The 72089-nt window shown below is 33.7% G+C and overlaps 2 long non-coding RNA genes and 1 other non-coding gene across 7 annotated transcripts; 2 read left to right on the forward strand and 1 right to left on the reverse strand.

Moving 5' to 3' along the window:
- The first annotated feature begins 15507 nt into the window (after positions 1–15507).
- On the forward strand, positions 15508–15614 carry LOC139865340 (small nucleolar RNA R71). Its single transcript, XR_011764866.1, has one exon. It is a non-coding gene; the product is annotated as a small nucleolar RNA R71 (small nucleolar RNA).
- A 23431-nt stretch (positions 15615–39045) lies between these two features.
- LOC139862902 (uncharacterized) lies at positions 39046–41606 on the forward strand. 2 transcript variants are annotated; one of them, XR_011764315.1, is made up of 4 exons: positions 39046–39387; positions 39792–39922; positions 40026–40151; positions 40478–41606. It is a non-coding gene; the product is annotated as an uncharacterized lncRNA (long non-coding RNA). The 2 variants fall into 2 exon arrangements; XR_011764314.1 differs by having other exon boundaries at positions 40026–41606.
- An 8255-nt stretch (positions 41607–49861) lies between these two features.
- On the reverse strand, positions 49862–55136 carry LOC139861615 (uncharacterized). Of its 4 annotated transcripts, XR_011763844.1 has the most exons (6): positions 54701–55136; positions 54047–54142; positions 53325–53481; positions 52046–52150; positions 50349–50426; positions 49862–50122 (listed from the first exon to the last, which is right to left on the reverse strand). It is a non-coding gene; the product is annotated as an uncharacterized lncRNA (long non-coding RNA). The 4 variants fall into 4 exon arrangements; XR_011763843.1 differs by having other exon boundaries at positions 49862–50426; XR_011763842.1 differs by lacking the exons at positions 49862–50122; positions 50349–50426 and adding an exon at positions 50433–51538.
- Between the last annotated feature and the right edge of the window lie 16953 nt (positions 55137–72089).

Raw genomic sequence — 72089 nt, forward strand, 5'->3', positions numbered from 1 at the left:
TTACAATATTATTTTAAGATTTATATATTAATTTTAAAAACATTAAAAATCTTTTTGGCTTTTATCCCACTTTAATCAATCAAATATTATCAAAAATATGCGCCCCTCTTTTTGGTAAAGTAATTTCGGTTCCATGACCTAATTTAACTCATGACGAATTTTTGAAATATTTTGGGTTGATTGATTAAAGATATTTATACCTTAAGAATAAACGTTAAATTTCGCAGTGATGTAATAAATTTTTGTATGATATCAATAATTTCGGTCGCCAAACCTAATTTTATTCAATACCAATTTAATATTTTATAGCGAACAAATTAGCGTTTATTATCAAAAGGTTAAAAATAAAAATAAAAAATAAAAAAATAAAAACTGTACAAACTTACCTGTGAGATAGTATTCTTAGTTATATGATCTATCCCATTCATAAGATAGTCGGTTTAATTGGTTTTCCATGGCTACATAGGCGTAACCTCGAGCATTTAGTGTTTTTTCTTCTAAACATATGAACGGTCCGTCTCTGCATAAAGTAACAAATTCGGTATTTGAATAGGTTTGATTATTTGAACATTTACCTCCATGTGACCATTTTCCGCATTTGTGACATCTTTCAAGGTGTTGTGCTCTTCTTTTCGCTGCGGATTTTGATTTTCCTTTACCAAATTGTAACTTATTATCTTCGCATCTGGATTCTTTTCTTATTCCGTCCAATCTTTCTCTGATTACTGATACTATTTCACTCGGAAGTGTGTCATTATTACGTTTAGTGATCAAAGCGTGTAGCATTAGACCATGGTTTAGTTCACAGGCAGTCTTCATTTCCTAAAAAAAATAAAAATTCAGAATGGGGGGAGAAGACTAGTTCTTTAGGGTCTGCTAGGGAAAGACCATTCAGGTTCCATTTTTGAGAACTACACGAAAACAGACAATCTAACTCTAACAGAAATACATAAAACCTTAAAAGACTTGATTCTCCTCACACTTAGTTAGCTGTGGTATCGAAATTGTGATTAACTTCGTTGTCAACTTCCATCGGACTATCTATGTAATATTTAACTCTGTGACCATTAACCTTAAATTCAATCCCATTTGAATTTATTAATTCTATCATTCCGTATGGGAAAACTCTTTTGACTATGAATGGTCCAGACCATTTTGATTTCAATTTTCCAGGAAATAGCTTGAATCGTGAATTGAAAAGAAGAACTCTGTCTCCTTCTTTAAATTCTTTTAAACTTCTGATTCTTTTATCATGCCATTTCTTCGTTCTTTCTTTATAGATTAATGAATTTTCGTATGCTTCATGTCTTAATTCTTCTAATTCGTTTAGTTGACTTAATCGTAGACGTCCAGCTTCATGTAAATCAAGATTACATGTCTTCAAAGCCCAAAATGCTTTGTGTTCAATTTCTACTGGAAGATGACATGCTTTTCTGTAGACGAGTTTAAAAGGTGTGGTTCCAATTGGAGTTTTGTAGGCTGTTCTAAAAGCCCAGAGTGCATCCTCCAATTTAATGGACCATTCCTTCGGATTTGATCCTACAGTTTTCTCTAGAATACGTTTTAAAGCTCGGTTGGTATTTTCAACTTGTCCACTTGTTTGTGGATGATATGCGGTGGAGATTTTATGAGTTACTCCATATCTTTTAAGAACTTTCTCAAGTTGATTGTTACAGAAATGAGTTCCCCGATCACTTATTAAAGCTTTCGGTGTTCCAAACCTTGCAAAAAGACGTTTTAAAAAGTTGACTACAACTCGTGCATCGTTAGTTGAGAGAGCTTGTGCTTCCGCCCATTTAGATACATAATCAATGGCTACGAGAATATAGAGATTATTATGAGATTTTGGAAATGGACCCATAAAGTCGATACCCCAAATGTCAAATACTTCGCATACTTGAATGACATTTTGTGGCATTTCATCACGTTGACTTATTTTTTCGGCCCTTTGACAAGCATCACAGGATTTGCAAAGAAGGTGTGTGTCTTTGTAAATTGTAGGCCAATAGAATCCAGCATCATAAACTTTTCTTGCTGTTAGTTGAGGCCCATAATGCTCTCCTGTTGGTCCTGTGTGACAATGGTTTAAAATTTTACTAGCTTCATCTCCGAATACACATCGGCGTATTATTCCATCTGGACAACTTTTAAACAGATGTGGATCTTCCCAAAAATAGTGTTTTATATCACTGAAGAATTTCTTTCGTTTTTGGTACGATAATCCTTTTTCAAGGAATCCACATACTAAGTAGTTTGCATAGTCTGCAAACCATGGAATTTCATTATAATCTATCTTCAATAGATATTCATCAGGAAAGTTGTCTTGTATGGCCGATTCATTTAGAACTTCTAATTCAGGATTTTCAAGACGAGAAAGATGATCAGCGGCGAGATTTTCTGCTCCTCTTTTATCTCGGATTTCAATATCGAATTCTTGTAAGAGTAAGATCCAACGGATTAATCTTGGTTTGGCATCTTGTTTTGAAAATAGGTATCTAAGAGCAGAATGGTCGGTATAGACCACCGTTTTTGCTAGAACGAGATATGAACGAAATTTGTCAAAAGCAAAGACAATAGCAAGGAGTTCTTTTTCAGTAGTTGTGTAATTCGTTTGTGCTCCTTGTAATGTCTTACTAGCATAATATATAGGTTGAAATCGTTTTTCAATCCTTTGTCCTAAAACGGCTCCCATTGCAAAATCACTTGCATCGCACATTAATTCAAACGGTAGATTCCAATTTGGTGTTATCATGATCGGCGCATTAGTAAGTTTCTCTTTAAGAATATTAAAAGATTTGATACATTCATCTAAAAAGATGAATGGAGCATCTTTTTCTAGGAGTTTATTCATAGGAGTGGCAATTTTAGAAAAATCTTTTATGAAACGTCGGTAAAAACCGGCATGCCCTAGAAAACTCCTAACTCCTCTAACATTGGTGGGATGTGGAAGTTTAGCAATTACATCTACTTTAGCTCTATCCACTTCAATTCCTTCTTTTGAAATTTTATGTCCAAGAACGATGCATTCTTTAACCATGAAATGGCATTTCTCCCAATTAAGTACTAGATTTGATTGTTCGCATCTAATCAGCATTCGTTCAAGATTAACTAGACATGATTCAAATGTATCACCGAAGACTGAAAAGTCATCCATGAAAACTTCCATGCATTCTTCTATCATGTCGTGAAAAATCGCCATCATGCACCTTTGAAAGGTTGCAGGGGCGTTGCTAAGTCCAAATGACATGCGTTTGTAAGCAAAAGTACCATAAGGGCACGTGAATGTGGTTTTCTCTTGATCTTCGGGTGCTATTGGAATTTGAAAATATCCGGAAAATCCATCAAGAAAACAATAGTAACTATTTCCGGCTAATCTTTCCAACATTTGATCAATAAAAGGTAAGGGAAAGTGATCTTTTCTGGTGGCGTCATTTAATTTTCTATAATCAATACATACACGCCATCCTGTTACAGTCCTAGTAGGAATAAGTTCATTTTTTCATTTGTAATGACAGTCATGCCACCCTTCTTAGGCACGCATTGAACTGGGCTTACCCATGGACTATCAGAAATTGGATAAATTAGACCTGCGTCTAGCAGTTTAATAATTTCTTTTTTAACTACATCTTGCATATTCAGATTTAGTCTTCGTTGGCGTTGCACATACGTTTTATGACCTTCTTCCATAAGGATTTTATGTGTGCAATACGAAGGACTTATTCCTTTAATATCATGAATCTTCCATGCAATGGCTGGCTTATGAGCTTTCAACACAGAAATGAGTTGTGATTTCTCATTTTCAGTAAGAGAAGACGATATTATTACAGGTAATTCATATTCACCATGTAAATAAGCGTATTCCAAATGGTTTGGAAGTGGCTTTAACTCTAATGTCGGAGGTTCTTCTATCGATGATTTATATCGATATCTGTCTTCTTCTTTTAGCATTTGAATTTCTTCTGTTGTTGGTTCATATCCATTAGCTATAAGTGTAGCTAACATTTCAACTTCATCAATTGGTTCAGTTCCTTCTCCTAAAGAACATTCTCCTGTTCCTTGTAATTCTGGAAATTCTTCTAACAATTCTGCATGTGAATCTATAGTTTGAATATAATAACATGTATCATCTGCAGATTGCGGTTGTTGCATTGCTCTATCAACTGAAAAGGTAACACTCTCATCCTCTATACTTAGGGTCAGTTTCTTACCGAACACGTCTATCATTGCTTTATCCGTGTTTAAGACTGGTCTTCCTAATATTAGAGGAACTTGAGAATCTTCTTCCATGTCCAGAACAACAAAATCTACTGGAAATACTAAAGTACCAACTTTAACTAGCATGTTCTCCATTATTCCTCTAGGATATTTTATTGATCGATCGGCTAGCTATATGCTTATTCTTGTTGGTTTCAATTCTCCAAGGTCTAGTTTAGCGTATAGTGAATACGGCATTAAATTTATACTAGCATCTAAGTCTTCCAATGCTTCTATTGAACTAAGACTACCCAGAAAACATGGAATTGTGAAACTTCCTGGATCAGATAATTTTTCTGGTATCTTATTCAACAGCACTGCTGAACAATTAGCGTTCATAGTAACAGCCGAGAGTTCTTCCATTTTCTTTCTATTCGTGATCAGATCTTTCAAGAATTTAGCATATCTAGGCATTCCTGAAATCACATCAATGAAAGAAAGATTTACATTTATCTGTTTAAACATATCCAAGAATTTGGATTGCTCAGCTTCAAGTTTCTCTTTCTTCATTTTACTCGGGTAAGGAAGTGGTGGTTGGTATGGTTTAGCATAAGGTTTAGCCTTAACTGTGTTATCTTCATTAACCTTTTCAACTACTGGTTCTTTTTCCTTATCTTGATCAGGTTGTGGTTCTTGTGGAGTAGGAATAGCTTCATCAGAAGTTACAGGTATTTCAGGTGGTTTAAGTGTTGTACCACTTCTTGTGGTAATGGCTTTCGCTGTTTCATTCCGGGGGTTTGCATTTGTATCACTAGGTAAACTTCCCGGTTTTCTTTCACCTATTAACCTTGCTAGGTTACTAACTTCTTGTTCCAAGTTTTGAATAGAAGCTTGTTTATTTCTAAATGCTTGAGCATTTTGTTCATTAGTTTGTTTCTGAGATGTGAAAAACTGCGTTTGAGTTTCAACTAGCTTCGTCATCATATCTTCTAAATTCGGTTTTTATCAACGGGTTGTGGTGGTTTGTTTTGAAAATTAGGTCTTTCTGGTTGTAAGTATTGTTAGATACTTGTTGATTGCTAGGACCTTGTTGGTTGTTGTATGGAATATTTCGATAATTATTCTGGTTTTGATTGTAGATCGGTCTTGGCGGTTGATAATTATTCTGATAATTATTTCCATGCCTTTGGTTTATGTATGAAATATTCTCTCTTTGTTCCATTGTTAATTCAATACTGAGACAATCTTTTGTCAAATGTGGTCCTCCACACTGCTCACAACTAATTCGTATTGAGTGAATATCCTTAGTCATCTTTTCCATTCGTCTCTTGACAGCATCTATCTTTGCGGAAATGGAATCTAAGTCATGGCTAGAATCGGCTCTAGCTTCTTTAGATGATCTAACGATATCTTTTTCTTGGTGCCACTCATGTGAATGGGAAGCAGTGTTATCAATAATTTTATAAGCATCAGTTTCGGTTTTCTTCATAATAGAACCACCAGCTGCTATATCGATGTCTTTCCTTGTAGTGATGTCGCATCCTTGGTAGAATATTTGTACTATTTGACAGGTGTCTAAACCATGTTGCGGACATCCTCTTAATAACTTTCCAAATCTTGTCCACGCCTCATATAGAGTTTCATTTGGCTTCTGTGTGAACGTAACAATTTCTCCTTGAAGTCTTACGGCTTTAGATGCCGGAAAGAATTGTTTAAGAAATTTTTTAACTAAAACGTCCCATGTATCGATCGCCCCTTCAGGTAACGATTCCAACCAATCTTTGGCTTCTCCCTTTAAAGTCCAGGGAAATAACATGAGATATATCTGTTCATCCTCCACTTCTCGGATTTTAAATAGAGTGCAGATCCTATTAAAGGTACGAAGATGTTCATTTGGATCTTCCTTCGGCGCACCACTAAATTGACATTGATTAGTCACTATGTGTAGAATTTGTCCTTTGATTTCATAATCTGGCGCATTAATGTCTGGATGAGTAATTGCGTGACCTTGGCCAGTGCGTTTAGCTCTCATTCGGTCTTCCATACTTAAAGGTTCCAGATTCTCCATAATTGAATTTGTTGAATCGGAATCACTAGAGGATTCTGATTTAATGGTTCGTTCCTCAACAATCTCTGTTTGAATGATTGGTGGTTCCAGAGGAAAATTTAATGGTTCAGGATCTATGAATCGTCCCTGAATATTCTCAGGATTTTCAATTGTGAGGTCGGGTTCAAAAAATGGATTATCGGAAATTTGAACTGGAGTACTTGGTCGACTGGATGACGATTCTAAAGGAAAATCAACGGCGGTAATATTTGCTAGATGTCTTGATCTAGTTACAGGTGGTGAACGTACAAAAGGTGGTGAATGTCTTGCTCGGTGCATTCACTGAATATCCTATTAGTTTTTAAAAAGGAAAGGAAAAATTATATAAGTTATCCAATTAATAGACTTTTCTGATTTTGCCCACGTTTCGAATAGCCAAAAGATGCAGCAGAGGGGCAGGATTCGTTTGGTCTTAATATAATTGAGGACTGTTTGGCTCCAATAACCCGGTCCACGTACAAATCCAACTATTACTACGAACCAGAAAATTTTGATGTCTATCAATTTAACCACTTAAAATAAATTTTCGTAATTTTAAGAAATTTAGATAAGAAGTAGAATAAAAATCTATGTCCTAAAAACTAGAATAGCGAGAAATAAGAAAGAAAAAGAGCGCGTCGAAAAAGAAAAAGAAAAGGGTTGAAAAATAAAAGGCGTCGAAAAATAAGAAAGAAAAAGAGTGACTTATAAAACTTTAAAACACTCGACTAGCCCAACCTTATTACTACCACTAACTTAAAATTATAATCGCAAATTGAGATTACTAATTGGAGTGATAATTGATACATAGGTAAAAGGCGTCGAAAAATAAAAATAAGAAAGTAGCGCGTTGAAACTTAAAAAGGCACTAAAAACTAAAAATTAAAAGTTGCTTCTAAAAATATTAAAGCTTACAAGTAAAACTATATTCCAAATGGCAATAACTTAAAAAGAAACTAAAACTTAAAAAGGCGTCGCAAAATTCTAAAGCACCTAAATCTTAGTCTAAAGAAAAAGCACTAAAGGGATTTTACGGCAAGGCCTAAAAATCTAGAAATAAAAATAACTATGGCAAAAACTATGAATTAAAACTAAATACGAGCGAAAAATACAAAAGTTACGCTAAAACTATTAAAAAGGGACAAAATATAAAAATATATAAAAAGTTGTAAAAATTACAATTTTTATTAAAATATTATTTTTATATTATTTATTTTATATAACTATTAATTTTATAAATTATTAAAACTAATTTAGACTTAAAATACAAATTATAAATAAACTAAACTAAATAATAAACTAATTATAACCTAATTAGGGTTATTAATTAATAATAATTATTATTATAAACCCTAATTTCGTACAGCTTATGTTTCAGACGAGTCAAATCACTCCATGCGATCGCATGGAGTGTATGCTATATATTCATGCGATTGTATGACGTAGAAAAACGGGCCAGATGGGTTGGGCTGCTACAGTGTAGCCCGTAAACTTTTATATTTTTTTTTTCTGTTTTGATGTTTTATAAAAAAAACACAATATTTAAATAAAATTTATATTTTTAAATACTAAAAATAAAAATAAAGAAACTTTATAAAACTTATATATTTAACAAACTCTTAAAAATATATAAATTTTTGTTTTTCTTTTTATATTTTTGAATTTTTAAAGCGTATTTTTACAAAAACGTATTTTTATAAAAGTAAACTAAAAATAAAAATCTTTTTTTTATATAGCGTTGCACTTCCGGCTTTTAAGCTAAATTTTTAAAGTCTCCGGTAGCTGCGCCAAAAATACTTGATAGTTAAAGCTAAGGGGTATAAAATACTATTAAATTTTAGCAGGAAATACTATTAAATACGGTACAATTTAACACAAGATATTTATTTATTTATTGAATGGATATACTTAAACCTTGCTACAACACTTATAGGCAGTGTACCTAATCGTACAGTAGTGTAGTTTTTAGTAAGTCCGGTTCGTTCCACAGGGAATCTTTTTTAATCAAAGCTTAACGCTATATTAGTTTAAATTTATAAAAATACAAATATATATATAAGTAATATTATTATTATAAAGGGGGATTTTTACCGTTTAATGACCGGTTTGTCGATTTTAAAACTTTAGTCGCAGTTAAAACCAAATGTAAAATATTAAATAAATAAAAGACTTAATTTAAAGCGTAAAGTAAATAACGATAATGAAATTGCGAATAATAAAAGTGCGATAAAATAAACTTGCGATAATTAAAAAGTACGATAATTCAAAGTACAATTAAATACAATAACAATAAATAAAAGTGCTATAATTAGAAGTGCAATTAAATATAAAATAAAGGAAATTAAATATGAAATAAAAGAATTATGCTTATTTAAACTTCCGTAATCATGATGTTTGACGTGTTGATTTTAGTTTTATGCCCATGGGTTAATTGTCCTTTGTCCTGGATTATTTAATATGTCCGTCTATTTTTTGTCCATAACAGTCCATCAGTCATAAATATAAAGTGCACGTGTCCTCGTCAAATTATCCTTATACCCGAAGTTAAATATTCCAACTAATTGGGGACTTAAACTGTAACAAGGTTTTATTACTTTGTTTAATAATTACACCAGGATGTCGACTGAGTGTAACCCAAGGTTTTAATACTTTGTTATCAATTATGCCAAGTGTCCTTGTACATAATTTCACCCCTGTTTTAATAATTCTAGTGGCTATTAATCCATTCCCGTGTCCGGTTAAATGAACGATTATTCGTACATATAAATATCCCGCCCATCGTGTCCGATTGAGTGTATATGGTTATTTATAGGGACGTCCAATTGTAAATCTTTATATTAACATTAACAAACTATCATTTAGTTAAACAAATATAAAGCCCATTAATAGCCCATAGTCTAATTTCCACAAGTGTCGTTCTTTTGTCCAAACCTCAATTATGGTACAAAGCCCAATTACCCAATTTTAATATTTTTAGCCCAACATCATGATTACTTCGGATTAAATAAGCATAATAATAACTTAGCTACGAGACATTAATGTAAAAAGGTTGAACATAACTTACAATAATTAAAAATAGCGTAGCGTTACACGGACAGAATTTCGACTTACACCCTTACAACATTCGCTAACACACCCTTATTATTAGAATTTAAAATTAAAATTAAAATTAAAATATAAATTATATATACATATACTACGTTGAGTGAAGAAGAAAAAGATGTGTTTTGTGTTACACCAAAGCTAAATTTTTATAGGCATGTGATCTGGAAAAGAGGCTCATGCGATCGCATGGATTTATGCCTTCCAGGCCATGCGATCGCATGGCCAGCTAGGGAGTGCCACTTTTGGTTGTTTTCTTCTGTCGACGTTTATTTATAATAATATAATATATATATTAATTTTAAGAATTAATTATATATTATATTATATTCATGTGCATAGTTGACTTGTAATTTTTAGTCCGTTGCGTCTAGCGTTGAGAGTTGACTCTGGTCCCGGTTCCGGATTTTCGAACGTCCTTGCGTACAATTTAATATCTTGTACTTTGCGTTTTGAATCTTGTACTCTTGTAATTTTGAGACGTTTCTTATCAATAATTGGAACCTCATTGATTATATTTTGTACTTTTGAGCTTTTTAGTCGTTTGCGTCTTCAATTCGTCGAATCTGTCTTTTGTCTTCACCTTTTATTATTTAAACTAATATCACTTGTAAATAGAACAGTTGCAACTAAAAGCTTGTCTTTCTTGAGGAATAATGCTATGAAATATATGTTCGTTTTTAGCATTATCAATCGTCAAATTAACCTTATACCCGAAGTCAAATATTCCAACTAATTGGGGATTCGAACTGTAACAAGGTCTTAATACTTTGTTAATAATTACACCAGGTTATCGACTGTGTGTAATCCAAGGTCTTAATACTTTGTTAACAATTACACCAATTACCCTTGTATGTAATCCACCCCTGTTTTAATTAGTCCATGATTATTAATTTACCCACTTGGCCAGAATGAATAATAAATTACCCAACCCAATTGATTAATTAAATGATTGTAAAAGATGTCGTACAAACGTCACTAAATAGGACATGCATAATCATTTAATAATTATTAGATTAACTAATTTGAAGATGGGTTCGACAGACTCCAAAGAGTTGTCATTCGATTAGACAATACCCCCCATCTATTAATGGTCCATGGTCCAATGTCCACAAGTGTCGGTCTTTTGTCCATACCCTAATTATGGTACAAAATCCAATAACCCAATCTTTAATATTTAGTCCAATATCATGATTACTTCGGCTCAAATAAGCATAATAATAACTTAGTTACGAGACATTAATTTAAAAAGGAAGAACATAGCTTACAGTGGTGAATAATCGCGTAGCGTTACACGGACAGAGTTCCGACTTTAAAACCCGTAAAACATTTCTTACAATAACTCAATTATTATTAAACTTAAATTAAAATTAAAATTATAAATATATATAAATATATAAATTACATATATAGAGAAAGAAGATTGGAAAAAGGTGTGTCTTTCTTCATTCTCCGTAGTCTCGTTTTATAGGCAAATGTTGATTTGAAATTTTCACTTATGACCCCTTAACTATGCTCAATTAACAACTTTTTATTATTTATTATTATTTTTATTATGAATTATTTAAATATTATATTATATTCTTGTGCATAGTTGGCTTGTACTTTCAGCTCCGTTGCGTCGAGCGTTGAAAGTTGGTTCATGTCTCGATTTCGGATTTTCGAATGCCTTTTCGTATAATTTAATATCTTGTACTTTACGTTTTGCGGCTTGTACGTTTTTAATTTTTAGACGTTTCTCATCAATATATTGAACCACTTGGATTGTACTTTGTAGTTTTTAGCTTTTTGGTCGTTTGCGTCTTCAAATCATCGAATCTGCCTTTTGTCTTCACCTTTTATTATTTAAACGAACATCACTTGTAAATAGAACAATTGCAACTAAAATCTTGTCTTTCTTGAGGGATAATGCTATGAAATATGTGTTCGTTTTTAGCATTATCAATATTCCCACACTTGAGCGTTGCTTGTCCTCAAGCAATATAGTCTTGAAATAAAAACATACTTGAATCACTTCTTTATTCTTCACACTTTGTACATCAGTGATTTCAATACGGCGGTTATGAACAATGATAGTAACGATGTGGTTTACAGTCTCACATGACTATAAAAATTTAGATCCGTTAGTTAATTGGATCTTTATGAAAACATTTGATTTTTTGAAAATTCAATCTAGTTTTTATCCTAGATAAGTTTTTCGGAATAACCCTTCACCGGTGTTGCAAAATGTTATTGTGGGTTTTGTGGGTTTCGGATTTTAAAATTTTAGCTCAAAACTTTACGATTTTGTGTCACCCACTTGCTAACCTTGTATTAGGAAAGCAACACGTCCAGTTTACTTGTCCCGTATATTACCTTTCGGTAAACTACCGTCCGGTTGTAAAGGAAAGCGATGAACAAGAAACAGTTAAGGCAATTTCTAATGACATGCATTTGTTCATGGTCTAAAACGTGTCGGATGCTATTACTATCCTTTGTAGGAGCAATAGTAAAGATCATCCTATAATTTTTCTGGTCTGGCACAAGGTCCTGTCTTCGACCATGCTATGCAACCACCGTTCTTACGGTTGACACCCGATTTGGTTCAGGTGACCTAATGAATTCCAGGTGAATTCCTAGGATTTTACGTTCAATGGTAATGAACGCATTAAAATGGGTTTTTCAGAAAACAAATCGGTTTGTAATTTTGATCAAAATATTTTCTCGTTCAAGCTCGAGTTTAGATATCATCGAATTCCATGAGTTTGTAATTCTCAATCTTTAAGGTCAATCTCAAGGATTGAGTAATATCAGGCTTAAAAGCTGATTTTTAATCTTTAAGGAGATTATCCTTACAAGGGGTCTGATTCATTAGTCTTATCAAGCTAATTTGCACTGCACCCTCCCCATTTTACGAGACAGATCCTCTCATGGTTAGGATAAGTCTGACCACATGGCGATCCTGTTTGATGCCGAGGTCCGTGGATTTCCTGCTGATTTTAGAGATGACTTTTCTAAATTTTTCGTCAACCTACAGCTGGTTTGGACGACAACTTCTTGACCTAAATCAAGAAGCGCGTGTCTTTTTCGGAAGACTTTACTTCCTGTTAATGATGGAATTGATTCATCGTGTAGATCCATCTTTCTTTCGAATATATTACAGTAAATCTGGTAAAACTGATTAGTTTAGTCCAAAACAAAAGTACCTGCAATAAGCTTGTACAGATATGTGATATATGTTTTAAAGAACTTGGTGAATTCTTCCCACACTCAGCTTTTATTTATTTCTTTCTTTGCCTTTTTATTCCCCTCTATTCCATTTTAAATGAATTCAAGCATTTTGGGTTGTTTCTCAATTTATGTCCTTTCCAAGGTAACAATAATTTCGGTAGTATCACCTAGTTTTATCGTTCATAAATATGTATAAACATGATTTTGAATTCATTTAGTTGAAAATTTTTCAAATTTTCACAAAATTGGGCAATTAAACCAAGTGTAAACCCGAGAGAATTTATAACCCTTCCCCACACTTGAGATCTTGCAATGCCCTCATTTGCAAGAAATCAGTAAAAATTTAAATTCATGAGGGTGATTAGTGTAGAAAAATGATTAAAATTACCGAGTTTGCAAACATATTGTTGTTATTTCACATTTGATATTTTGCGTCTTGTCGTCAAAATTAGTAGCTTTTGCTGAACTTAATGACAGTCTTTGAAAGTGTGTTGTTTTACCCTGTTTTGTACATAAGATAAACTACAAACATATATACATATTTTTGAAGTTTGGTATATTACCCCACTTTCAAAAATTTATAAAATCTAATATTTTTTTTGGCATACTTTAAATCAATAAAATTAAAAATAATGATAACAAAATTTGTCGTCCCGCCCTCGGGTAAAGCAATTTCGGTTCAATGACCTAGTGTTTAACTCACGACGAATTTTAGAAATCATTTTTTTTAAACTTAATTAAATAAAGTAAATTTTTGTTTTTAAAATCACACAAAACTTAAATTTAAAAAGCATATTAATTTCATATAAAACCTACAAAACAAAAAAAAAATCAGAATGGGGGGAGAAAACTAGTTCTTTAGTGTCTGCTAGTGGAAAAGACCAATCGGATTCCACTCTCGGAACTACACGAGAACAAAACAACTAACTCTAGACAGCATTTTCTTTTTAGAACATTTTGAATCTCCCCACACTTAGGTAGCTGTGGTGTCAGAATTGTGATTAACTTCATCGTCAATTTTTCTTGGACCATAATCAACTTGCATATCTGTGACTTTAGCTTTAAGCCATTGGTCGAATTCTTGTGTAATATCCACAAATTCAACTAATTTCGCCTTTTCTTTAGGCGACAGATTGGATACTAACCGGTTACATAACTTAAAGTTCCCCTTGGTTCTAGCATCGCGAATTCGTTTAATAAGTTTCTTCATTGAACTATTAATAACGGGATCATTTAATTTCGTATCAACAACGGGGTTCTTTGTTATCAGGTCATCATTAGGTGTTACTTCATTTTCCCCACACTTAGGCGTTTTATTATTGTTGAGCACTACCATTGGAGTTGGTAAAACAACATGGTTCTTACCAATCATTTTTGCTGGTTCAACGGTTTTGGTTGGTGGAGATTTAGAATTTCGAATCATAAAGGCGATCGATTTCTCATCATTACTAAGTGTCATTCTACCCTTTCTTACATCAAATAACGCCCCGGTGGATGCTAAGAATGGTCGACCTAAAATTAGAGGAATGTTTGGGTCCTCTTCTTTGTCAATGATAATGAATTCGACTAGAAAGGTTAAATTACCTACTTGAACGGGTAGGTTGTCAGCAATTCCAACTGGGTGCTTAATGGTTTGATCAAGGAGTCGAACACTCATATCCGTTGGACTTAACTCACCTACTCCTAATCTCTTATATAATGAAAGAGGCATAACACTCACACTTGCACCTAAATCTGCTAGTGCATCATACATGACACAGTCACTTAGTAGACAAGGAATAATAAATTCACCCGGATCACCTACCCTAGGTGGAGGTTTTGGTGGAACTGTCTTCACCGGGTTTACTTCTACGGTTTTTGTTTCTTGCACTTTCTTATTCTTCTTCTTCTTCTTTTTTCCAAAGGTATCACAAACTTTATTACCTATCACTTGCTCATACTCAACTCCTTTTCTTGGAAACGGGATGGGTGCTTTGTATGGTGCCACCACTGGCTTTACATACTCGGGTGGTGGTAGTGTTGTAACTTCTTCATTGTTACTCACATCTAAAACTTTCCCATCTTCTGGTGTTGGTTTTTCAGAATTTGTTGATACCATGTTAACATTTTCATTCCGAGGATTTACTTCATTATTACTCGGTAGCTTTCCTTGTTCCCTTTCACTCATCAATCTAACAAGAGTACCTACTTGTTTTTCTAGATTCAAAATGGAAGCTTGTTGAGTTCTAAATGACTGATCAAACCTCTAATTCGTTTGGGTTTGAGTTTCAATAAACTGTGTTTGAGATTCAACTAGCTTAAATACCACTTCTTCCAGATTTGACTTTTTCTCTTCGGTTTGTTATGGTGGTTTATACAAGCCAGGTCTTTGTTGACTGAAAGTGTTGTTTTGAGTTGGTTGGTTATTCGGACCTTGTTGGTTGTATGAGTTATTATTGGGTCCATTTGGATTGTAAAGAATGTTTTGATTTCGATTAAAGTTTGGCCTTGGCAGTTGATAATTATTTTGATAATTATTTCCCGGCCTTTGGTTTATGTAGGAAACATTCTCTCATTGTTCCATCGTTTGCTCAACATTACAATCTTTCGTTAAGTGTGGTCCACCGCATTGCTCACAACTGATTCGTATTACGTGAATATCTTTAGTCATCTTTTCCATTCGTCTCTCGAAAGCATCTATTTTTGCGAAAACAGAATCAAAGTTATGGCTAGAATCGGCTCTAGCTGCTTTAGATGATCTAACGATATCTTTTTCTTGATGCCACTCATGTGAGTGGGAAGCAGTGTTATCAATAATTTTGTAAGCGTCAGTTGCGGTTTTCTTCATAATGGAACCACCAGCTGCTATATCGATGTCTTTTCGTGTGGCGATGTCGACGCCTTTATAGAAAATTTGCACTATTTGAAAAGTATCTAAACCGTGTTGAGGACATCCTCTCAACATCCTTCCGAATCTTGTCCATGCCTCATATAACGTTTCATTTGGCTTTTGCACGAACGTGGCAATTTCTCCTTGAAGTCTCACGGCTTTAGATGCCGGAAAGAATCTTTCAAGAAATTTCTCAACTAAAATATCCCATGAGTCAATCGTTCCTTCAGGTAACGATTCTAACCAATCTTTGGCTTCTCCTTTTAAAGTCCATGGGAACAACATAAGATAAATAGTTTCATCCTCAACTTCTCGAATTTTAAATAGATTACAAATCCTATTAAAAGTTCGAAGATGTTCGTTTGGATCTTCTTTTGTTGTACCACCAAATTGGCACTGATTGGTGATCATGTGTAGGATTTGTCCTTTGATTTCAAAATCTGATGCTCTAACATCTGGCTGATTAATGACGTGACCTTGGCCCGTGCGTGTGGCTCTCATTCGGTCTTCCATACTTTGAGGTTCCGTTACTTCCATAATTGAATTTGTTGAATCCAAATCACTAGAAGATTCTAATTTAACTATTTGTGGTTCAGGAGGAATGATTAGTGGTTCAGGATCTTGGAATTGTCCTTGAATATCCTCCGGATTCTTAGTTGTGAAGTCGGGTTCAAAAAATGAATTATCGGAAATTTGAGTTGGAGAACTTGTTCGACTAGATGATGATTCTAAAGAAAAATCAACGGCAACAATATTGGCTAGATGCCTTGATCGAGTTACAGGTGGTGAACGTATGAAAGGTGGTGAACGTTTTGCTCGGTGCATTCACTGAATATCCTATTAGTTATAAAAGATAAAAATTATATAAGTTATCAAATTAATAGACTTTTCTGCTTTTGCCCACGTTTCGAATAGCCAATAGATGCAGCAGGGAGCCAGAACTCTTTAAATCGGAAGCTCACAACTCAGCCACTAACAAATCTAACTATTACTACGAAGCAGAAAATTTGGATGTCTATCAATTTAATCGCTTAAAATAATTTTTCGTTTGAAATTTTAGAGAAGAAATAGAAAATTCTATGACCTAAAAACTAGAGCGTCGAGAAATAAGAAAGAAAAAGATTGCGTCGAAAAACATCGAAAAAATAAAAGGTCGAAAAATAAAAATAAGAAAGTAGCGCGTCGAAACTTAAAAGGGATTCTAAACGAAAAATGGCAATTACTTAAAATGATACTAAAATTTTAACACGGCGTCGCAAAATTTTAAGCCACCTAAATCTTAGTATAAAGAAAAAGCACTTAAGGGATTTTACGGCAAAGCCTAAAAATCTAAAAGTATAAAAATAATTATGGCAAAACTAAACTTAATACTAAAAGTTGTAACTAGAGTCTAAAAATCTAAAGGTAATAAAACTTAAAATAAATATATATATTTTTTTAATTTTATAGACAAAATCTTAAAATATATATATATATATATATATATATATATATATATATATATATATATATATATATATATACTTTTTTAATTTTTTTTTTTAAAAATTTTTTTTTTTATATTTTTTTAATTTTTTTTAACGATTTTAATATTTCTTTTTTAAGGATTTTAAATATTTTTTTTTTTTTTACGAAATTAATAATTTTTTTTTAAAATAACTTTTTTAACTCATTTACTATTCATGAATAGTAAATGAAACGAAATTAATTAATTTACTATTCACATGAAAGTGACATGATAGAAATTATTAATTATAAGTTACATAATATACCCCTGAAGTATTTAATAAATACGACTTTTTAAAACTTTACGATTCAAATTTGATTCAAAATTATTATTATATTATTATATTTTATTTCAATATTATTATATTATTATATTTTATTTCAATATTATTATATTATTATATTTATTAAATTATTATATTTAAATTAATATATCTTTAATTAATCAAAAACTAAAAAAAAAAAAAACTTAAATACCCCGTGAAGACACAAAAAGTGTCCCCGGCAACGGCGCCAAAAACTTGATGTGTTGTAGAGGGTGTGTATGAAACGGCTATCAGTTTTATATTTATTTACTACAGGAAATCACCTAAATTAAACTAAAACACAAAAGGCAAGTATACCTATCGTGTAATAATATAGCTAAGGTAAAGTCCGGGAGGTCGATCCGTGGACACTATTATTGGGTGTCTTACTAGGTCAAATTAGTTAATTAAGTAGTTAAACTAGATATAGTAATTATAGGTAACTTTGGGGGGATTTACCGTTTAATGACCGGTTTGTCGATTTTATATTTTAAGCGTACAGATAAATGACGATAATTAAAGTGCGTAAAATAAATAACAATATTAAAATGACAATAAATAAAATTGCGAGTAAATGAAAGTACGATGAGAAATACAATAAAAGAATTATGCTTATTTAAACTTCCGTAATCATGATGTTTGACGTTTTGATTTTAATTTATTATGCTGGGTTAATTGTCCTTTGTCCTGGATTTATTTGATACCTATCTGGTTTTTGCCCATAATAGTTCATCGGTCATAATTATAAAATGATCGTCAAATTAACCTTATACCCGAAGTCAAATATTTCAACTAATTGGGGATTCGAACTGTAACAAGGTCTTAATACTTTGTTAATAATTACACCAGGTTATCGACTGTGTGTAATCCAAGGTCTTAATACTTTGTTAACAATTACACCAATTACCCTTGTATGTAATCCACCACTGTTTTAATTAGTCCATGATTATTAATTTACCCACTTGGCCAGAATGAATAATAAATCACCCAACCCAATTGATTAATTAAATGATTGTAAAAGATGTCGTATAAACGTCACTAAATAGGACATGCATAATCATTTAATAATTATTAGATTAACTAATTTGAAGATGGGTTCGACAGACTCCAAAGAGTTGTCATTCGATTAGACAATACCCCTCATCTATTAATGGTCCATGGTCCAATGTTCACAAGTGTCGGTCTTTTGTCCATACCCTAATTATAGTACAAAATCCAATAACCCAATCTTTAATATTTAGTCCAACATCATGATTACTTCAGCTCAAATAAGCATAATAATAACTTAGTTACGAGACATTAATTTAAAAAGGAAGAACATAGCTTACAGTGGTGAATAATCGCGTAGCGTTACACGGACAGAGTTCCGACTTTAAAACCCGTAAAACATTTCTTACAATAACTCAATTATTATTAAACTTAAATTAAAATTATAATTATAAATATATATAAATATATAAATTACATATATAGAGAAAGAAGATTGGAAAAAGGTGTGTCTTTCTTCATTCTCTGTAGTCTCGTTTTATAGGCAAATGTTGATTTAAAATTTTCACTTATGACCCCTTAACTATGCTTAATTAACAACTTTTTATTATTTATTATTATTCTTATTATGAATTATTTAAATATTATATTATATTCTTGTGCATAGTTGACTTGTACTTTCAGCTCCGTTGCGTCGAGCGTTGAATGTTGGTTCATGTCTCGGTTTTGGATTTTCGAACGCCTTTTCGTATAATTTAATATCTTGTACTTTGCGTTTTGCGGCTTGTACGTTTGTAATTTTTAGACGTTTCTCATCAATATATTGAACCACTTGAATTATACTTTGTACTTTTTAGCTTTTTGGTCGTTTGCGTCTTTAAATCGTCGAATCTGCCTTTTGTCTTCACCTTTTATTATTTAAACGAATATCACTTGTAAATAGAACAATTGCAACTAAAATCTTGTCTTTCTTGAGGGATAATGCTGTAACAACCCTCACTTTTCGACTTCTAAATTTACTGAATTAACCCTAGGGTTATATGTCTGACTATATGTATTAAGGGTTGTTATATACAATTAAATATTGACCGAATAGTAATTTTTAGTCAACAATGTACGCTTAAATAAATAATATATTATTAATTTATATAATTTGACATAATTTAACTAAGTATATAAACTTTGTATCACTTTTATTATTTAGTTAATATTTTATATATTTAACTATATAATAAATCCAATTATATATAAATGTAATAATATTTACAAACTTACTAAAACTATAGTTTAATAATTAAAATCATAATTATTATTAAAAATACAAAATACCGAATTATTAATTATTTTTATGTAAAATTTGTATTTATTAATTAAATAAAAAAAATAAAATAAAATATTATTGACAAATATTCTTGGAAAAGCATTAAATCAATTTGTTTATTTATATAAAAAAATCCTTAAAATAAATGAAAAAAAAAATAAATAAATAAATAAATTACTTTTTAATTAAAAATTGTAATGGAAAAACTACTTTTATTATTTTATTTTATGCATTATCCCATGACCTAACATTTAATACTTTTTAATTTTAAAATTCCATTAAGAATTAAAATATTTCTTTTTCTTTTAATTATTTTATTCTTTTTACCTAATTTTTTCAAGTATAAATACCCCTCATTTCTCATTCAAACTCACACCAAAATTTCTCTCATTCTCTCTTTGAAGAATTACTACTAGTAAGTATTCTTTTCTTACTTTTTATTTTTTTTACTTTTTACTTTTTACTTTTTACTTCGGTTATTATTTTTACAGAAACATGTAAATAATGTTATAAATTATATGCAATTAAAAATAAAATAAATAACATGTATACACTATTACTATTACTAGCACCTATAACCTACTACTTATATTGTAACATAAAAACATTTTGGGATATGTATTAGAGATGTATAGATCTTCGAACTTTCTTGACGAATGGTTTCTATGAGATTCTAGGCAGAGGGTTTGGATTTACGATTTAAAGGGTCCTATGGCTCAAGCCCCTAGATCTAAATTAGCCATTCGAAGGGAAAGGGGTGATTGGAAGCTTATCTAATACGGCAAGTATCCTAAAATGGAAAACACTGATAAAAGTAGAAACTCTCTACTCATAGAAACTTAGTAAAATAAGAAACTTTCTAAAAATGGAAACTTTATAAAAATAGTAACTTACTAGGAATAGAAACTTAGTAAAACAAACATATACTTAAACTTAAACATGGGCAAAACACTTAACTACTCTTAAATGTCAATAGGTTGACTTTCCTGCTCACTCGCTCAACTCTTTATTCCGAGGAATAACTCTCTCTCTACTTACTAAGGTGAATTTATAGCCCCTCTTTATTGCTAGCAAACTTACTTACTTTTACTTGGGGTGAGACACATGCTGTTTTTACTTTTTACACTTTAGACACAAGTACCAAACTGTTAAACTATGCTATACCCGGCTATGTCCGACTAAGTCCCTACAGTGATATTTTTAATTGCTGTGGCATTCTTAATTATTGGGGATAGGCCTATCGGGAATAACGTCCCCGATACATTTGACCAAGTCATTGTATTACTTAATAATGAAATTAAACCGACAAGGACATACACAACTTGTCATGGGGTAAAACTTGAACGTTTGGTCTAAATATCACGCATTGGCATAACTTTTTGATCCTGCGGGAGATCAACTTTACAAACTAAATCTTGTGGTCTAAAACAACGACAAACTTTTTGTTAAACCTATGAACTTCACTCAACCTTTTTGGTTGATACTTTAGCATGTTTTGTCTCAGGTGCTGTTTGATTCAAGCTCTTATACTTACCGCTTATGTAATGCTACTTGGACATAGGATCAAGAGATATCGCATTTATTACTTCTGCATGTGAACATTTACGTTATTGTTATTCCTGTCATTGTAACGACATTTCATTTTCCGCTGCGTACTCAATAAAGTAAAATTCATCATTTAGTATTGTTCTCGTTTATTATAATATGTTGGTATGTTTTGATATTAGTGACGTTCCTTCCAGACCCTATTGGGAGGACGTTACAGATTGGTATCAGAGCATAACCAGGCTGTTATAGAGAACCAAGATTGCATTTTTATGTGTGCTTTACTTGTTAGCTAGGGTGCCTTAGCAATCTAGGAAACTATAACCTTTCCTGCCTTAGAATTAAAGCACTTAGGATTGCCCCATAATCTTAACGATTATGCTTTAATAAACTTGATTTAAAGATTCTAATCAAAATATCCTTCCTAATGTTAGGATGTCTAATTATCATCAAACGACCAAAATGAATCTTTTCAAGCCAACCGAAAAAGATACTGAAAGGTCTTCCACAGAAAGACCAGTCCAAAGTCCACCTTATGACTTTGGTGGTCCTCCCTCACCAAATTATAGCCCAAATACTACTCTAAAGTTACATGGGTCTCCTGAATACTATCCAACCCCGAGGAATAAAGACAATAGGAAATGTCTTGAAGAAACTGGGCCGTCAAAGAAAAGATCCCGATCTCCTTTCTACGGTGAAGTTGATGCCAAGTACGAGCTCATGAATCTGCGAAAAACTACCGATGACCTAATTCGCCATATTGCAAGGATCGATTTTCAAATGAAGGAAAAAGACCTAGCGATCAAGAAGCTCATGGAGGAAAATGCTGAACTAAAGAAAGAGATAAAGTTGGTGAAGTATGAAGGTGATAGAAATACCCGATGGGGGAAGCAATCTCTCTCCTACCTAAGAGAAGATGTTGACCTTAGATTGAAGATGGAGGAAAACCGCGTGAATAATCAACTTTCTATAAGGGACCACAAGTACCATGTAATCAACAATGAAGTTTCTAACCTTTATGATAATCTCGAGTTCCTGCATGAGAAACAAAAGGCGAAGAATGAGAAAGTTGAGAAGTTTACGAAGAAGGTTGAGGACGAGAAGAAGGAATATGAATCTTAATATTCTTTAGTTATCTTTCTATTTTACATCTATGTAAAGGCTATGCCTTAAAACTATTTCTATTTCCGAATCATATATTAAAAGGCTTATTTAATGCCTAGTTCCTTAATAAAATAAAGTGTTTTATTTATATCATGTGATATTAATACTTTATCTTATTCCTACTTGTAATTGCTCAAATTTGTTAACTTATCCGACTTATGTTCACTTTTATGTAGTAACATCATGGTTCGTTCAGCTGCACCTACCGTAAACAATGTTGTGTTAACTACTGAGCAATTCCAACAGTTACTCACTGCCGCCCAAGGCAACGCCCAAGCTAATCATGCTAATACTCAACCGAAACCTTGTTCCTACAAGGATTTTTCAAACTGTCATCCTCCTGCATTTAAGGGGACTGAAGAAGCTTTCGAACTAGTCCGTTGGTTCGAGAAGATGGAATCAATTTTTCATATTTGCAACTGTGGTGATAACGATCGAGTAAAGTATGCCACTAGCTCATTGGGTGGCAATGCTTTAACTTGGTGGACTGCTCATGCCAAGTCCGTAGGAATTGATAATGCTAATGCAATTCCATGGGATGAACTCAAAAGCATGATGGTCAACAAATTCGGTCCTCGAAGTCAAGTTCAGAAACTTGAAGCTGAGTTCTGGGAACTCAAGGTCAAGGGTACTGACATTGAGAACTATACCAATCGTTATCTGGAGCTTTCTACTCTATGTCCTGAAATGTTTCCTACTGAAGCTAGAAGAATTGAGCGGTATATTGAAGGTCTTCCCGAGGATGTTCAAGGGAATGTTATTGCTGCTGAGAAGGTTACTTTGGATGCTGTGATTCTCATGGCACAAAATCTCACGTTGGCCAAGAGAAGAAGGGCGTCGACCAATAAGAAAGTTGAAACCAAGGGTAATGATGGTAAGAGGAAGTTTGAGCCATCTCAAGGTTCAGCTCAGAATGATAATAAGAAGCCTGTCGATGGTACAAGGTCAAATTATAAGGGTACTTATCCTTTCTGTATTCGTTGTGAGAGGCATCACCCGGGGAAGTGTACTGCGGTTTGTGCGTTGTGTAAGAAAGTGGGACACATTGCTAAGACGTGTAAGACTCCTCCGAAGGATAAGGCTATTGTTCCGGCCAAAGCTCCTCCTACATGCTATACTTGTGGAGAGAAGGGACACATTAGTCCGAATTGTCCTAAGAAGAAAGATAATCCCGCTACTGGAGCTAATGCTACTGCTGCGAAGGGTCATGCGTTTGTTATTACTGTAGCTGAAGCCCGAGATGAAGATGAAGTTATCACGGGTACGTATCTTGTCAATAATTTCTATGCAACTATTTTATTCGATACTGGTGCCGACAGAAGTTACGTGTCTAGTGATTTTTGTACCCTATTTGCTGAAAAGCCTCAACCCTTAGAAACTAAAAGATTAGTAGAAGTAGCCAATGGAAAGGTCATGCAAGTCAATAAAATCTATAAAAACTGCAACCTAATCTTAGCCGATAAAGAATTTAAGATAGACCTTTTGCCGGTCAAACTCGAAAGTTTTGACGTCGTAGTTGGTATGGATTGGTTACGTCCATTACATGCTGCTATCATGTGTTACGATAAAACTGTTAATGTTCCATTGGGGAATGGAGATACTCTCATCATCCAAGGTGAAAAGAGTGGTTCCAATCTCAATATCATCTCCTATATCAAAACCCACAAATACCTTATGAAAGGTTATCCAGCCATTCTAGCCCACATTAAGCTGATCGAATTGGAAGAGAAGCGTATTGAAGATGTACCAGTGGTTAGAGACTATCCCGATGTGTTTCCCGAAGATCTTCCTGGTCTTCCACCTCCTCGACAAGTTGAATTTCAAATTGATTTAGCTCCCGGTGCTGCTCCTATTGCTAAAGCACCATACCGTTTAGCACCTTCCGAAATGAAGGAACTTTCCAACCAGCTCCAAGAACTATTGGATAAAGGTTTCATTCGTCCAAGCTCGTCCCCACGGGGAGCTCCTATTCTATTTGTTAAAAAGAAGGATGGTACGTTAAGGATGTGCATTGATTACCGCGAACTTAACAAGCTTACTATCAAGAACCGTTATCCGTTGCCACGTATTGATGATCTATTCGACCAACTTCAAGGGTCAAGTGTTTATTCAAAGATTGATTTGAGGTCCGGATATCACCAACTTAGAGTCAAGGAATCTGATATTCCTAAGACTGCTTTTCGCACTCGTTATGGGCACTATGAATTCTGTGTCATGCCTTTTGGTTTGACCAATGCTCCTGCCGTTTTCATGGATCTCATGAACCGTGTCTGCAAACCTTATCTCGATAAATTCGTCATTGTTTTCATTGATGACATTTTGATCTACTCCAAGAGTGAGAAGGAACATGAGCAACATCTGCGCGTGATTCTTGAACTCTTACGAAAGGAAAAACTCTACGCTAAGTTTTCTAAGTGCGAGTTTTGGCTCAAAACCGTACAATTCCTCGGACACGTTGTTGATAGTAATGGAATACATGTCGATCCAGCTAAGATTACCGCTATCCAGAACTGGGAGATACCAAAGACTGCGAAGCATATTCGTCAATTTTTGGGACTTGCCGGTTATTATCGGAGATTCATAAAGGATTTTTCCCTTATTTCCAAACCTCTTACGAAGCTAACTCAAAAAGGGAAAAAGTTTGAGTGGTCCGAAGAACAGGAATCTGCTTTCAAGATTCTGAAAGAGAAGTTGACCACAGCCCCGATTCTATCTTTACCTGAAGGTACTGACGATTTTGTTGTTTACTGCGATGCCTCAAAGCAAGGCTTTGGTTGTGTTTTAATGCAACGTGAAAAGGTTATTGCCTACACATCTAGACAGTTGAAGAAACACGAGGAGAACTATACTACACACGACCTTGAGTTAGGTGCCGTGGTATTTGCATTAAAGATATGGAGACATTATCTATATGGTACCCAGTTTACGGTGTACACTGACCATAAAAGTCTTCGACACATCTTTGATCAAAAACAGCTGAATATGAGGCAATGCAGAATGCTCGAGTTATTGAACGATTATGACTGTAAGATGGAATATCATCCTGGCAAGGCAAACGTAGTTGCTGATGCCCTTAGTCGAAAAGACGATGTTAAACATGTTCGTGCCTTAAACCTGAAAATCAAATCAAATCTTATATCACGAATCTGCGAAGCTCAACTGGAAGCTATTAAACCAACACTTATCGAAGGTGAAGGACCTATCGGTTTCGAGAACCAACTCCAAGTGAAAGCTAATGGTACACGGTACTTTGGCAACAGAATTTGGGTTCCTCGCTTCGGTAATCTCCGTGAACTAGTCTTGGATGAAGCGCATAAGACTAGGTATTCTATTCATCCGGGTTCCAGTAAGATGTACCACGATGTGAAGGAATTCTACTGGTGGCCTAATATGAAAGTCGACATTGCTACTTATGTTAGTAAGTGTCTCACTTGTTTGAAAGTCAAGGCTGAACATCAAAAGCCTTCTGGTCTGTTGACACAACCCGATATTCCGCAGTGGAAGTGGGAATGTATCGCTATGGACTTTATTACTAAATTGCCCAAGACTTCTAGTGGCAATGATACTATTGTAGCGACCCGACCAAATCATGTTTGACGGCGCCGTCTACTTAGGTCCCGTTACGTGGTCATAAGTCTTTAAGACAAAGTTTGACCAAAATATGTCGCCTTCATTTCAAAATAAAGATTGTTCCCAAAGTTTACAAGAATTGTTCAACCAATAGTTAAGTTATAACGTTATAATACGAATGAAATCTAGGCGACACGGTTTAAAGTAAAGTCAAAAGACGCTCCATGAAATGCACATATACTCGACATCCAATGCAAGTATCAAATAATGAGCGGAAGCATGTATCATGTATCGTTCAAAGACCTGAGAAAAATATAGAAATCTGTCAACGAAAACGTTGGTGAAATCATAGGTTTAAGTAAGTAAGTACAAGTGAACCACAAGATTTGCATCAATGAAATAATTGTAATACATTCCAAAAGTTTGTTTCACGAGCACCCAATTATCAAAGCTTAACATTCCTTCCATTGTATACCCCATCACTTAGTGCTAGAACAAACACTGTTTCTCGAAAATATATTTCATTCGTAAACGGTAGCGAACCGTTTGAATGAGGGTTTGTCAAACCCATATGGATCCATACAACATAAGTTCTCGCTTACACCCGGCAAGTGTAACTAATGATAATCGAATTGAGGATTTTGTTCTAAACTCGTATGTAGAATGTTTGTTTTCCCGTCCTTGTGTTCACTTAGTTCAAAAGAATCGTTTATGTTTTCTCATCCCAATATAAGTTCAAAAAGAGTAAAAGTGGGACTATGATCTCACCTTGAGTGCACGAGTAGTAAAGTACTTCAACAAGTAAACGTGTGCAAAGAACAATGCTAGTCTTGACCTAAACAATAGGTTTGTATCAATAACGGTAAACACGATAGGTCAAAGATGTTCAATTAGTCCTATGGCTCGTTAAGACTCGATCATAATAGCATGTGAATCAAATTGTCATGTTTCATGCAAGGTACAAGTATAAAAACATGTTAGAACGATTGCACAAATATTTGGTTAAGTTTGATTAAAAGTCGAACTTTGGTCGGTCAAAGTCAACGAAAGTCAACACGTTCGGGTCGGGTTCCGAACTATTTTTCTGAGGTTTTTAATCATATATGAACATGTTAGAACAAGTTTCATGTGAATCGGAGGTCCGTAGTATGCCAAACATTTTTCGTAATTTGGACATGGTGGTCAGAACCTGACCACCTTATATGTCGCGCCGCGACATGAAATGGCCGCGCCGCGGCAAAGGCCGGGTGCTGGTACCTGGCCAGTCCCAAATGTTCAAGTCTCAATCCAAAACCTTTTTGTGCATAAAACACAAACCGCTAACACTTAGGACTCGCACCTTATATCGTTGGAAAGCTCTTTTGACGTAGAATGCAACTAAACACAATTCATCAATCAATCTACCTATTACAACAACCAAAACCGCATCTAATGCTTAACATTAACCGCATACAAGTTCATAAACGAAATTCAATGATTCGGGCAACCAATTTACATGAATGATATGCCGTTTCGAAGGTAATCAAGCATACAATCCAACTAAACACTTACCAATAATAATCCATGGCATTCAATGCATCAAAAGTTCATTTCAAGTTCATCAAACCCTAACCCAAATTCACCAAAATCAATAATCAAGTTCATGAAGTTTTCTAAGGCAACCTACACATCAAATTGAAGCTAGTGATGCTAGTAACACAATTAAAGCATCAACTTTTAACATCTAACAACATATGATCATCCAAAATTCAAGAACAACACACCAAAATTCAAGTTCATGCTAGTTACACTAAAACAACGAGATCGAGCATATAAATCATATATTCATGTTAGACTTGAGCCATAGACACTAATTAACACTTTTATAAGTTAAAAACATCAAGAACACAAAATCTAGTGATTTTAGAAAGTTACCCAAACGAGATGAAGTTGGTACCAAAATGAAGAGGATGAAGAGAGGATCACGAATATGTAGTTTATTTTGTTGTAAGCCTCCTAGATCGAATTTAGATGATGATTGAATGAATTTGGTAAATGGGTGTGTGTTCTTGCTAGAGAGAAAGAGAGAGAGATAGGGAGATGGTAATGAATGGGTGAAAGGGGTTTGACCCTTTGACCTAGTCAAGGGTTTGATCCCTTGTCAAGTTTAGTCCCTCAACTTTCGTTCGGGTGCGGGAATTACCTAAACGAGATAATTTAAAACGCGTATCAACGGGAGATGTTATAAACATATAACGGACTTTATATTAGCATAACGGAAAAGTAAATGGAAAAAGGCGGGATGTTACATTACCTACTCCTTAAAAGAAATTTCGTCCCGAAATTTAAGTAGGCGTAGTAGTCGTTGTTTCTTCCTCGAGATCTTGCGTTTCTGAATTCACGAATAGATGAGGATACTTCCTTTGCATTTGATCTTGTCTTTCCCAAGTAAACTCGGGTCCCCTTTTGGCGTTCCAACGGACTTTAACAATCGGGATTCGGCTTTGTTTCAATGTCTTGACGGAGGTGTCCACAATTTCAACCGGTTCCTCCACAAAATGAAGTTTGTCATCCATAGTAAGTTCTTCGAGAGGGATGACGATATCGGGTTCGGCAAGACACTTTTTCAAGTTAGATACATGGAAGGTAGGATGAACGGAGTTCAATTGAGGCTGAAGATCTAAACGATAAGCAACGGTTCCAATACGCTCCAAGATTTCGAAAGGACCAATATACCGCGGATTTAGTTTCCCGCGTTTCCCAAAACGGATTACACCCTTCCAAGGTGCGACTTTTAACATTACTCGGTCACCGACTTGGAATTCAAGATCGTTGCGTCGTTTGTCGGTATAGCTCTTTTGACGACTTCGGGCCGTCCTAAGCCTATCTCGGATTTGAACGATTTTCTCGGTGGTTTCGTGAATGAGTTCGGGTCCGGTGATTTGCACGTCGCCTACCTCGGCCCAACAAAGAGGTGAACGACATTTGCGGCCATATAGCGCTTCAAAAGGTGCGGCTTTAATACTCGCGTGATAACTATTGTTGTAAGAGAACTCGGCGAGAGGTAAGTGCTTGTCCCAAGCTTTTCCGAAATCAACCACGCAAGCTCGTAATATGTCCTCTAAGGTTTGAATTGTACGTTCGCTTTGTCCATCGGTTTGAGGATGATATGCGGTGCTCATGTCTAAACGCGTTCCCAACGCTTCTTGCAATGTACGCCAAAATCTAGAAACGAAACGGCCATCTCGGTCGGAGATAATCGATAAAGGTACACCGTGTCGGGCTACGATCTCCTTAATGTAAAGTTGTGCAAGTTTCTCCATTTTGTCCGTTTCTTTCATGGCAAGGAAGTGTGCGGATTTGGTGAGACGGTCAACAATAACCCAAATGGTATCATAACCGCCCGTCGTTTTTGGTAGTTTGGTGATAAAATCCATCGTTATCCTTTCCCACTTCCATTGCGGGATCTCGGGTTGTTGAAGTAGTCCGGACGGTCTTTGGTGTTCGGCTTTGACTTTGGAACATGTCAAACACTTGGAAACATAAGTAGCTACGTCCCTTTTGATGTTCGGCCACCAATATAGTTGTTTAAGGTCGTGGTACATCTTATTGGCACCGGGGTGGATCGAGTATCGTGACTTATGGGCTTCATCTAAAATAAGGCTTCGTAGGTCCCCATAACTAGGCACCCAAATTCTTCCGGCGAAATATCGGAGTCCGGTTCCTTTAACTTCGAATCGAGAGGTGAGGACGTTCAAGTGTTCGAGAGAGATGTTTTCATCCTTGAGAGCCTCATCTTGGGCTACCCGAATTTGGCTATTAAGGTTGGTGTGAATGGTGATGTTTAAAGCTCGGACACGGAGAGGCACCGCTCTTTCTTTTCGACTTAAGGCATCGGCTACTACGTTTGCCTTCCCGGGATGGTAACGAAGCTCGCAATCGTAATCGTTCAAAGTTTCAATCCACCGTCGTTGTCTCATGTTTAGTTGCTTTTGATCGAAAATGTGTTGGAGACTTTTGTGGTCGGTAAAGATAGTACTCTTGGTTCCATAAAGATAGTGTCTCCACATTTTAAGTGCAAAGATGACGGCTCCGAGTTCGAGATCATGTGTCGTATAGTTTCGTTCATGAATTTTGAGTTGTCGAGAAGCATAAGCAATGACTTTCGTTCGTTGCATCAATACACACCCAAAACCATGTTTCGAGGCGTCGCAATATACAACAAAGTCATCATTTCCTTCGGGAAGTGACAAGATAGGAGCGGTGGTTAGCTTCGTTTTCAAGATTTGGAATGCGGATTCATGTTCGGTCGCCCAAATGAATTTCTTTCCCTTGTGAGTCAATGCGGTTAGAGGACGAGCAACCAAAGAAAAATCCTTGATGAATCTACGGTAGTATCCGGCGAGACCCAAGAATTGACGAATGTGAGTAGGAGTAGTAGGAGTCTCCCATTTACTAATGGCTTCGATCTTCGTGGGATCGACTTTAATACCTTGATCACTTACAACATGACCAAGAAATTGAACTTCCTTCAACCAAAATTCACACTTGGAGAATTTGGCATAAAGTCGTTCTTGTCTCAAGAGTTCAAGCACAAGTCGGAGATGTTGTTCGTGCTCTTCTTCATTTTTAGAATAAATCAATATGTCATCGATGAACACAATAACGAATTTATCGAGATACGGTTTGCACACGCGGTTCATAAGATCCATGAACACCGCCGGTGCGTTAGTGAGACTAAATGGCATGACAAGGAATTCATAACTACCATAACGAGTTCGGAAAGCGGTTTTGGAGACATCTTCCCCCTTAACCCTCAATTGATGATAACCCGAGCGGAGATCGATTTTCGAATATACACAAGACCCTTGTAGTTGATCAAAGAGGTCATCGATGCGAGGAAGAGGATATCGGTTCTTAACCGTCAATTTATTTAGTTCACGATAATCAATGCACATTCGTAGGGATCCGTCTTTCTTTTTAACAAACAAAATCGGAGCGCCCCAAGGTGAATGGCTAGGTTGGATAAAACCACGATCAAGTAGTTCTTGGATTTGACTTTGCAATTCTTGCATTTCAGATGGAGCGAGTCTATATGGTGCACGTGCTACGGGTGCGGCTCCCGGAATAAGATCGATTTGGAATTCAACCGGTCGATGAGGTGGAAGACCCAGCAATTCGTCGGGAAATACATCGGAAAAGTCACTAACAATTGGCACATCATCGATATGCTTCTCATCGGACTCGACTTTCTTAACGTGGGCAAGGATCGCAAAACAACCCTTACGGAGCAGTTTTCTAACTTTAAGGCACGAAACGAGGTTGAGTCTGGTGCAACTCTTATCGCCATAGACAATCAAAGGTTCACCATTCTCGATAGGAATTCGGATTGCGTTAAGATCACAAAGAATGTGAGATTTCGTTTTGACTAACCAATTCATACCGATTATTACATCAAAGCTTCCTAGTTCCATGGGTATCAAGTCAATTTCAAATTCCTTACCCAAAATGTTTAACGTACACCCCCGGTAATATGTGTCGGCACTTAATAGTTTCCCGTTAGCCACTTCAATGGTATAAGGGGTATCTAATGGAAGAGGTGGAGTGCTAAAAGAATGAGTCAAAGTCTTGGATACAAAGCATTTATCGGCACCTGAATCGAATAAGCAAGAGACATAAGAATTGTTGAGAAGAAACGTACCCGTGACTAGTTCAGTGTCATCCCGGGCTTCCTCGGTGTTGATGTTGAAAGCTCGGCCGCGCGTATTGGGGTTATCTTTCTTCTTTGGGCATGCATTTCTATAATGACCCGTTTGGCCACATTCGTAACAAGTGCCCGTCTTTGGTGCATTGGGCCACTTTCGAGCAACGGGAGTGGCACTTTTACAATCGTTGGCCTTATGACCAACTCCTTGGCACCGGTGGCAAATTAACTTGCCACATTCACCAAAGTGATGTTTGTTGCATTTGTTGCAAAGAGGTAGGTTCCCGGCATAACCCCTCTTGCCGTCGGAAGTGAAAGATTTCTTGGCAAAGTTGTTGTTGCTTGATTGGGAGGGTTCCCACTTTCTTTTGTTGCCGCCCGATTTATCCTCTGCCTTAGGTGCCGAAACTACGATTTCGTCAACCGTTTCAATTAGTTGGCGAGCCATGTTCATAGCGGCTTGATGAGTAGTGGGCTTGGATGACATCACCCCTTGTTTGATGCTTTTTGGAAGACCGAGCATGTAGAGCTCAATCCTTTGAGATTCGGGGTTAACAAGATTAGGACACATCAAGGATAGTTCGGCGAAGCGTTGATTATAAGCTTTAAGATCGTTTCCGACCGCTCTCAAAGCTCTTAGTTCTTCCTCAAGCTTTCGGGTTTCTTCGCGCGGAAAATACTCAACAATCATCTTTTCCTTTAGATCGGCCCAAGAGAGGGCATGAGCTTCATCGGTACCCACCGATTGAACATAGGTGTTCCACCATGTTAGAGCAATTCCGGAGAAAGTGTGAGTGGAGTATTTGACCTTGTCTTGGTCCCGACAACCGCTTATGCTAAAGACGGCTTCCGTTTGCTCAAACCATCGGGTGAGCACGACCGGTCCCCCGGTTCCATCAAAAGTGTGAGGTTTGCACCCCATGAAAGCTTTATAGGAGCATCCCTCGTTTGAGTTTCCGGCTCCATTGTTGTTGTTGTTGTTGTTGTGGTTGTTGTGGTTGTTATTGTTGTTATTATTATTGTTGTTGGATGAGTGACCGGCCATGGCCGCATCTACGGCGGTAGCTATCATCCGTTCGAGAGCTTGTTCGGGAGTTTCATTGCGGCGTACACGACGAGGAGCCATTGTTCCTTCAAGACACAAGAATATCATTGATTAGTATTCTCAATAATACTAACCGTGATATAGAATAAAGATAAAGAGAAGTTTTTCCTCGACTCGCCTTAAATTCTTTATGCCATAATGTCGGAACGTTCATATGAGTCACCGTAATATAATCCCGGAAATTATATTACCCTGATTCATATGTGCATTCGACATCATTTCATATAGTCAAGGTGGCGCGTCAATCAAATTAAACAACGTGAGATTAAGATGAACTAAGAGTAGATATGAGTAGAAGCGTTCGAGTATAAATGCACAAGTAGTCAAGTAATTCCTACTTCAAGTCTATATGCCGGTTGTAGTCTAGACTCACCAATGTACCCTATGACTCGGGGTTGACACTAATGAACTCTAAATCCCTACAACCAACGCTCTGATACCATCTGTAGCGACCCGACCAAATCATGTTTGACGGCGCCGTCTACTTAGGTCTCGTTACGTGGTCATAAGTCTTTAAGACAAAGTTTGACCAAAATATGTCGCCTTCATTTCAAAATAAAGATTGTTCCCAAAGTTTACAAGAATTGTTCAACCAATAGTTAAGTTATAACGTTATAATACGAATGAAATCTAGGCGACACGGTTTAAAGTAAAGTCAAAAGACGCTCCATGAAATGCACATATACTCGACATCCAATGCAAGTATCAAATAATGAGCGGAAGCATGTATCATGTATCGTTCAAAGACCTGAGAAAAACATAGAAATCTGTCAACGAAAACGTTGGTGAAATCATAGGTTTAAGTAAGTAAGTACAAGTGAACCACAAGATTTGCATCAATGAAATAATTGTAATACATTCCAAAAGTTTGTTTCACGAGCACCCAATTATCAAAGCTTAACATTCCTTCCATTGTATACCCCATCACTTAGTGCTAGAACAAACACTGTTTCTCGAAAATATATTTCATTCGTAAACGGTAGCGAACCGTTTGAATGAGGGTTTGTCAAACCCATATGGATCCATACAACATAAGTTCTCGCTTACACCCGGCAAGTGTAACTAATGATAATCGAATTGAGGATTTTGTTCTAAACTCGTATGTAGAATGTTTGTTTTCCCGTCCTTGTGTTCACTTAGTTCAAAAGAATCGTTTATGTTTTCTCATCCCAATATAAGTTCAAAAAGAGTAAAAGTGGGACTATGATCTCACCTTGAGTGCACGAGTAGTAAAGTACTTCAACAAGTAAACGTGTGCAAAGAACAATGCTAGTCTTGACCTAAACAATAGGTTTGTATCAATAACGGTAAACACGATAGGTCAAAGATGTTCAATTAGTCCTATGGCTCGTTAAGACTCGATCATAATAGCATGTGAATCAAATTGTCATGTTTCATGCAAGGTACAAGTATAAAAACATGTTAGAACGATTGCACAAATATTTGGTTAAGTTTGATTAAAAGTCGAACTTTGGTCGGTCAAAGTCAACGAAAGTCAACACGTTCGGGTCGGGTTCCGAACTATTTTTCTGAGGTTTTTAATCATATATGAACATGTTAGAACAAGTTTCATGTGAATCGGAGGTCCGTAGTATGCCAAACATTTTTCGTAATTTGGACATGGTGGTCAGAACCTGACCACCTTATATGTCGCGCCGCGACATGAAATGGCCGCGCCGCGGCAAAGGCCGGGTGCTGGTACCTGGCCAGTCCCAAATGTTCAAGTCTCAATCCAAAACCTTTTTGTGCATAAAACACAAACCGCTAACACTTAGGACTCGCACCTTATATCGTTGGAAAGCTCTTTTGACGTAGAATGCAACTAAACACAATTCATCAATCAATCTACCTATTACAACAACCAAAACCGCATCTAATGCTTAACATTAACCGCATACAAGTTCATAAACGAAATTCAATGATTCGGGCAACCAATTTACATGAATGATATGCCGTTTCGAAGGTAATCAAGCATACAATCCAACTAAACACTTACCAATAATAATCCATGGCATTCAATGCATCAAAAGTTCATTTCAAGTTCATCAAACCCTAACCCAAATTCACCAAAATCAATAATCAAGTTCATGAAGTTTTCTAAGGCAACCTACACATCAAATTGAAGCTAGTGATGCTAGTAACACAATTAAAGCATCAACTTTTAACATCTAACAACATATGATCATCCAAAATTCAAGAACAACACACCAAAATTCAAGTTCATGCTAGTTACACTAAAACAACGAGATCGAGCATATAAATCATATATTCATGTTAGACTTGAGCCATAGACACTAATTAACACTTTTATAAGTTAAAAACATCAAGAACACAAAATCTAGTGATTTTAGAAAGTTACCCAAACGAGATGAAGTTGGTACCAAAATGAAGAGGATGAAGAAAGGATCACGAATATGTAGTTTATTTTGTTGTAAGCCTCCTAGATCGAATTTAGATGATGATTGAATGAATTTGGTAAATGGGTGTGTGTTCTTGCTAGAGAGAAAGAGAGAGAGATAGGGAGATGGTAATGAATGGGTGAAAGGGGTTTGACCCTTTGACCTAGTCAAGGATTTGATCCCTTGTCAAGTTTAGTCCCTCAACTTTCGTTCGGGTGCGGGAATTACCTAAACGAGATAATTTAAAACGCGTATCAACGGGAGATGTTATAAACATATAACGAACTTTATATTAGCATAACGGAAAAGTAAATGGAAAAAGGCGGGATGTTACAACTATATGGGTAATAGTAGATCGTCTTACTAAATCTGCTCATTTCTTACCGATCAAGGAGACCGACAAGATGGAGAGATTGTCACAACTGTATATCAAAGAAATTGTCTCTCGTCATGGTGTTCCTATATCAATCATATCCGATCGCGACAGTAGATTCACTTCCAGATTTTGGAAATCCTTACAAACTGCTCTTGGAACTCAACTCAACATGAGTACTGCTTATCATCCGCAAACCGATGGTCAAAGTGAACGAACCATTCAAACATTGGAAGATATGCTTCGCGCTTGTGTTATCGACTTCGGCAAAGGCTGGGATAGACATTTGCCTTTGGTTGAATTCTCTTACAATAATAGTTACCACTCAAGTATTAAGGCTGCACCTTTTGAGGCCTTATACGGACGAAAATGTAGATCCCCACTGTGCTGGGATGAATTAGAGGACAGACAGTTAACTGGTCCTGAAATCATACACGAGACAACCGAAAAGATAGTTCAGATTAAGAAACGAATAGAAACTGCCCGCAACCGACAGAAGAGCTATGCTAATAAAGGTCGGAAAGATTTGGAATTCCAAGTTGGTGACAAAGCCATGTTGAAAGTATCCCCTTGGAAAGGCGTCGTTCGTTTTGGTAAACGAAGCAAACTAAGTCCGCGTTTTGTTGGACCCTTCAAGATTACTGAAAGGATCGGACCCGTGGCTTATCGATTAGAATTACCTGCTGAACTTAGCATCGTACACGACGTATTTCATGTCTCGAATCTTAAAAAGTGTCTCGCTGATGACACTCTCGTTATTCCTTTAGATGACATTCGCATTGATGATAAAATGCACTTCATAGAGGAACCCGTAGAAGTCATGGACCGATCTGCTAAACGCTTAAAACAAAGCACCATACCTATTGTTAAGATCCGTTAGAATTCACGACGTGGCCCCGAGTATACCTGGGAATGTGAAGACCAAATGAAACAGAAATATCCCCATCTCTTCTCAACCGCTGATGCATCCGAGAAGTCTACCTAAAACTTCGGGACGAAGTTTTTATTAACGGGGAGGTACTGTAACAACCCTCACTTTTCGACTTCTAAATTTACTGAATTAACCTTAGGGTTATATGTCTGACTATATGTATTAAGGGTTGTTATATACAATTAAATATTGACCGAATAGTAATTTTTAGTCAACAATGTAAGCTTAAATAAATAATATATTATTAATTTATATAATTTGACATAATTTAACTAAGTATATAAACTTTGTATCACTTTTATTATTTAGTTAATATTTTATATATTTAACTATATAATAAATCCAATTATATATAAATGTAATAATATTTACAAACTTACTAAAACTATAGTTTAATAATTAAAATCATAATTATTATTAAAAATACAAAATACTAAATTATTTATTATTTTTATGCAAAATTTGTATTTATTAATTAAATAAAAAAAATAAAATAAAATATTATTGACAAATATTCTTGGAAAACATTAAATCAATTTGTTTATTTATATAAAAAAAATCCTTAAAATAAATGAAAAAAAAATAAATAAATAAATTACTTTTTAATTAAAAATTGTAATGGAAAAACTACTTTTATTATTTTATTTTGTGCATTATCCCATGACCTAACATTTAATACTTTTTAATTTTAAAATCCCATTAAGAATTAAAATATTTCTTTTTCTTTTAATTATTTTATTCTTTTTACCTAATTTTTTCAAGTATAAATACCCCTCATTTCTCATTCAAACTCACACCAAAATTTCTCTCATTCTCTCTTTGAAGAATTACTACTAGTAAGTATTTTTTTCTTACTTTTTATTTTTTTTTACTTTTTACTTTTTACTTCGGTTATTATTTTTACCGAAACATATAAATAATGTTATAAATTATATGCAATTAAAAATAAAATAAATAACATGTATACACTATTACTATTACTAGCACCTATAACCTACTACTTATATTGTAACATAAAAATATTTTGGGATATGTATTAGAGATGTATAGATCTTCGAACTTTCTTGACGAATGGTTTCTATGAGATTCTAGGCAGAGGGTTTGGATTTCCGATTTAAAGGGTCCTATGGCTCAAGCCCCTAGATCTAAATTAGCCATTCGAAGGGAAAGGGGTGATTGAAAGCTTATCTAATACGACAAGTATCCTAAAATGGAAAACACTGATAAAAGTAGAAACTCTCTACTCATAGAAAATTAGTAAAATAAGAAACTTTCTAAAAATGGAAACTTTATAAAAATAGTAACTTACTAGGAATAGAAACTTAGTAAAACAAACACATACTTAAACTTAAACATGGGCAAAACACTTAACTACTCTTAAATGTCAATAGGTTGACTTTCCTGCTCACTCGCTCAACTCTTTATTCCGAGGAATAACTCTCTCTCTACTTACTAAGGTGAATTCATAGCCCCTCTTTATTGCTAGCAAACTTACTTACTTTTACTTGGGGTGAGACACATGCTGTTTTTACTTTTTACACTTTAGACATAAGTACCAAACTGTTAAACTATGCTATACCCGACTATGTCCGACTAAGTCCCTACAGTGATATTTTTAATTGCTGCGGCATTCTTAATCATTGGGGATAGGCCTATCGGGAGTAACGTCCCCGATACATTTGACCAAGTCATTGTATTACTTAATAATGAAATTAAACCGACAAGGACAGACACAACTTGTCATGGGGCAAAACTTGAACGTTTAGTCTAAATATCACGCATTGGCATAACTTTTTGATCCTGCAGGAGATCAACTTTACAAACTAAATCTTGTGGTCTAAAACAACGACAAACTTTTTGTTAAACCTATGAACTTCACTCAACCTTTTTGGTTGATACTTTAGCATGTTTTGTCTCAGGTGATGTTTGATTCAAGCTCTTATACTTACCGCTTATGTGATGCTACTTGGACATATGATCAAGAGATATCGCATTTATTACTTCTGCATGTGAACATTTACGTTATTGTTATTCCTGTCATTGTAACGACATTTCATTTTCTGCTGCGTACTCAATAAAGTTAAATTCATCATTTAGTATTGTTCTCGTTTATTATAATATGTTGGTATGTTTTGATATTAGTGACGTTCCTTCCAGACCCTATTGGGAGGACGTTACAAATGCTATGAAATATGTGTTCGTTTTTAGCATTATCAGGTAGAGTTGTTGGTCGATGATTTGAGAGATGAATTAGGGTTTTTTTTTTTTTTTGACGTGAATCTATTTGACCTGAACCCCATAATTTTATCCCGTGTGTTTAATAATTGAATGGTATTTCTGTCAGTTTCAACAATCAAAATTGATTTATTAGCTAATATAAGTAGGGGATCATTTTAGACCATTAGATCAAATCACATGTGAGAGTCTTTTATTGATCTAAGGGTTAGAAAGTGAGTTTTAAAAAGAATTATTAGCTAATAAAAACCCTTTTTAAGGTATAGAATGATTCTATCTATCTATCTATCTATCTATCTATAACATGTTATAAATCATGAAGATAAATCCATGGTGTCACTCCCATAATGACTTCTTAATCCTGATTGCTGACCTGGTACTCCCTAATTATATTTTAATTTTAATTAACACTAATTAACAACCACTAATCTGACATCTAAAAACCGGAATGAATTCACACAGCAAGAAACCCTAAAAATTTCATCTCCTACGCCTCATTTACACTACATCTGCATCAAATCCTAATATGCCACTAATTAACGTGTCCTAATTGAAACCCACGGATTAGAAGCTCTAACCATTTTCATCAGATTTCTTTTCTTCCTAACATCCCAAATTAGGGTTACCAAATTCTATCTTGCTCCTTCGTTGATGTCCTAAATCGATGTTCTAGACGGTAACATAATTGTTTTGGGCGATGTTTTTATCGCTTCGATCTGAATTTAGTTTTGTTGATTTTCGGCTGAATCAAGTAACGAATCGTCGCAACGGTATGAATTAAGGAGAACCGATTTGAATACAGGTAAATGTTAATCGTTTTTCGTTTGCCATATGATTTTCGTTTTATGTGAAATAATTAGACCTGAATTTAGAATCTGATTTGCAAAATCAGATCTTTAAACATAATCAATTCAATAATAATTAACATATTGGTTATCATCTTCATTGTTACTTGATCATTGTTACTCATCAGATTAAACGATTTAATCAAATCGATCATAAGTCCTGTATAGATTCTCAACTCCACAATGTTCACTGATCATTGTTACTTCATCAGATTAAATGGTTTATTTACAATGGTTGTTTAATGCTTACGACTTCGTGATTCAATTGATTACACGGTTTCGTGATTTAATAAAGTTTGATTGATTGTTGTTCCAAAAAAAAAATAGAGTTTGATTAAATGATAAAAATGTTGATTTGTAGTCTTGGTCACAACAAGTGTTTGTAGATGGAAGATTTTGAAACTTGCAACTAATGTCGCGTCTCAAGCCGTTGCTTCGTTGGAAGGTGCTGGTGTGTTTGCCATGGAGTTGTTTTTGACAGAAGATTACGAGGTTAATACCGTTCTTTATAATGCTTTTTTGTTACGCTTTTTTATATGTTTTTCTTATGTGAATATATATTAGTTTGTATTTGAAGTTGTGTTTGAAAATCCAGATTTTCCTAAGGATATGCGAAAGCAACGGAAGATGCAGCATATCACTGTTATTGGTCCTTTTGCGGGCGCTGTTGAAGCACGGGTTAAATCTCATCTAAAAGAATAAAGTGCAGAGGATATTCCATGTATGTTTTTCATGGCATTTTTTTTTAAATATTAAATTATTAATTTTAATTTAATTTAAATTAACTGAAGTATAATGGAATGTGTGTTTTGGAAATTCCTAAAATATGTTTGCATTTGCTTTTGCATTGTGGGAGTCATAATAGTCAGTTCTTTATTAATGTATATGGATAAAAAAAATCTGCTTGTGAGTGTCTTATCTTAACTTAATTTAGGAGACATGTGAATTTTTGAAACGATTTATTAGTGTTTACTTTTCGATATCATCTTCTTGACACGATTGCTCCATGCGTTGGAATTATCATGTGTTCTGATTCTGATCTTCCAGTGATGAAAGAAGATGCCAAAGTTTTAAGCGATTTTGATGTGTCATATGAGGTAATTTCTTAACCCTTTGTGTTACCTGATTAGGTGGCAACATGGGTGGGTCGAAGGAGTGGGCAATAGTGAAGAACATGTTTAGTTGGATACAAGCATATGCTTTACTAGAGCTTGAAACAATTTGTTTAGAGAGCCTGAGGTTTTCCCTAGCTTTAAAATCATTCTATATCTTAATAATTACAGTTGATTGAAGTATAGTTCAATTAACATGTCAAATGGGTAAAACTTCATCTTTGATTAAAATGTTTTTTTCATTCTTGGTGAAATAACCTTGGCCAAATGTGATGCTCATATCGATGTGTGGATGTGTTGCTCAAATAACATGATTTTAACTAAAGGAAGATACACTCCTTATGATTTATACAACATCATATCATCTTCAGTGTTATAACATGTAAAGTCTTTTACTTGATGACCATTTAGACCCTTCCACCCGATTTAAACGGGTAAAAAACGTAGCTGAAAGGGAAGCAATTGCTTTCGGTACAATGATTATGCTTTTTTATAGAATCCAATTGCTTCGCTGGAAATCTTAACCTCCTCATGGTTTCGTAATTTGATTTTTAATATATTTAGTGTGTGTTCCTTATACCTATATATAAAACTGAACTGATTTAGTTGATTTGTTACTTGGAGGTTAATAATACAAGAAGGTTTGGTGGTGTAGAAGTTGTTATATCCAAAAGTTTGAAAACTGGCTGACAATGATATAAATTTTGCTATTGGTTTAATGCTTTATGTTTCTTGAACTATTAGTACATGAAACTACTATTATTAATTTCATTGCAATATTTTTCCTTGCGGATACAAGTTCTTTATGCATATAATTATGCTGCATGCCAACCTCATGACCCCCCTTTATGGGTATGCAAATGATGGAAATCAAGCTGCAAGCTTATTAACTCTATGGTAAACGCTGAACTGCCTAGATTATCTTTATAAACACCATAATGTCTAGATGGTTACAATTGTCGTAATCACTGAATAACATCATAAACAATTATTCAAAATATAGATGATAAGAATGTTTTTTTCTATCTTATTGACATGTAGATGATTAGTGTCATGGAGCAAGTACATGATACTTGGTTACAGCTTGAATATAAACAATTGATTGTTTCATTAAAAGTGTATTCATTCATAGTGTTTACGTTATTCATTTTTTCAATATATTTGGTTTCAGTTCAAATACTATCAATAAGTAAGGATTTCGTCATTGTAATTATATGATACAACTAATCGTTACCCATTCTAACGTTTTTAAATACTAATTTATAGAGCTGCCGTGCAACGGACGGGCTCATAAATCTAGTATGATACATATTATAATAGACAAAAGTTATAAATAGTAATTAGGGGTATTTTTAACTTTTCACATTTTTTTTTTAATTTTAACTAAATTTCATTTTCACCAACAAAGCCCCCCACACTTTTTTCAAATATTCAAATCGACCCCTCAAACAGGGGGCAAAGTGTTAAATAATCATTTTCATAAAAAATCTTAAATAAACTCCACCCAAATATTCAACGGGTCATATCTTCTCGCTCGCAACGAGTTAAATTTTTTCGACACCATCGTTAAACTCGAAATAATTTTAGGAACACAATGTCACTACCTATACGCAAAACGGACGCTTTTTAAAATAACGCTAAATATTTGGGGTCCTTTTCATACACGTTGATTTTGCGTTAAATTTTTAAAAGCCGACAATTCCATAGCGAAATGCGGAGGTGCACATATATTATTAATTTAAAATAACGCTTCAACGACATCATCGTTAGCCACGAAATAAATATAAAAATTAAACGCAATAAAATACATTGAAAACCAAACTTTTCACACGTAGCGAGAGTTCGAAAACTAGTTAGTTTACTACGTATAAACTATAAATAATAGCCAAAGGGTTACTTGTCATTTTCCCCCAAAAATGTCGTTTTGCTTTTCAAACTTCCCCTTTGGTCAACAAAGTCAGGCAAGAATTCTCAAAAAATTTGGCCCTGTTATAAAATATCTAGATTGTGTTATAAAATATCTATATTGGATGTTAATTTTATTATTATTATATTTCTTGCATAGTAATATTTTATACTATAAATAGACATGTATGGTAACCATTTAAGGTGCACCATTTCTTTTGAAATATCAATATCAATATTTCTTCTCTCCTTTTTCTCTTTTTCTCTCTTTGTTCTTATAACCATTAAAGGTAGTTATAAGCCTACTGAATTATAACATGTTATCAGCACGAAAAGCTTAGTGTAATTAAAAGATATCTCAAACGATCACGAATCACTAATCAAGGTATGAAATTATTAATAATTTTCAGACTCGAATATATCAAATTTTGGACTACTAACATTTATATTTATGTTATTTAAGTTATATATGGTCGGTTAAGACTCAAATATATCAAATTTTGGACTACTAACATTTATATTTATGTTATTTAAGTTATATATGGTCGGTTATACCACCTGAATTATATTTCTGTAATCTAACTTTTACTAACTTCACTAACATTTATATTTATGTTATTTAAGTTATATATGGTCGGTTATACCACCTGAATTATATTTCTGTAATCTAACTTTTACTAACTTCACTAACATTTATATTTATGTTATTTAAGTTATATATGGTCGGTTATACCACCTGAATTATATTTTCTGTAATCTAACTCTTATTAACTTCACTAACATTTATATTTATGTTAATAAGACCTCATGATTGTACGCAACACGTCATTTGACAACACGGTACTTTATGTACGCAACACGTCATTTGACAACACGGTACCATGGGTCGAGATTAATTCTGATCAATACGAATACGACGGGGTCTTTATATGTTATCTAACATTTATGATTACTTATGCAATTAATCATTATTTATTTCATGCATACTAATGTTTATTCTTAAATTTATAATTTTAAAAGTTAAAATAAAAAAATAGTTTGTATTTTTATTAAAAGTAAATCTTAAAAGTTAAAATAAGAAAAAGTAGTTTGTACTTTTATTAAAAGTAAATCTTAAAAGTTAAAATACAAAAAGTAGTTTGTATTTTTATTAAAAGTAAATCTTAAAAGTTAAAATAAGAAAAAGTAGTTTGTATTTTTATTAAAAGTATATCTTAAAAGTTAAAGTAAGAAAAAAAAAGGGGATGATAAAATGGAATAGTTTTTTTGTCAAAAATGAAGTATTGAAAATGAAGTGGTCTCCTTCTATAACTAAAAAAAAAATATATACTTTTATCAAATGAATTTTTTTGTGGCCGACAATTTCAAACACGAGTCCGTGTTTAGTTTATCAAGAATATCTCTTGCTTTGGTGAAAGGTCACGATCACGATATCAGGTGTTGTGAAAGAATTAAAAAATTGGTCAAGTGGCCTTTTAAAAACTAAAAAAAAAAAATTTAAACAAAAAGTTTTTTTTTATATATTTATAATTTACGGGTAACGTAAAAAAAAAGGAAGTTTTTTAAAAAAAAAAAAAAAAAACAAAAACAAAGAAAGTGTTTAAATGAGTTTTACAGAAAGGGGGAAAGCAAAGTAAAAAAAAAAACTTTTTTCCAAACAAAGGTAAATGAAAGTAGGACTTAATACAAGAAAAAAGTAAACATCTCCTAGACGTGATAAAATCTATCAATGATAAGTATTAGACTTGATGAGCTAAATGTGACAAAAATGTTTCAACATGTCTTATGTTAATTTTCTAAACTAAGTTATTATTATTCCGAGTTTAACACATATACATATGTTAATTAAAAACAACCTTTTTGTTCTTATGTAGTGTTGGGTTGCAATTTTGGTTGTATGCCATAATTCCATCCAGTAGAGTGACAATAGAAAACTTTTGATGATAATCAATAAAAAACTTTTTTCCAAACTTGTCAAATGTTTTGTTAAAAACGTGACCGTTGAAAAAAAGGAGGTTGAATAATAAAACTTAAAAAACAAATTATTTTTTTAAGAGTGTGCATCAAAATGGCCCGTTTAATAATGGGGAGTAAAAATATAGTCAAATTGTTTCAACGAACAAGGGTTCAATTGGATGTCTCTTAAAAAAAATCCGCGGGTACGGGTGATGGATCCAATGGATCCGCATCCACGACCCGCGGGTGCTATCCCTAATTGTGACAAGTACAAATCAACTAAAAGTCTAAAAAATAAATGCTCTTATAGGGACCAAATGTTCACAATAATTGCCTAAGCTAGATATGAAACAAATAGTTCATAAAAAAAAAAAAGGTCGTTGTGCGTTTTCGGGATGATAGCCGAAATACACTTACAAAAGTAGGTCAGCCGTCAATTCTTTATGGCCATATCAACGTAGATCAATAAAATCATTTATGGTTTTGATAAAAGATTAATTAAAAAATTAATTATTTTTTGGTCTTGGATTCTCGGTAACAAAAGCAAAGGTTGTTTTTGGTTGCCACAACAAACAAGACAGAGGTTGTTGACTTTTGTTGTTAAACATGGCACAAGTGAACAATAACAATAGATTATTGTTTTTGAAAAGAATAATGATGCGTTAATTTTATTGTATAAAATAAAATTAAAGAAAATGGTTTTCATTGATGACTATGAACAAACGCAAACAAAGTGTTTGTGGTATTCGGTGATTAAAAAAAAAGTGCATCTAAAGCTTCTACTGAAAATAATATGCATCTAAAGCTTCTACTGAAAATTAATGTGCAAGGTACAACGTATAACTATATGGTCAAATTCATTTGAGCCTTCGGAGTCACAAGTATATGATGTATATATATATATATTACTCAATTAACAAAATAGTAAATCTAAATTAATTCATATGAATAGTAAAACGAAATTAATTAATTTACTATTCACATAAAAAAGCGCATATGATAAAAAGCGCATCGCATATGATAAGCGCATATGATAAAAAGCGAATATGATGAAAAGCACAACGCATATGATGAAAATCGCATATGATTAAAAGCGCATATGGTGAAAAACACAGCGCATATGATTAAAAGCGTATATGGTGAAAAGGATATATGATAAAAAAAAAAAAAAAAACAAAAAAACAAAAAACACATATGGTGATTTATAAAAAAAAAAAAAAAAAAAAAACACATATGGTGATTAATGGAAAGCACATATGGTGATTAATGAAAAGTATATTGTGAAAAAGAATCACAAATGTTTCTTGAAAGAATTCAAGGTAAGATATATAAACCAATTCATCCATCATGTGAACCATTTTGATATTTCATGGTTCTAATAGACGCATCTAGCGGATGGTCTCATATTTGTATGTTATCAAGCCGTAATATGGCATTTGCAAAGTTTCTTGCACAAATTATTAAATTGAGAACACATTATTCTGATTACACCATTAAAAGGATGAGACTTGATAATGCTGGTGAGTTAACATCTCAAGCATTTAATGATCATTATATATCTACAGAGATTGTTGTTGAACATCCAGTTGCTCATGTGCATACACAAAATTGGTTTAGCTGAATCAATAGATAAACGCTTACAGCTAATAACTAGACAATTGATAATGAGTACAAATCTCTCAATATTTATATGTGGACATGTAAATTTACATGCTGCGACATTAATTCGCATTATACCATGTGAAAGTCGTAAATATTTTCACTTAATACTTGATTTTGGCCAAGAGCCAAATATTTTCTACCTTAAAACATTGGTTGTGCAGTGTATGTTTCAATTGTATCACCACAACACAATAAAATGGTTCTTCAAAGAAAGATGATAATATATTTTGGATATAAAACATCTTCAATCATAAGATATATTGAACCCATGATGGGTGATATTTTTACAGCACGTTTTGCTGATTGTCATTTTAATAAAACATTGTTCCCTAGATTAGGGGGAGAAATAAAAAATAAAGAAAATGATGTTTCATGGTGTGAACCTCAATTAATGTATCTTGATCCTCGCACAAAAGAATGCGAGATCGAAGTTCAAAAAATAATGCATATGCAAGAACTTGCAAATAAATTGCCTGATGCATTTACAGATACAAAAAGAGTGACTAAATCATATATACCAGCAGCAAATGCTCCAGCTCGAATTGAAATTCCAAAAACTGGCAATAATGTTATTCTTGAGTCTTTGCTACGCCAGAAACGTGGGAGACCAATTGGTTCCAAAGATAAAAATCCTCGGAAAAGAAAATCAGCTGATAATGAGGTAAAAGAAAGTGTTCAAAAAGAACTACAAATCAATACTCCTTCTGCAGAGGAGATTGATGATGTCAATACGGAATTTTCAATCAATTACGCACATTCAAAAATATTATGGAACCGAAATGAAATGAAAAATCTTGATGAGATATTTTCATATAATGTTGCATATGACATCATGAATGATGATGATGATCCAGAACCAAAATCTGTCATGGAATGTCAAAATAGACATGATTGGGATCATTGAAAAGGAGCAATACGAGCTGAATTTGAATCACTCAATAAAAGAAAAGTTTTCGGATCTATCATTCTCACACCTAAAGATGTAAAACCTGTGGGATATAGATGGGTTTTTGTGTGAAAAAGAAATGAGAAAAATGAAGTTACAAGGTATAAAGCTAGACTTGTAGCTCAAGGTTTTTCTCAAAGACCGGGAATTGATTATGAGGAAACTTATTCTCCTGTTATGGATGCAATTACTTTTAGATACTTAATCAGCCTGGCAATTTCTGAAAATTTAGAAATGCATCTCATGGATGTTGTGACTGCTTATCTTTATGAATCACTTGATAGTGATATATATATGAAGATACCTGAAGGATTTAAGGTATCAGAAGCAACCAATGCAAAACCCAAAGAAATGTACTCAATCAAGTTACAAAGGTCTTTATATGGGTTGAAACAATCGGGTCGCATGTGGTATAAACGATTAAGTGATTACTTGATAAGCAAAGGGTATACCAATAATCTTATTTGCCCATGTGTTTTCATTAAGAAAACAACATCCGGATATGTGATCATAGCTGTTTATGTTGATGATCTTAATATCATAGGAACAAATAAAGAGATCTATGAAATCATTCAACTTCTAAAGAATTATTTTGAAATGAAAGATCTTGAAAAAACCAAGTATTACCTTGGATTGCAAATTGAGCATATGCCTAATGGTTTACTTGTACATCAAACAACTTATACCGAAAAGATTTTAAAACATTTTTTTTTAAAGACAAACTCATTGTTGTTAGATCACTCAATATTGACACTGATCTATTTCATCCCTGCGAAGATCATGAAAATTTTAACAGATCGGAAGTTCTATATTTTAGTGCAATTGAGGTTCTTATGTATCTTATAGATTGTACAAGACCTGACATTTCTCTTGCAGTTAATTTGTTGGCAAGATTCAGCTCAAATGACAATGGAGCGGGATCAAACACATATTTTGATACCCTTGAGAAACTGCTGATTTAAAATTATTTTATTATAACGTTTCAAAACAAGATTTGGTTGATTATATATATGCAGGTCATTCATCAAATCCTCATAAAGATAAATCTCAAACTCGATATGTATTCCTAAATGGAGATACCACAAAATCATGGCGTTCTTAAAACAAACACTTGTTGCAACATCATCATCAAATCATGACGAAGTGATTGCATTATATGAAACTACTCGAAAATGTGTTTGGTTGAGATCAATGACACAAATCATTATTGATTCTTGTGGACTAGAACGCTATAAAAGACTAACAACTATCTTCACCAACAACTATATATGAAGATAATGCAGCTTGCATAATACAAATGAAAGAAGAGTATCAAAAGTGACTGAACAAAATATAAATACTGACGAGGCGCCAAAGCCATAGACGGTCTTAACGGTCATAAGTTTGATGGAAAAGAATGGTATGTTGGTAAGGCTCAGAAAATACTACAAAGGAATAGGAATTGAAACAAGGGTTTGAGCAAACCATGAAGGAGACTGTAGACAAATCACAAGGGCTAAACTTGTACATAAAAGATTTAGATGATACAGTTTCAGATGAAAACCTCAGATTCTTCTCATACACTCAAGATCTCGTAAAAGACAACCAGATTAAAATGAGATACGTTCAATCAACAACTCTGCTGATTTTTATACCAAAGCACTGCCAACTGCTATTTTCAGAACACACGTTCATAATATTGGCATGAGACATGTTCAGAAGATGTAACAACTCAGGCGTTGCCTATTTGAGGGGGAGTCAACTCTATGCTGCACTCTTTTTCCCTTAGCTAAAGTTTTATCCCAATGGGTTTTCTTTAGCAAGGTTTTTAACGAGGCAGTAATAGTTATTCTCTAATAAAATTGTCATCCAAGGGGGAGTGTTATAAAATATCTAGATTGTGTTATAAAATATCTAGATTGGATGTTAATTTTATTATTATTATATTTTTTGCATAGTAATATTTTATACTATAAATATTACTATGCAAGAAATATAATAATAATAAAATTAACATCCAATCTAGATATTTTATAACACAATCTAGATATTTTATAACAGGCCCAAATGGGTCGGCCCACCAACTAGTTTTATATATAACTAGTGTGTTGGCCCGCGCTATGCTGCGGGTTTTTGCCAATTGGAACTAGGGATGGCAATGGTCATCCGATCCGGTGGATATCCACCCGATCCACCCGCTTCGTGATGGACATGGATGAACCTAAATGGATATGGATACGGATATGGATGAACCTAAATGGATATGGATATGGACATGGATGAAAAGTTTCATCCATGGATATATCCATTACCACCCGAAATACGTATACAAATACATAAATATAGATATATTCTTATATATTTACTATTACAAGCTCATTTACCATTAGATTTTTATTTTGCTTTCAACTCTATAATAAAATAACTATAATATATTACAATAAAACATGTATATTTAACAAAATAAACTTACAAATTTCATATTTAATTTTTTATAATAAATGTTTTATAATAAGTTTAGCAAATTTTGTTATATCTTCGAAAAAAATTACACATTTTTATGGATAGAATTTTTAATGTCATGTCAAATATATTTTTGTTGTACTACGTTTACGTTTTAATCGCATATTAAAAAATACTACAACATTTTTTTAATATCCATTGAATATCCATTAACCCGCTTAATCCATTGGATATTGATATGGACGGATGATCTGAAACTAAATGGATATGGATATGGATGAACAAAAACTAAATGGTTATGGATATGGATACGGCATCACCCGATCCATATCCGATCCATTGTCATCCCTAATTGGAACACTAACCTTTGAAAATACTATGCTGTTAAATCTCAAGATGAATGGTGTCTCTAATAAAATCATATAAAAAATGGAATGGCAAGTTACTGTAACTGATCATTTGCTTGGTTAGATATGAAATTTACACAATTAATAGCTTACAATATTACAATACTTTGCTTACAATAAAATAATTTAGAGGACATTCGACTAACCACTAACCGTTATGCTTTACATAGTTGACAGCAAGCACCGAAGACAATTTTTCCTGGTGGTGTTGTCAATGTCGCCACCCTTCCGTTACCTAACCTTCAATAAGGAGAATATCCAACTAACAAATAGAAATCAGACCATCAAACTACGACATTGACTTTGATCAGTAAATTGTCAAGATAAGAACATGATATATAGACTCCAATGAAGAACTATATTAATAAAGAAATACATCAATAAATTGTGAACATAAAAACATGATGATTCCAATATATACAATCAACAACCCTAAAAAACAACCTATTTAAAAATCTTACGATGAACCTAAAAAAATGTCAAAATACCTATGTATATTGTTGCATTCAAAGCCATATGTAGCGATGGTTAAATGGATTGAATTCTTTGTCTTCGTCTTGAGAAAGCTGCAATTCAAAAATTCGAACAGTATTATAAGACCATATACTACTAATAAGCAAGTAGAAATGCCATACAATTACATGTACAATGATTTCCACCATCAGATGCGCCTTAGCCTTTTTACATAACACCCTTGAAAGTGTAACCAACTAAAATAATTCAAGCTTTAAACTAATTTAGTTTATTCTCTTATAACTTCAAGAATAAGTAAGACCCCTAAAAACTTCTTAATTTTCTATAATTAAAGGGGGAAAAAAGAGTTCAAGATGCATTTCAGGCCCATGTTATTGATTTGTTAAAAGAAAGTAAAAAAAATGCATTCATTACATAGTTAACTATACATAGACCACATAACAATACATATTTGCATAATTATAACTTACAATCCATTCAACAAATTTATCATAACAAATAAGGAGTTACTGACATATTAACTGATTTTGGATTATTACACATGTATGTATCATCAAGAAAGAAAATAAGATAAAAAATTAATTAACTAAATGATAGTTTAAATGCCTATTACTTCTGGATCGTCAAAATTTCTGAGTGGATATTCATTGGTGATAAGAGCTTTTTGTTGTACAAAATTTCCGAGTTGTAGCAATTTTAAAACAGAAACGACTCGAAGAATGAACCTGAACCCTTGGAGTTAATTTCAGCATCTTCATTGCAGGTGCGCACCTTGTTGTGTAGCGACCAAGTACGAATAAAATTTTCCAAAAAACAAACCTACTACACCAATTCCAAGTTTATTTTACGCCTTCATTCTTAATTATTTCACACACAAAAACGTGTGTTCATATTAATATATGAATTTGCTGAAACATGTAACAGAAATTAAAATGATAAAAATGACGACTCATAATCCTAATTTGTAATCAGAATTTAACCAAAACAAAGTTAAAGTTTAACTCATATGGATTCCAATACCGCCTTTGGTGGTGATTGCTCTATTTCTGATAGACATGTTGCAGCTTGCTGCATTACCTAAATTTGATGGCACTAAAACTGCTGAAATTATCTCCATCAAAATTACTATCTTGATTGAATTTAGTCTCACAAATTGTGATTGTTTAACTAATTCTTCCCCTTTATGTAAAAGTCCATACCATACCTATATGATGAGTATAACTAAACTCAATCAAACTGAATTCAAATTGGTCCCCAACAAAAAAAAAAGAAAAAAATAAAAATAAAAATAAAAATACCAATTCCCAATATCTTAATATTAACTAAAATGGTCCCCAATTAACACAATCTTTACAATACTTCAATATAACCCCAACACAAAATAAAATTTTCAAAACTGTAGACACTAAAAAAAGTTGGAAATTAACAAAATACAATACGGGTCATGTAGAAACCTATGAAATAAAGTGAAAAAGTTTCAAGAATTACAGGAACACAAAGAAAGGTTTAGCCTTTTTTTCACTTGCGACTTTTAGAGTCACCCTGATCCAAGGCAATTTATATCAACCTCTTATAATATCAACTGTTACTATCATTATCATTATTCAACTTTCAACAATAAAAATTAACAACTACTCCAAAATAAGTGTAGTACGGAGTAATATCATCAAACCTGTTAAAGTTTTTTTTTTAAAGTCTCTTTCTCACTTACCTAATTAAATCTTCACTGATGTAGTTGAAGAAACTTGTTCTTGTTCTTCACAATTTCCATTCTTTTATCTGTCTTCATGATCTTTACAATTTTCTTTCAAGAAACCTAAAAATTTAGAATCTTTCGAGGTAAATGTAATTACACACTTCTTGATTTTGGGATATAGAAAAATTAACAAATAAAAAATGGGTAATGGATATAAGATTGGTATAATAATTGTAAACTTTCTACACGACCACTACCTATATTCCTCATTACTTCAAGCTCAGCCCTAATTCACACCAATTTTTCACATCTTCAACTAATTCATGAATACTCTCCAAACTAACTACAAATCATAACAACGGATTATAAAAAAGAAAAACAGTCCAATTATAAATCCAAATCTTCAAAACCTTCATTACCCTAAACAATACACCGAAATTCAAACGACAACATGACAACCTTTCAAAATTAAAAAAGATACAATCTCTGTTCACAGTATCAATTTAAACATCTATAAAACTTTCTAGCAGCATATGAATAAACTTATCTTATCATAAAAGAGGCTAAACTATATCTGTACTATCAAGGTCAGATGCTAAAAAAACCATGCCCAAGTTAGCCAAAACATATATTCGAATTCTACAAACCTCTAACATCATCATTAAATAATGTTTCAACTTAATTCAAAAACCATTACTAAAAGCAACACTTTTTATTATCCCATGTAGAAAATTTATAGAATTAACAACTATAAAAACCCTTACTGTATAATCACAATCATATAGCTCAACAATCATATAGCTCAAATGTGTAACACATAATAATAAATAAATTAAATTTAAACTTACATTCTGGGAAATCGACCCTATCAACAATCTTCTCAAGAGTATCATAAACCAATTTACTATCAACCAAAAACTTCAAATAACCCTCAACAGATTTTGTGCTTCTTTTTCACCCTCTTTTGCTAATAAAGCCCGCCAAAAATTAAGGTGATATTTAAGGGGGTTTTATAAAAATATGGAAGTTACCGCTTAGTCCCCTATGAAGTTTCATTTTTTCCCCAAGAAATTTACGATTTTTCCCCTCATTTTAGCCTTGTTGGTAGTAAGTTAGTTAAAGAGTTTGATATGTGTGTTGTTCATATAAAGAGAGTTGGAAAAATGATCCACTTATTTCATCTATATATAAAAAAGATAAATAAACTTTAAAATCAAACCAACACCTGGTAGGTCAACTGGATATAGTTAGCTAAATTCAACAAAATACCTAATCTAGCTCTGAAAAGAATTACCTTAATAGTTTAATGAAGATGAGATTTTGCTGACGTTTTCCCTTGTATGCGGGTGAATCTGTCTTGGATAACTCTAATAGCCTTGTTCTTTAAACCATGCTAAACCTTTCGCCAAACATTGTGCCCTTTTTGATATAGTATTTTTAAACTTGGTCACCTGCAATGAAGACGATATTGGCTTTCATGTATCAAACTGGGCGGATTATTGTTTGTGATGATTAGGATTTCGGCGGATATAATATTCTGACTAAAATGGTTTCAAAAGAAGTCATGCACACGTATTCTTTGAACATGATCATAGCACTTAATGATAGACATGGAACATTTCTAGCAGTATATGAATAACTAATCTCAGGAAATGTTGAACTAAATTTGCGTGAACATCAGATGCTAAAAGCACCATCACTACATTATCCAAAACATCTGTCTTATTTCTACTAACCACCATCATCACGTTAACACAATGTCACCATTAATTTATAATCCAACTTAAGAACCATTACCAAGATAAAAGGTAACAGAATGGTTTCAGTTGGTACAATAGTTAACAAATATACATTTTTCAACATCTAAAATAATACAGTAACCATGCTTACAGTTCAGACATATGCAAAAACATGTGACAAAAACATAATATGTGCTTAAATTCAATTTGAATATTAACTATTAACTAAAAAAATTAAAATACCATTTATTAACAAATAGATGCAGTAAGTATGTACCTGGGTGACTAAGAATCACGGGTTGAAGTAAAGTCTCCCCATAGAAAACCAAATTCCACCACAACTGGGCTTATCTTTCATTTCTTTACCTTTTGCCTTTCATCAACACACACATACTCAAAACATTAATAAACCACAAATTAATTCTATTTTGACAGCCAAATTAGGTGAAAAGTAACCATTATTACCTAAACTTACGTTTTCAATTATACATACAAAGATTCACCCATATACAAACATATAACACGAATCAAAGCCCATGAGAAACTAAAACAACAAATGAACCATATCGTTGATGGCAGACTCCGTATACAAGTTCGTTAAGTCATTTTGTGTCATCATACTGTAATTTAACTTGCAATTCAATACTCTGTATATGTATATGAGGCACCTATTTTTTATGAACTCAAAATACCTAAAAGTGGCCCAAACACCAACAATCAACTCTGTATATGTATATGAGGCACCTATTTTTTCATTTTTTTATGACCATGACAAAGCTAAACAGCCGTTGTTATTGCCACAATTTAATATACGACGACATCTCATAAATCTGTAAGCCAATGAAAAATTGAATCAATTAACTAACAGACACCAACTTGTATCATAAACCTTATAAATTAAACTCTTAAAAATTTGGAATAGGAAAGTTACCAGCAATAGAAATCTGATGTTGCGGTTGGTATGCAGTTGTGGGATTCAAACAATCCTTACCATTAGTTGCAACAGATGAAACCCTAACCGTGGAAATCATCGAATATTTATCCATCGAATATAGAACGCAAACCGTCGGTTAAAACCATCGAATAAAACCACCACAAATCGACGATTTTTAAACCACACCATCGAATATTTGGCCATGGAATCCTTTCTTTTTTTTTTCCTTTACCCTGGAGGCCTAATTTTTGCTGTGACCACAAAATGTTCTTTTTTTTATGTGTGGTTTTTGTTTGCGAATGGAGATGATGATTTGGAAGAAGCAGGTGCGGAAGAAGTGGATGGCAAAGTAGAAGAGTGTAGAAGGGGCAAAGAAGTGTGGGTGGAAAAAGGGGAGAAAAAGATCGCTACATTATTGTTTGCGTGAATAGTGTTTTCGGAGGTGGAGGACGAATAGGAGAGTAACACCGTTTGTCACAATTTATATATATATATAATAAATAATAAATAAATTGAAAAAACCCCAGCTAAACATGTGTAGGCAAGGTTGCAAAATTAGCTATTCGGCGATTAATCGGTTCCTATTTTGAAGGGAGTAATTGATAATTCGGAGATTAATTGGGGGTTAATCGGATTGTACTTTATACATTTAAATATTAAGTTTCAAAATTTATATGCGAAAATATAGAAGAATACCATAAACATAAACATAAACATAAAATTCTACGTAATATCTAAAATTGTTCATTTTATTCTAAACTGTAAAGTTGAGTTTAAATTCATGTTAAAATGTTGATCAATTTTAATTTTGACTGACTTTGATTACCAAATTCGATTTTGACCCATCAATCGACGTTGAATGATTAAACGGATTTTAAAACATTGGAACGGATTGCTCTTAAAAATGAGTAATCGAAGATTAATCGGCGGGTAATCGAATTTTATATAACTATGTGTGTAGCTTTGGATTAGCCAAATTAGGATGAGATGTATGTTCAGACCCATACCACTCTCCTATTTTTGTCATCATTAATCAAAGAAAATGAACAATTTTCAATAGGCAAAAAGCAAACACTTCAAATCAAGGCCTTAAAATATTTAAATATGTTGGCCGGTACTTTAAATGGGTATAGTATATAGTAAACACCCGTATTCTTGATAAGATTTAGTAACATAACATTTTTATTTTATATGCACAAGAGTTTACCCTTATAAGACGGATTTAATAATTGACAGAAAAGTTAAATTGTAGCATGAATAAAAAAAAAACATATTTAGACCACTCCTAACCATGACATGTTTCTTTAAAAAGATTGAACTTCATGTCAACACCACCTCAACACTTTCTTAAAAGGACTGAAAAAGACCGATTGCTACCAACCATTGCATATTTTATTAGAAAGACTGGGCCCACACATTATTTGATTAAAAACTACTCGTAACTTTTTAAAAATGGGGGATGATTCTCACACACACTTTTTTGATCCTCACACACCAATTGAGTATTATTAGAAGAGTAAAAGGTTAAAATAGGTGTGTGAGGATCAAAAAAGTGTGTGTGAGAATCATCCCCCTTTAAAAATATATAACATCATATTATATTAGTTTATTCGATTTCGATTTCAAATATCAGATTAATTAAGTGGAACATTCCAACTATTAGATTAGTTAAACTATCAGATAAGTAAATTTAAAACATACTGTATATATTTTATAAAATAAGATAGTAGGTTATTAAAAATATAAATAATTTAAAATAAATTATCGTACGTGGTCTGCTTCTCCTTAAAAATGATAACTTTAAACCCCTCCACCAACTAAACTGAAGTGGTCCACCATTTATGTTACACATTCGTCTTTATATATCTCCATTACGACGAAATAGCTTTTTTGTTTAAAAAAGACGTCAAAAGAAGTAGCAGTGCTTATATCGTCTTTTTCAATTGAAAATAGACAGAGTGAAAGACTCAGCCGTTGGCAGAGGTCTACAAAAAAAAAAAACATTAGAATATAATTTAACTGTAGCTTTTGATGGATGTTAAGTTCCATGGCTCATAGAGCGCTAATGCGCTATAGAGTATTACGGAGTATAATTGTATGAAGCATAGCTAAATCAAAGCAATCATACAATTCCACATTTAAAAAACTTTTAAAATAAATTCTAAACGCTTTCAATGAATTTTTATTTGTTCAATTATAGATGTCTACATTATCGTTTATTAAAACTAAAATAAAATAAAAAAGACTTTAACCATCAAATATCAAATATGATATTTAATTGGCAATATTGTAGCTAGTGATTCATTGACTCGATTTTATACTTGTTGATTTTCAAATTTATTATTTATGTCGTCAAATCTGTTATTTATGTTTTCATTTTTCTGAAAAAAAGTTCCGGAAGCTGTGTTTCAAGTTAGATGAACATTTTATCTTTGACGAATACAATATTACCAACAAAAAAAATCCCGAAGTGTCCGTACGATGTTGTGGAGGTGCTTTAGAGATTCAAGATTTGATTGTGTGGGGACATGAACTTTGTGGTGGATTCTGAAATCTGGGAGAAAGAAATGGCACATTGTTTTTCATCTTTCTTTTCCCTTATCTAATTATCTTATCTTCTTTTTCATTCTCTATTTTTCTGGTCATTTGAACAAAAGTAAAAAGAAGAAAAAGGATAAACATAGCAGCATATTTCCTTTTTCAATTATTTTTCAATTGAATATTAGAAATATTTTATTTTTATTCTGTTTTCGGAATATAAATCATATTTTCTAACCATCAACAAGATGTGAAGTGAATTCTAAATGAAACAAAAAAAAGAAAAAAAAGATAATTATAAGTATTCTTGATGCTACACAATTGTGTCACCTATGCATCATCTTTATCAAATTTATTCTCCATATTATTCTGAAAAAACTAACTTACTTTTATTACTAAGATTCTTCACTGCAAAGGTGAAGAATCAAAAAACGAACCAAATATTACAGACACATAATTAAGTACCAGGACAAACTAGTTATAAGGACATAATGAAAGGATCCGTTCATACCGATTATAAACGATTCACAATAGTTGATTTCATTGCGAGGTATTTGACCTCTATATGATACATTTTACAAACATTGCATTCGTTTTTAAAAGACAAACTTTCTTTACATCGAAAGTTGACGGCATGCATATCATTTCATAATACATCCATCTATAATTGACTTAATAATAATCTTGATGAACTCAACGACTCGAATGCAACGTCTTTTGAAATATGCCATAATGACTCCAAATAATATCTCTAAAATGAGCAAATGTACAGCGGAAGATTTCTTTAATACCTGATAATAAACATGCTTTAAAGTGTCAACCAAAAGGTTGGTGAGTTCATAAGTTTATCGTAAACAATAAAATTCATCATTTTAATAGACCACAAGATTTAAATACAGTACACCTATCTCGTGTACTAAACCATTTTTCATAATGCTTGGCAGAGTAGGTTCGTATCCTTTTCTCCCCCGTAGGTTGCCTCGCGATTTTTAATAACCGTACACATATCTCGTGTACAAAAATAACATACACATAACCTGTGTATAAAATCATTCTCTCGATACATAACATTCAATTTGATTTCATTGCTCAACATGGTAACCGACCTTAACATATAATGCGCATCAATAATATCCCCAAAACAGAACATCTCGTCTGTATAATATATAAACTTCGATGTACTAAACACCACGCCCACTAGCTCTTCCGTCTAGTGAACATTCGAGGTGGGGGTGTTAAACCCGTTAGCTACCTTTAGGATTCGCGTGAATTAGGGCCATACCCGTTTACTAATTCTTAGGTTACCAAGCAATAATAATCAGGGGAAATATTCACAACAATTAGTGGCAATTATAACGTCCAACTAATTCAATAATAATCCACAGAACTTCTGTCTGCATAATAATTCATTCGAGGAATGTTTTGCTTGTGTCATATCGCGTCAAACATTTATAAAAGCATTTCATGTATTCTCAGTTCAAAATATATTTCAAAAGCATTTAATAAAGCAGTTATAGAATCAGCGCATGTATTCTCAGTCCCAAAAATGTAAAGAGTAAAAGCGAGCAAATGAACTCACGATACTGTATTTTGTAGTAAAAATACATATGACGACATTGAACAAGTGTAGGGTTGGACTTGGATTCACGAACCTATATCATTCATATATGTATTAATACGCATAATCGTAATCGAATAAGTTTATATATATATATATATATATATATATATATATATATATATATATATATATATATATATATATATATATATATATATATATATATATATATATATATATATATATATATATATATATATATATATATATAAAACTTATTAATTATATCATTTCTATATTAATAAGATATTTATATTTATTATGTTTCATATATTCTTTTTATATATAAAAATATTGTGTTATGTTATATGTGTTAAATATATTTATATATATATTTCATTTGTTTATCAAAACAGTAGTTCTAATTATACTAAGTGAATATTAGTAATGATAAATATAGTGATAATAACATTAATAATATACTTATGTTAATAATAATAATTCTATTATTTATAAAATGGTATTAATACTAATATTTATGAAAGTACTAATAAATTGTATCATTTATAATAAGATTAATAATACTAATCATAATAACAATGGCTAATAATAATAACAATAGTATTAATAATTTTAATAATACTTATAGTAATAATAATGTTAATGGTAATAATAATACTACTTTTAATAATAATAATATTAATAATGATAATTATACTAAGATTATAGTTTTAATCATATTGGTACTACTAATATTAACATTAATGATATTTCTAATAATAATTCTAATAATGATAATAATAATAATACTGTTAGTACTATTACTAATGATGTGACGCCCCGTACAAAATCATCGTGTTGGTTCATCAACAACAGAATCATTACAAGGTCAAACACTATATGCTGTTTGAAAATCAGTTTTGCATTCATAAAAATATAGCGTTTTACAAAAGATAACGTACTTCATATGAATAGAAGCGCTAACATAAGTATGTGACCCAAAGGTAGTTACAAAGCCATTGTTTGAAAATAACATAAGTTACGAATACAAAATAAAAGTTTTATGATTGAGACATCTCTAAGTAATGCAGCGGAAATCTAACACAGCAGGTCCATAACAGCAAGTCTATAACACCAAGATAGCAAGTCTAACAGCGGAAGCAACAACGTCTAAGCACCTGAGAAATACACGCTTAAAAAGTCAACACGAATGTTGGTGAGATATACTTTGTTTGTAATCAGTAATGTAATGTAGACCACGAGATTTCAGTGCTTCAATCAGCAGTTTAAATCAGTATGAAAAGTATATGCTTAACCGTGGGCACCCGGTAACTAGACTTAACGTATGTATATCACCCCCTAAAAGTGCACTTGGCGAGTGCGTTTGTCCTCGAAGTATTAAACACCCGTTGAATGCTAGCGCGACTAGCCCAAGTGGGGTTGTCAAACCCTATGGATCCATATCTAAGATTCGCGTTCACCGGTTCAAAAACCAATGACTAAACGTTACCGAGCTAAGGGGAAAGTTTATGCCGTTATATAATCCACACATACAATAAGTTTAAGTACTCGTGTCTAGTATATAAAACGTAAAAAGCGCATGTATTCTCAGTCCCAAAAATAGTAAAAATAGTAAAGGGATGCTATAACTCACAGTGAATAAGCAGTAAAAGTCGATATAAAACGTATGCAGGTAGTAAGTTTGTCCGAAAGGTCGTCAACCTAAGTAAAAGGTCACTAGGTCAGTATGTTATCCCCATAAGTTTAAAAGTGAATAAATTAAGTTTAAGTGTCATCATCAACATCATCATTATCATCATCATTCATCAACACTAAGGTAAGTTTAACAAGAATAGAGATTGAAACAAAAGGCTGACTTCGGACAGCTGTTACGACCTCTATACAAATCGAAAAGACGAGTAGTCAGTGGCTATGGCTCCGTATGTGAGTCCTCTAACCGTTGATCAATTTTCAGAACCTAACTCGTCTTCGTTTGACCGTGGTGATGGTTTAAGTGCGAGTAGGTCAGAAATTTTAGCACAACGTTACAAAGGCGTAGTGACTTTCGGAAGGCTATAAATCCTAAAGCGTATATCGGATTAAGTCGAGGCCTGAATGAAAAGTCATCTACTCGAAACGAACTATCTGAAAATCTGTTTTCCAGAAGCCTAGGAGTCTGATCAAGTCCCGAAAAACAGCAAACAAATGCTCCGGTGAGATTCTTGGTGCTTGATGCTCATCACGGTTCTCATCCTTGATGCTTGTAAGCTTCAAGTGTACAAATCTTTGATGTTTTAGCATCACTTTGACCAAATTTCAACCATCAACACACAACTAAGAGTAAAATCTATCATTCTACAAGTTTTGAACATCAAGATTGCCTCTTTATTGCATAAATCCAATAAAGCTTAAACTTTTGTCCATTTTACACAAGTTTATGCATCTTCATCATATGTGATGATGAAGACTTGATCTTTATCATCACAAAAAAAACAAAAAGGTTTCAAGTAAGTGAGATCTACAATAATATTAACTTAGATCTCAAGTATTAAGAAAACCCTAAGCTAGAAAGCTTGGATCTTTACAAGATTAATGAGACCATAAGCTAGAAAGCTAAGATCTTTAACAAAATAATGAAAGTAATGAGACCATAAACTAAAAAGCTAAGATCTTTAATAAAATAATGAAACCCTAAGCTAGAAAGCTTGGATCTTTAGTGTTCTTGATGTAACATCCCGCGTTTTTCCGTTAAATTTATTTTTAACACCGTTTTTTTTAAATAATATCTTTCGTTATTTAAATTCGTAGTTTCCGTTGACTAACGTTCATAATATCACCGTCATTTAATTATAACATCACTCGTTTACTCGAGCGTTTTTAAAATATTCGTTGGTTAATTCCCGCACCCGCTTTGAAACTCGAGGGACCAAAGTTGCAAAGGGGCCTAACTAATTGACTAGGTCAACTAGTCAAACCCCACCATCACCACTCTTTCACTTCACCTCTCTTCTCCCTTTTTTTTTTCTCTCTAGCTCAAGAGCACTCTTTTTCTCTCAATCCATTCAATCATCATCTAAATCCGATTGGAGAAGCAAATATCAAAACAAATTACATATTTGGAATCCTCTCTTCATCCTCTTCGATTTGGTACAAATTTCATAGCTTGGGGTAAGGTTTCTAAAAACACTAGATTTCTCTAAATTCATTTTATATACTTAAAATGGTGTTAGTTAGTGTCTATGGCACGTGTCTAGCATGAATATATGAATTACTTGCTCAATTTGTTGTCTTGAGTAACTAGTTTGAACATTTAAAATGGGTGTACTTAATCTTTGATTTTGGATGATTAAATGTTGTTTAAATGTTAAAGTTCATGTATTAAATGTGTTACTAGCATCATTAGCTTCATTTTGATGTATAGGTTGATTTAGAAAAGCTTCATTTACAAAATGGTTGAATTCATGATTTTGATTAGGGTTTGATGAACTCTAAAACGTAATTTTGATGCTTTGAATGCCATGAAATATTATTAGTTAGTGATTAGTTGTATTGTATGTTTCATTACCTTCAAAACGGCGTATCGTATGTGTAAATTGGATTCCCGAGTCAAGAAATGCGTTTTATAAACTCGAAACTTCAATTTTGAACATTTAACGATCATTTATTGAGGTTTTCATTGTTGTTAATGATGGAATTGATTCATGAAATGTGTTTAGTTGTATTCCTCTTTAAATTACCTTTCGAATGATATAAGATACGTGTTTTGAATGTTAACGAGTCAAAAGTTATGATCGTTTGAAGTTGAAATCGTCTAAGTGTTAAACTGCCCAGAACTGGCTGATACAGACACAGATGCGGCGCATCTGCCTTGGATGCGGTGCATCTGAGGCAGACTGCCCAAAAATGTCAATTTTCGCTTAATTCTAAGTATGCTATGCACCCCCGATCAACATGAAACTTGGCCAACATGCTCATATATGATTTCTAAGCTCAGGAAAATAGTTCGGGACCCGACCCGACCCCGTTGACTTTTTCGTTGACTTTGACCAAGTTTAACTTTTAGTCAAACTTAACCAAACATTTATGCAATCGTTCTAACGTACCTTTATACTTGATTCTTGCATGAAACTTGACAACGTGACTCACATGCTATATATTCGAGTCGTAACGAGCCATATGACTAATCGAACACATTTCGCCCGACCTTGTGTCGTAACTGGTTAATTTATACAGCTTACTTGTTTAGGTCAAGGCTAAGCAACTTTCATGCATACGTTTACTTTGTGAAGTACATTTATACTCGTGCACTCGAGGTGAGATCATAGTCCCATCTTTCAACAACTTTTATACTTTTAAATCATGGGATGAGAAACATATACGGTTTTATACTACTTACTTTTATACTTTGAACACAAGTACGATGTAACAAACATTCCACGTGCGAGTTAGAACAAAAAGCCTCAATTCGATTATCATTAGTTACACTTGCAGGGTGTAAGCGAGAACTTATATTATGTGATCACATGGGCTTGACGAGCCTCATTCGGACGGTTCGCTACCGTTAGCGGATGAAATATATTTTCGAGAAACAGTATATGTTCTAACACTATTTGTGATGGGGTAACGTTGGTTAAGCATTGACAATTAGGTGCTCGCGAATAACAACTTTTGGAATGCAAACGATTTGGATAATCAACTTATATTAAATCTTGTGGTTCAAAAACAACGTTTACAACACCTATGATTTCACCAACATTTTTCGTTGACAGTTTTCTATATGTTTCTCAGGTTCATACATGGCTATTTGATACATGCTTTCGCGTACACTCATATTTGCTTGGAGTCAAGCATACATACATATGCTAGTGATAGCACCTTTGGATTCAAACATATTATTTACATACTTACGCTATTTATAGCAACTGTGATTTTCAACTAATTATGTCGCAAGTTATTTCATTTTTACATTACTACTTTTGTAAACTTAAACTTGTTGTCGATCCGTTTGGTAAACTAAACTTTGCAAATCTTGTACTTTCAAATGAATGCGACATAATTTTGGTCAAACGAGTCTCATATAGGGACTACGACCACGTAACGGGACCTAAGTTAGCTGCGCCATCAATGACGATTTTGTCGGGTCGCTACAGATGGTATCAGAGCTGGTTTAACTTTAGCCCTAAAGGTAGTCGCGCGTCCGGCTGTCACGCCGGGGCGGACTATGCTTTTTAGTGGGTTAATCGTAGAGGGGGTTCTCACAGTGTTACCTGTGACGAAGCATTGGCTCTTACCCCTTGCGATCCCTTGGAATGTGAGGGTTGGCAGTTTGGCAGAAATGCGGGCCGTAAAATCAGTGTCTGAGGTACACTCAGTGGTCACCAAGCGGTTAGCTGGAAAGGCACTGGGTGGGTTTCTACCCCATCTGTCACTACAGATGGTATCAGAGCTGGTTTAACTTTAGCCGTAAAGGTAGTCGCGGACTATGCTTTTTAGCAGGTTAATCGTAGAGGGGGTTCTCACAGTGTTACCTGTGACGAAGCATTGGCTCTTACCCCTTGCGATCCCTTGGAATTTGAGGGTTGGCAGTTTGGCAGAAATGTGGGCCGTAAAATCAGTGTCTAAGGTACACTCAGTGGTCACCAAGCGGTTAGCTGGAAAGGCACTGGGTGGGTTTCTACCCCATCTGTCGCTACAGATAATATCAGAGCGTTGGTTGTAGGGATCTAGGATGTGTATTAGTATGTCTGACAGAGTCGTTAGGACGCATTAGTGAATCTAGACTACAACCGGATAGTTAATCATTGCATCCTGACTTGCATTTGCTATAGATAGCACTTACTTGACTACTTGTGCATATATACTTGAATATTTCTTAGGTGAACCCCTTAATGGTACCAAATATTCATCATACGAACACGTACTCTACCACTTTCTGGTAACACACGTAAATTCAAGATTCAAACGCGTAAGGAAGACGACGACTTCATTAGTCATACTGGTTCGGGAACTCTGTCTCCCACGTTGTTATTCGCCAACCGTTTCAACTTACTATCTGTGTCACACCGGTGTTCCTTACTATCTACCACTTCTTGTTACTACCATCACTACTCTAGGTGAGTATCGTCATCACTATTTATCACTACGGTTGCGTACTATTCGTTATCATGATTCGTTACACTTCTCGTACCGGAATACATTATTGTTTGACTCGAACCGCATTGACGTGAATAATCATTTATACACTTCCCTCGGGAAACGCTTCCTTAGAGTTGCATTAATTCTTTCGATTCAATACGAGTCACGTTAGAGACGTCGTTACACTTTGTTCATTTTAAATCTTCACGATCACCCGAACTTGATTTTATGGAGTGATGTGGGAATGGAGGTATGAGTTAGCATAATATAATGACACTCAATCAACGTGGTTATATTATGGTAAGCCATACCAAAGTTCTAATGACTCGTGATGGTGATTGGACTCGATCAACCTAATCACCACCATGTGTCATGTACATGACTTCATTTTTCTGGTTGGACATCCGAAAACTTTGAGAATACTGATAACAACCATACCCGGGACACATCGTCGATTATTGTCGAACCATATTTATGCTTCCGAATGAATGACAAATTCTTTCAACTTCAAACATACGTTATACGTGTATACTATCTCGTCTTCGCGCAATTTTATCGACGAACTACAATATGCTTGTTATGCTCACATCGAGGTGGAAACTTCTCTCGCCTTATACACGTACTTCCGTACAAGGAAATATTTTATCTAAATTCTCAATGGAGAGGGAGACTCTTCACGTTATACTAGTATTCGCCACGAGGGTGAATAGTCCTAACAAACGTTTTTCAGAAACCGATAAGAAACTTGCTCTAACAAACATTTTCGGAAACCGATAAATCTTCCGCGGCGCGAATTTCTTGAGAACCTTGTTCTAACAAACGTTTTCAAGTCTTAACAAACTTGTTCAAATATATCTTAAAGAACTGTACCTCGTTTCGGATCGAGATCCTCGTTTCACTTCTAGAATTCGGAGTGCCTTACAAAAAACCTCGGGACCACGTTAAAACATAAGTACTGCTTATCAACCACAAACTGACGTACCAAACAAACATACGATTCAAATTTGGAAACCATAATACGAGTTTGCGTTATCAACTTCAGATTTACTTGAGAAAAGTATTTGCCTTAACCGAATTCTCATACAACGATAGTTATCACACGAGTATTAACGCCACACCTTTCGAAAACTCATATATGAAATGTCCCGTCCATATTGATTATAAACGTTCCATATTAATTGATTTCGTCGTGAGGTTTTGACCTCCATATGAGACGTTTTTCAAAGACTGCATTCATTTTTAAAACAACCATAACCTTTATTTTATCTATAAAGGTTTAAAAAGCATTACGTAGATTATCAAATAATGATAATCTAAAATATACCGTTTACACACGACCATTACATAATGGTTTACAATAAGAATATATTACATCAAAAATAAGTTTCTTGAATGCAGTTTTTACATAATATCATACAAGCATGGACTCCAAATCTTGTCCTTATTTTAGTATGCAACAGCGAAAGCTCTTAATAATCACCTGAGAATTAACATGCTTAAAACGTCAACAAAAATGTTGGTGAGTTATAGGTTTAACCTATATATTATCAAATCATAATAATAGACCACAAGATTTCATATTTCAATATACATCCCATACATACAGATAAAAATCATTCATATGGTGAACACCTGGTAACCAACATTAACAAGATGCATATAAGAATATCCCTTATCATTCCGGGAATTCCTTCGGACATGATAAAAACAACATCGAAGTACTAAAGCATCCGGTACTTTGGATGGGGTTCGTTAGGCCCAATAGATCTATCTTTAGGATTCGCGTCAATTAGTAGATAGGTTTACTAATTCTTTGGTTACCAAGCAAAAGAGGCATATTCGGCTTCGATCATTCACCCATATAATGTAGTTTCAATTACTTGTGTCTATTTCGTAAAACATTTATAAAACTGCATGTATTCTCATCCCAAAATATTAGATTTTAAAAATGAGACTATAACTCATTTTCACAGATTTTTACTTCGTCGGGAAGTAAGACTTGGCCACTGGTCGATTCATGAACCTATAACAAATATGTACATATATATCAAAGTATGTTCAAAATATATTTACAACATTTTTAATACGTTTTAATGTTTTAAGTTTATTAAGTCAGTTGTCCTCGTTAGTAACCTACAACTAGTTGTCCACAATTAGATGTACAAAAAATAAATCAATATAAATTATCTTGGATCAATCCACGACCTAGTGTATACAAGCCTCAGGCTAGATCACAACTCAAATTATATATATTATTTTGGAATCAACCTCAACCCTGTATAGCTAACTCCAACATTACTGCATATAGAGTGTCTATGGTTGTTCCAAAATATATTATATAGATGGGTCGATATGATATGTCAATACATTGTATACGTGTCTATGGTATCCCAAGATTACATAATATATATTAGAATACATGAATAATACAATATAAGTTTGTTAAGTTATAATTTGTATAGAATTGTTACAATATTACCCGTAGCTACAACAATAAAAAAAATATCCAATCTTGTTTTACCCATAACTTCTTCGTTTTAAATCTGTTTTGAGTGAATCAAATTGCTATGGTTTCATATTGAACTATATTTTATGAATCTAAATAGAAAAAGTATAGGTTTATTGTCAGAAATAAAAGTTACAAGTCATTTTTGTAAGAGGTAGTCATTTCAGTCGAAAGAACGACGTCTTGATGACCATTTTGAAAAACATACTTCCACTTTGAGTTTAACCATGATTTTTGGATATAGTTTCATGTTCGTAAGAAAAATCATTTTCCCAGAAGAAAAACTTTTAAATCAAAGTTTATCATAGTTTTTAATTATCAAACCCAAAACAGCCCGCGGTGTTACTACGACGACGTATGTCCGGTTTTACGGTGTTTTTCGTGTTTCCAGGTTTTAAATCATTAAGTTAGCATATCATATAGATATAGAACATGTGTTTAGTTGATTTTAAAAGTCAAGTTAGAATAATTAACTTTATTTGCAAACAAGTTTAGAATTAACTAAACTATGTTCTAGTGATTATAAGTTTAAATCTTCGAATAAGATAGTTTTATATGTATGAATCGAATGATGTTATGAACATCATTACTACCTCAAATTTAGTAGGTAAACCTACTGGAAGTGACAAGAAATGATCTAGCTTCAAAGGATCTTGAATGGCTTGAAAGTTCTTGAAGTAGGATCATGACACAAAAACAAGTTCAAGTAAGATTTTTACTCGAATTAAGATAGTTTATAGTTATAGAAATTGAATCAAAGTTTGAATATGATTATTACCTTGAATAAGAAAGGTAACCTACTTTAAATAACAAAGGTTTCTTGATCTTAGATGATTACTTGGAATGGATTAGAAAGCTTGGATGTAAACTAGTAAACTTGAAAGGATTTTCGAAGTGTTCTTGAAGTGTTCTTCCTAAGATGATTATAGCTTGATTCTTGAAGTAATTTTTGATGAAGATGATGATAATCTACTGGAAAAATTGGTTCATAAGTGTGTGTGTGTGTATGTTTAGAGAGAATTAGAAAGAGAATTGGAAGTGAAATGGAGTGAATGATGAGTGGTAAGTGGTGAGTGGTGAGTGGGGTTAAAAGGAGTTCTAGTTAGTTGACTAGTTTATGGTAGAGGTTAAAATTGATTACTCATACATGACATAATCAATATTGGAATCCCATGCTAGTTCCTATTGGTATATACCCACAGTAAGTACGTCTAGAAGCTGTGTATAATACGGGTATGAATACGACTAGAATTCTTGATGAAAAACAGAGAATGGGAATGTAACTGTACCCATTTTCGTTAAGTATGAGTGTTTTGATATATGTCTTGAAGTCTTCCAAAAGTATATTAATACATCTAAATACACTACATGTATATACATTTTAACTGAGTCGTTAAGTCATCGTTAGTCGTTACATGTAAGTGTTGTTTTAAAACCTTTAAGTTAACGATCTCATTTAATGTTGTTAACCCATTGTTTATTATATCTAATGAGATGTTACATTATTATATTATCATGATATTATGATATATTATTATATCTAAATATGATATATATACATTTAAATGTCGTTACAACGATAATCGTTACATATATGTCTCGTTTCGAAATCCTTAAGTTAGTAGTCTTGTTTTTACATATGTAGTTCATTGTTAACATATATAATTATCATTTTATCATGTTAAATATAGTGTAACAATATCGTTATATGATACATATGTATTTAGTAAGACGTTGTAATAACGATAATCGTTATATATATCGTTTCGACTTTCTTAACTTAGTAGTCTCATTTTTATGTATATAACTCATTGTTAATATACTTATGGAGATACTTACTTATCATAATCTCATGTTAACTATATGTATGTATATATATATATATATATATATATATATATATATATATATATATATATATATATATATATATATATTGTCATGTCATTTTTACAAGTTTTAACGTTCATGAATCGCCGGTCAACTTGGGTGGTCAATTGTCTACATGAAACTCATTTCAAATAATTAAGTCATAACAAGTTTGATTGCTTAACATGTTGGAAACACTTAATCATGTAAAAATCAATTTCATTTAATATATATAAACATGGAAAAGTTCGGGTCACTACAGTACCTACTCGTTAAATAAATTTCGTCCCGAAATTTTAAGCAGTTGGAGGTGTTGTCGTATCTTCTGGAAATAAGTGCGGGTATTTCTTCTTCATCTGATCTTCTCATTCTCAGGTGAACTCGGGTCTTCTATGAGCATTCCATCGAACCTTAACAATTGGTATTTTGTTTTGCTTAAGTCTTTTAACCTCACGATCCATTATTTCGACGGGTTCTTCGATGAATTGAAGTTTTTCGTTAATTTGGATTTCGTCTAACGGAATAGTGAGATCTTCTTTAGCAAAATATTTCTTCAAATTCGAGACGTGGAAAGTGTTATGTACAGCCGCAAGTTGTTGAGGTAACTCAAGTCGGTAAGCTACTGGTCCGACACGCTCAATAATCTTGAATGGTCCAATATACCTTGGATTTAATTTCCCTCGTTCACCAAATCGAACAACGCCTTTCCAAGGTGCAACCTTAAGCATGACCATCTCTCCAATTTCAAATTCTATATATTTTCTTTTGATGTCGGCGTAGCTCTTTTGTCGACTTTGGGCGGTTTTCAACCGTTGTTGAATTTGGATGATCTTCTCGGTAGTTTCTTGTATTATCTCCGGACCCCTAATCTGTCTATCTCCCACTTCACTCCAACAAATCGGAGACCTGCACTTTCTACCATAAAGTGCTTCAAACAGCGCCATCTCAATGCTTGAATGGTAGCTGTTGTTGTAGGAAAATTCTGCTAACGGTAGATGTCGATCCCAACTGTTTCCGAAATCAATAACACATGCTCGTAGCATGTCTTCAAGCGTTTGTATCGTCCTTTTGTTCTGCCCATCAGTTTGTGGATGATAGGCAGTACTCATGTCTAGACGAGTTCCTAATGCTTGCTGTATTGTCTGCCAGAATCGTGAAATAAATCTTCCATCCCTATCAGAGATAATAGAGATTGGTATTCCATGTCTGGAGACGACTTCCTTCAAATACAGTCGTGCTAACTTCTACATCTTGTCATCTTCTCTTATTGGCAGGAAGTGTGCTGATTTGGTGAGACGATCAACTATTACCCAAATAGTATCAAAACCACTTGCAGTCCTTGGCAATTTAGTGATGAAATCCATGGTAATATTTTCCCATTTCCATTCTGGGATTTCGGGTTGTTGAAGTAGACCTGATGGTTTCTGATGCTCTGCTTTGACCTTAGAACACGTCAAACATTTCCCTACGTATTTAGCAACATCGGCTTTCATACCTGGAAAGCAAAAATGTTTCTTGAGATCCTTGTACATCTTCCCCGTTCCAGGATGTATTGAGTATCTGGTTTTATGAGCTTCTCTAAGTACCATTTCTCTCATATCTCCAAATTTTGGTACCCAAATTCTTTCAGCCCTATACTGGGTTCCGTCTTCCCGAATATTAAGATGCTTCTCCGATCCTTTGGGTATTTCATCCTTTAAATTTCCTTCTTTTAAAACTCCTTATTGCGCCTCGTTTATTTGAGTAGTAAGGTTAGTGTGAATCATTATATTCATAGCTTTTACTCGAATGGGTTCTCTGTCCTTTCTGCTCAAGGCGTCGGCTACCACATTTGCCTTCCCCGGGTGGTAACGAATCTCAAAGTCGTAATCATTCAACAATTCAATCCATTTGTGCTGCCTCATGTTCAGTTGTTTCTGATTAAATATGTGTTGAAGACTTTTGTGGTCGGTATATATAATACTTTTGACCCCATATAAGTAGTGCCTCCAAGTCTTTAATGCAAAAACAACCGCGCCAAATTCCAAATCATGCGTTGTATAATTCTGCTCGTGAATCTTCAATTGTCTAGATGCATAAGCAATTACTTTCATTCGTTTCATTAATACACAACCGAGACCTTGCTTTGAGGCGTCACAATATATCACAAAATCATCATTCCCTTCAGGTAATGACAATATAGGTGCCGTAGTTAACTTTTTCTTTAACAATTGAAACGCTTTCTCTTGTTCATCTTTCCATTCAAATTTCTTCCCTTTATGCGTTAATGCAGTCAAGGGTTTTGCTATTCTGGAAAAGTCTTAGATGAACCTTCTGTAGTAACCAGCTAGTCCTAAAAACTGGCGTATGTGTTTCGGAGTTTTCGGGGTTTCCCACTTTTCAACGGTTTCAATCTTTGCTGGATCCACCTGAATACCTTCTTTGTTCACTATGTGACCGAGGAATTGAACTTTTTCCAACCAAAATGCACACTTTGAAAACTCAGCGTACAGTTTTGCTTTTCTCAGCAACTCTAGCACTTTTCTCAAATGTTCTTCGTACTCTTGATCATTCTTCGAGTAAATAAGTATGTCATCGATGAAAATAATGACAAACTTGTCAAGATATGGCCCACACACTCGGTTCATGAGGTCCATGAACACAGCTGGTGCATTAATCAATCCAAACGGCATAACCATAAACTCGTAATGACCGTAACGAGTCCTAAAAGCAGTCTTTGGAATATCATCCTCCTTCACCCGCATTTGATGATATCCAGAACGTAAATCGATCTTCGA

Source organism: Rutidosis leptorrhynchoides, chromosome 8, assembly GCF_046630445.1.
Source record: "Rutidosis leptorrhynchoides isolate AG116_Rl617_1_P2 chromosome 8, CSIRO_AGI_Rlap_v1, whole genome shotgun sequence".
In the NCBI taxonomy this organism is placed as follows: Eukaryota; Viridiplantae; Streptophyta; class Magnoliopsida; order Asterales; family Asteraceae; genus Rutidosis; species Rutidosis leptorrhynchoides.